Source organism: Cryptomeria japonica, chromosome 11 (assembly GCF_030272615.1).
Source record: "Cryptomeria japonica chromosome 11, Sugi_1.0, whole genome shotgun sequence".
NCBI classification, from domain to species: Eukaryota; Viridiplantae; Streptophyta; class Pinopsida; order Cupressales; family Cupressaceae; genus Cryptomeria; species Cryptomeria japonica.
The window spans coordinates 163688112-163760200 of NC_081415.1; positions in this window are offsets into that span (position 1 = coordinate 163688112).

Here is a 72089-nt window from a genome sequence, read left to right on the forward strand (position 1 = left end):
ATCTGCCTTAACAATTCTATCGGGACTCGACATAGCATAAAATTTCTTCTTTTGATGTCCCAATGAGTCCTTACTTAATGCTTCCTTTATCGGTATAGCTTACACCGATATCCCCGCAGGCACTTCTATCTTCATCGAGGGTCGAAATAGCCTTTTTCTATTCCTCCCAAAGTCTTGATGAGTCTTCGATGAACTTTTATGCTTTATGCTTCCTAGTTTGTTTTATCAGTATAGGTAATGCCAATGGTTACGCCTTTCGATCCTCCATGTCATTGGGGGTCAGTCTAACTATTTTTGCCTTATCCTGATATGGTCTTTTTCTCCGATGGGCCCGCCTTCGGTTCCCTTTAGTCATCGGGTATTGGGATAGAATTTTCTCATTACTTCCGATCTCTCGATACTATAGGTCCATGATCCACATTTTCTTACCATCATAAGTCACACCGATGAATTCATAGGCTATTGGTATAACAATTTCCACCTTTTGTTGATAAGCTGATACATACCGATAGAAAACCACCGCCTTCTGCTTCATTGGAACAAGCTATCCCGATGGTATGACCTTTTCAAAAGTGTGCACCATTCTAAGTATCTTTTAAGTACTCTAATGTATCCACCTTCCATTTCATCAGTATAAGATATGCTGATAGTCCTTGTTTTGCTTGCCAATGTTGTTTCATCGGGATTACTTATGTCGATAATTGAAAATTTGCAATCCAGCACAAATGAGCCATCCATCCTGAATATTGGTGATCCCAACTTTTCCCATAGGGCCTAATACATACCAGAAGGCAATCCTAGATCATACCATAATTACTTCTCTGCTGACAAACATTTCCATAATGGATTCCTCGTGCAGTCTATACTTAGTGCATGCCCTTAGTGTGCCCAAGTGATACCTTGATATTCCTGAAATAGCTAATCTTTTTAGAGAACTTTACCTGTGCTAATAAAGCTCCTGCACATACAAACCAACAATAAATGCTCATATGATAAAATAAAAAGGCATCCATATAGTCATAAAATATTTTGTAAAAATATGTGCTAACAGGTATGATCCAAACTATTCTAGGTTCAACAACCTCCATCAAGTATTGATCGGTATCCATCATGAAGCATACAAAGTCTTCATATTTCTCCATAATTTCCTTAGGGATCCTTTACCTACTCTAAATCATGCCTTGGAAATAGTTAAAGTATCCCCATAGAATAGCTCTCTGAGCTTGTGCATCACATAAGCCATCTAGAGTTTCCTTTATCTGCACAACCACCGACCTATCATAGGCCCATTGAAATTTACCTACGCCGAGGACCTCATTCATGAAATAGAAGCACAAATAGATAATTAGAGTACTGAATTTGAATACATGCCTTTTCTCTTGCTTTATCTTCTTCAGATTGTTCAAGATCTCACTCTGGAGAACCTCACACATATCACACAATTTGTCTTCCTTGAAATTTTGATATGTAGCGTAAATAGTCGTACTGGATACTGAGTTATCTTTTTTGGATTGATAGACCTTGTAACCTATCACTATGGATGCAAATTTAACATCATATTCAATAATGTCATTGATTGTCATCGATCTTCCATCATGTTTGGAACTAGTTGCCTCTATCACCATTTGATTCTTTACATTCCTAAGACCATGTAGTTCAACGGTTTCATTCAAGCATGCTACGAATTCGATTGCTTGCTTTGTGATATTGTGTGGTCTATCAAGCCATATGAAATCGCCATGAAATTTTCTCAGAATTTATTTGATCCATTTGGGTTCGCCAAAGACAAAAAAAATCATGAATTGAATGAAACCCTTTTCTTGGAAAGATTTGAATTCGGGTTTAAGGTTTCCCATACCATCTACCATGTGCTCTATGTAAAGTTTCAGCATTTTAGCATTTTTGAGCTCTTTAAAATTGCAATGGATGTAAGCCCTAATGTCTTCAACATGCAAAACATTGTACGAAATGGATGAAAATACTCGTTTCAGATCATCTTCCATTGATTTATATGGATGTTTCTTAAACTTAGGCCTTGCTCTATCAGTTATGTCAACAACCAACGAAGATGCCACACCAGATGATGCTATTATCAAATTTTAGGTTATGAATAGAGAAAGTTATCAAACTCTAAAAATACCTTTTAATCTTTGTCGAATCTCTTCAAGGCTCTGGGTTCATTGCACAATCTTCTTCGCCAATTTCTTTTGCTCTTTTGCTTTGAATGCAATGTGAGAAATAAGAGTTAAATCACCCTTTTTATCTGTCGCATACCTAACTTTTAGGTATAATAAATGCTCAACCCTAACTCTTCTGAATGCTTTGTATATCATGAATATTATTTTGGAGTCTCAAATCAACATGAAGTCTTTCGGAGATGTTACAAAATTGACTGCATAATCATTCACAACCATCTACAACCTACTGCATCTAGTTGTAGATCTCAGACAAGGGTTTTTTAGGATCTGCATGAAAAGATTCCCCCCCAAGGCCAATTGCCTTAGCTATTGGATGAGGTTCCAACACTGGAATAAGGTGCGGACTCATTTATTGCATTTAATTCACCCTTCTTGACCCATTTCTTCTTGTACTACTCTCCGATCTCTTCAACCTTTGCTTTTCCCTTATCATCTGATTTGTTCTTGTTTGCCAAAGCATTCTTGTTCATATTCTTGCTTCTACAAAATTTTGCAATGTGATCAGATTTGTTGGAAGCATAGTAAACAATGTTGTTTATCTTATTAGGCCTATAATTACCTTGATTTCCCCTTGATCTGCATTGATTAGCAAAATGTCCAAATCTTCCACAAGCATAGCATATTATATTTCTTCTATTTACCATACTTTTGCATTCAATTGACTTATGAGCATATTTATTGCAATTGAAACATTGTCCAGAGAATGATGAATTATTTTGATTTGCCTTATTTCTGCATTGACTTACCATATGACCAAATTTATTGCAAAAAAAACATTTACCATTTAATTTATAAGCATTAGGTTGCCTTACTGGAGATCTCTTGTTCTTTTGAGGTTTAGCATTGCTTTGATGAGATCCAAAGCTTTCTAATTTCTCATATCCAAGTCCTCCCATATCACCTTTATTCTTTTGACTTTGTAGCATTTCATCTAGCTTAGCTAAGATGGCATTGTATTTTTCTTTGTACTCATTAGCAGTGGTAAGTTCATCTCTCAGAATTATGATTTTCCTTTCAAGGTCTTTCTCATTATTCCTTGATTGTATCAACTCAAGCTTCAACAAGTCATTTTAATGATTAAGTCTGCAACATTCATTAGATCTATCATTTAGTGACTGAGTCAAACTTTCCTCATTCTTCTTTCTATCTTCAATCTCCATTATCAACTTCATCACAATGTATTTCATTTCATTCTTTAGGACAACATTATCTCTAATAAGTTTTTCACATTCATCTATCTTGTCTTTTAAGGCTTAGCCATCAACTCTTTGGTCTTCCTCCTCCTTGAGTTTGTCCATAAGCCCCTTTCTCTTTTCGTTGGATGTGTTCACTTTCTCCTTCAAAGATTCAATAAAGTCTTCAACATTGCTCAGATTTCTTCTTAGACCATTTTCTTCTTTTCTTATTGTATCTAGATCCAGTGAGTTGTTTCTATAAATTGGATTCCATCGCTTCACTATCCCGAGTCTTCCTTAGAGGAACTAGTATCTGATACCAATTGTGGGAATCAATGAACACTGAGAAGGGGGGGTGGGGGTGAATCAGAGTTCTATAATTTATATTTCTTTAACTGATGCTTAAACCACCAGATGTAAACGAATAAAAGTAAAGTGCAGAAACTGAAAACACACAAGCATAAAACCATAACACCAGAATTTTTACGTGGAAACCCAAAAAGGGAAAAACCATGGTGGGATTGAAACACACAATATTATAATACTATGATCAAGAGTATAATAATACTACAAGGGGAATGCACATGCGTTTAGGCACACTACCTAGAGCTCACTGCTCAATTACAAAAGAGAGGGCTACAACCCCTGGAGGACTCATTGTCCTACAAATGATTACAAATAATAACGAATTGTCTAAACTGATGAATAGCATCTATGAATTCCAAAATGCAATTCCAATTAAGCACAAAGAGTCTTCTTCCACTTTCTAACACACTGCTTTGTTATGCTTTGCTCTATCATAGACTAGAGCATAAATCCAAGGATAGCGCATGTGAAACTGCACATAGACACTCATACAATATTCACATAGCACCATCAGATATCAAAATGCTCATATAGATCAGTCTTATATATCCGCATCACTTGATTAGGTCACCAACATGTCGGCTTGAAAAACATTTATAAAATATGAAACATGTAATAAGAAGTCAGCTCAATCCAATTACGAATATACATGCAGACCAAAACAAATTGATAATATGCTTCACATAAGTCGGCACAACAACCTCAAACACAACACCAATCAACAAGATCATCCCAAAGATTCCGCATAACACACTACAACAATAACCGTCTTCTTCCTAAAATATTGGATACCAGATCACCATACTTGCACTAGAATCAACACCAAAAGCTAAGATTGCGGACTAGGCAATTCCAACCAACAAATTGACTACCTCTTCCACCACAAGCAAAAATATGCACCCAAAATTGAGTTATACTCAATGTACTCATAATCTTCTTAACACAATGTTCCACCTTCCAAACTTAAGCAAAACTTCCTATAGAATGAATCTGCATATTTTGGATGACGCTTCTGATCTGAGTTGCCATCAATGACAACCCATAAACAATCCTTCTGCACTTATCTCTTCTGGAATAGTGTCTCTTGCCAAAAATTTTAATGTCCTAAACATACACATTATAGGAATCTTCTGAAATATATATCCAATATGCAAGGTAAAACTGAAGTAGAAGATAATCCATTCTTGAGCTCTTCTCCATTACTATACTAGGTGTATAGCTTCCTTGATATCTTCCATAGAAAGGTAGTGATCAATAAAACTATATTATTTAGGATAAACTTTGTAGTATATATAATATGCCATGTTATCCTCTAGTATAGGAATTAGAGGGTCATTTTTTGAGTCACTATAAATAGATTTCTTTAATATTTGTAAAAGGTTCTCATAATCATGTCATGTATTTGAGATGATTTGTTAGTAGTTATTATTATTGAGATGCATTCCTTTGAATGTTTATGTTTAAGATAAGTTAGAATTTTCTTAGATATTGTTATGCCCTACATACCTACCCTCATTAGTTTCCTTGTCTTGAAAATATGGGTCCCCTTTCTGTTTTGTAGTTTTGTTTTGCTTAGTTTTGCCTTAACACCTCGAAACCCCAGAGTCCTGAGGTAGGCTTGTGTTTCCTTTTTTGGTTCCTACCCTGGAACCCCAGAGTTCTGAGGTATGCTTTTGTTTCTCGTATTGATTACAACCTCGGAACCCTAGAGTCCCGAAGTCATACCTTGTCTTGTTTGTTGTTGAAGCCTCAGAATCTCGGAGTCCTGAAATTTTGAGTTCTTCATGTTTTGTCGTTAGTAACTTTGGAACCTCGAAGTCTAGAAGTTGTCTTGTATCTTCACCTCAGAACTCTGGAACCCCAGAGTCCCGAGGTGAGTTTTTTTTCTTGTTGTGTTTTGACCTTGGAAGTCCGAAACCCCGAGTTTCAAGGTATGTTGTTGGTTTTCTTGTTGTCATCTCAGAAACTTAGAACCCCCGACTCCCAAGGTCATGTTTAAGGAGACTGTACGAACAAAGTATCGAGGGGGGTATAAATAGGAGAAATGAACTTTTTTTAAGCTCATTTGTGCATTCAAGTTTTCTAGTCTCCCAACTGTGATCTCCCGATTTCACTCCTCCGTGTTGTCGAGTTCTTCATGGATTTTCTCCCTTCTTGTGTTTTTGTGTTTAGATTTTTTAGTTTTTGGACTTAGATTTTCTTTTTTGTTTTTTTTCTCATTTTGTGTGTTTTGATCTTCCCGTGTGCCCTAGGTTTTCAAAACTGTGAAACCTTGGAATTATGGGCTTGGTAGTCCTCTTCATCTCGAAACCCCGAACCTCAGAGTCCTGAGGTTGATCTTTTTGGGTTGTGCTTTTATCTCAGAACTTTGGATCCCTGGAGTTTCGGACCACCTTTTGACCCATCAATGAACTACTGCCAACCTTGGAACCCCAGAATCCCAGAGTTCTGAAGTTCTTTCCTTTTAGGCCACTGTTTTAACCTCAGAACCCTAGAGCCCTAGAGTTTCGAAACATCTTTTTTTTTGGCACTCAATAAACTACCCTGGGACCTCGGAACTCCGAAGTCCCGAGTTGGCTTGTCAACCTCGGAACCCTGGAGTTCTGACCTTTATTGTTCTTAACTTGTCTACCCCGGAGTTCCGATCCCTATTCTTTTAGCTTATATTGACCTCAGAACCTCGGACCCCTAGAGTTCTGAAGTCAGTTGTTATAGAAGGGGTTACCCAACCTGGAACCTCGAAACTCCAGAGTCCCCAAGTGGGTGATTTTATTGATATATTTTATGCGATAGGTTAATTTTTGGTTCTTTCTTGCAGATCAGAACAATTAGATGGACCCAACCTCTAGTAAGAGAGGCAAGGAACTGGACAAACTCCCCATAACCATGAAGTACCACTACCAAGGGCAGGTTTAAATTTTAAAACTGGATGATCAAATTAGATGGGTAACTGACACAGAAGTGGGACATATGGAGTTGGAGGATGTTAGAACTCAATTTGATAAACCAAGCCTAGAGGCTCCTTATAGGAGAATTAAGAGGTTAGGGCTGGTAGAAGCAACTGTTTTCCCCCAATCTTTCCAAGACCTGGAGTTCATAATGAACATAGCACAGTTTTACAACGCGGACACAAGAAAATGCACCGATGCCCAAGGAAAGATAGTGATTGATCTATCTGCTGATATAGTGTGATTTATGTTTGGTATCCCTACAAGGGATGAAGTTCTCTTGACCACAGAGGAAGAAGCCGCCGAAGTATGGGATAGGGATATTGCTTCGAGAAAAAGGCATATGAATGAGAATTGGTTAGAGGAAGAGAGGAAGATAGAGCTAAAGGCCACATATATTCTGAGGGCTGATTTCAGGGAACCTCAATGGGATCTAATTATCATGCTGAGCAAGGCCTTTAGGAAACCTGATTGCTGACACTTCCATCCTTGAATGATTCATTTTATGACTACTATTCTGATAGGGAAAAAATATTTTGATTGGGCTTAAATCCTATCAAATAATGCACATAAGTAGCTGATTAATATACACAGAACCAAGAAATTCTTCTTTACCTCATATGTTATCTGGGTAGTTGCCTGAGCAAGTAAATTTTTAGGGCTACAAATAGAGGGCCAGCTTGGTGATGAGGAAGGAAAGAAGAAGGTGTGGGAGTATTGCACTTAGCTCCCTCTGGGCGATGCAAAGACTCTGTTAGCACATATTTTTGCAAAATATTTTGTGCTATTTCTTTAAAGTTTTATATATACATTTTCATCATAAGAGCATTTATTGTTGGATTGTAAGTGAAGGATATATGCTAGAGTATTAGAAAAAATCCCTCTGTGGCCATGTTTTTCAGAATTGGACAAAGCACCGCTAGGGCATGCTAAGGGTTGGCACTGAGTAGGAACTACATGAGGAAATTTCAGCATAACAACATTGGGAGCTTTATAAGGCATTCTCTAGGCCTATGTGATAGTTCTTGTAATCAATTAGCACATGAAAAATTTTCATAAAAGGTTACAAGTGCAAGTGATACATGAAGAGGAGCTTAATTTGCATAATTATCAAGTTTGAACTATCGGTGTAATTTACCTCGATAAGACTGACTAGCATAAATGATGAGAGAACTTATCAGCATGAGTTGGACCAATCACTCCAAAGGAGAACCAAAAGGAAGTTTAGAAGAAGGCTCTCATTGTTGGTATTTTGGTATGGTTTTGTCATTGATGTCAACACCTACTAAAACACTAGCACTCTGGAGATCCAGCAACATTCACCACCAAGCAAGTAACTATTGCACAATTACTAGTATATGGTTCACCGACAGGATATAATGATCACTGGCACTTGGAATGATATGAAAGACACTTGGTAATGTCAAAGACATCATGTGGATACTTTGTTTTGAAGAATTAATCATTGGTATAATCATATTTGCATATTTCCTTTTACCGACAAATAGGTCCAGGGTTACATAGGGTTTCACTAGCAGGTTTATCTTTTCTAGATCAGCATGGCACGCTATGGAGATGATTTATTATTATTGTAAATGCATTAAGCCAACATGTTTAATCGGTTATTGCATCAAATATTATGTTGTCTATAAAATTTTTTAATTGTAATATCTTGTAGAGCCGACCTACTAAAATTGGTCTTAGGTTATGGTATAAATGTAAGATCTTATTTATAAGATCGAATGTGGAATGCGAAAAAGAATTAAGAGAAGGTATATGCGAGATTAAGCAGAGCTATACATGAAGACATCATTCGAAGGTGAAGCTAGGTTTTTGTGGAAGCATATCAGCATTACACTGGTACTGAATCCAGCATATGAAGATGCTATTTTGTATAGTACATTCTTATTGGATTTAACCATCCAACTGTAGTCAGTGTGACTCCCATTTTGTGATTGAGCACTGAGCTCTAGGCTATTGGCCTTTCTGCATGTGTAGACCCCATTTATGTACACTTACTATCTGCAGTAGTATCATCTGATTGTGGGTAAGGTTTCCCAATGTGGTTTTTCCCCTTACAGGGTTTCCATGTTCAAATATTGGTGTTATGTGTTGTGGATGACTTTATTTTTGTGTTTCATGCATTAATCTTTACCTATATAGCAATTAACTGTTAACACTGTCTACCGGCATACTTAACTAGTTCACCGGTATTAAGCATTAAGTTGGTTGAGTTGTTTTTGGTTTCCCCCCCCCCCCCCTCTCAGTTGTCTCTGGGACCTAACAATTGGTATCAGAGCCTTGTCCTCTTTTGTGGAAGTTTAACAACTTGGGGAGATCCAATGACTACTAATTATTTCAAGAAGGATAGTCCTAAACTTGATGGAACCAACTATGGGATATGGAAGATCAAAATGGAGACACATCTGAATTGTATTGGTAAAGACATCTGGGAGGTTACAAAGAATGGTTATACTATTGTTGTAGCTGGTCAGACTGCTCCAACTACCTTAGCTAAAGATGAGGAGAATGATTGCAAAGCAAGAGAAGCACTTTTGAGCGAATTATCAGATCAACAAATCATGGGATTATCAGATAGGTCTACTGCTAAAGCTATTTGGGATCATTTCGAAATACTGAATGAGGGAGATTCCACAGTCAAGATTGCAAAACTTGAAAGCTTCCGAGCTAGGTATGAACATCTGAAAATGGACGAAGATGAAAGGATTTCTTCTTTTATGGAAAGAGTAAATGAAATTGTTTTGGGTATTAAATGTTGTGGAGGAACCTTGAGTGAGGATGAAATTGTTTCAAAAATTTTAAGAGGTTTTCCACCGGCGTATAAAATGAAGGTTACTACTATAAATGAGTTGAGAACAATGCCTAATACATCAGTAACTAGGGATACATTGATTGGAAAACTTTCAGCTTTTGAAATTGAGGAATTTGGTCCTGTTGCTACTATAAAGATAGATTTGGCCTTTAAAGCATCAACATCAACTGCTCCATCATTTGACAAATCAGATTGGAAAGCCTTTTATGCAAAAGAACTTGAAGAAACTAGGAAGGAGAATGAAGAACTTGAAGAACTTGAAGCACTATTTGCAAGGAAAATGCCTAAAGGTCATGTTGGAAGTAAGTATGAAGGTAAAGCACCCTTTAAATGTTTTAACTGCAATAAGATTGGTCATATGGCTTTGAGATGCCTTGATAGACATGCTAGACTAAGAGAAGAAGCTAGAAGAACATACAATCCTAATCCTAAATATCAGAGATATAGATTTAAGAAGAACAAAGACAAATCTTGTTACATTGCTGATGAAGGTGTGACTGATGATTCTGATGAGGATCCAATAGACAATGGATGGGTTTTTGTTGCTATAACAAAAGATCAACCAGCACCTACTGCTCAACCGGTAGAACAAGCCCTATCAGCTAAAGTTGAAGTAAAGGATGAATGGATCATTGACTCAGGATGCTCACATCATATGATAGGAGACAAAGGTAAATTCTTGAACTTTCAAGAATACAATGGAGGTTTAGTAAGATTTGGAGATGACAAAGTCTGTTAAATCAAAGGTAAAGGTACAATATCTCTTGATGGTAAGCATAACACTGACAATGTCTACTATGTTGAAGGATTAAAGCATAATCTTTTAAGTGTTGGTCAATTAGTTGAGAAAGTATTTCAGTTACAATTTAAGAATGGAAAATGCAAAATCATGAATAGAACTGGTTTAGAAATTGTAACCGGTAATCAGACTAGACGTAATATCTTTCATTTGAATAACAGTGAAAAGGCATGCTTGATTGCACATATAGATGAAAGTTGGTTATGGCATAAGAGACTATGTCATGTAAACTTTGATTGCATGGTAAAGATCAGTACTTCTAAGGCAATTAGAGATCTACCTAAAATTGTGAAACCTCAGAATACAATATGTAACGAATGTCAATTTGGAAAACAAGTTAGAACTAGTTTCAAAAGTACTCCAGAAAAAATCCAATAATGCTCTTGATTTGATTCACACTGATTTATGTGGTCCAACTAGAACTAAAAGCTTACAAGGTGATAGATATTTCATGCTAATTATTGATGATTATTCTAGAATGTGTTGCGTTATTTTTCTTAGAGAAAAATCAGAAGCACTTGGAAAGTTCAAATTATTCAAAGCAATGGTTGAAAATGAAACCGGTAAGAAAATCAAATGTTTAAGATCAAATCAAGGAGGAGAATTCACATCTAAGGACTTTAATACATTCTGTGAAGTGAATGGAATCAAAAGATAGTTATCAGCACCTCAGACACCACAGCAAAATGGAGTTGTTGAAAGGAAAAACAAAACTATCTTGGATGTAGCAAGAAGTATGTTATCTGAAGCAAATTTACCACACGTATATTGGAGAGAAGCAGTTAGCACAATGGTCTATACATTCAACAAAGTTCACATCAAAGGTGAAACCGGTAAGACCCCTCATGAACTATGGTTTGGTAATACTCCTACTCTTAAGTATTTAAGAATTTTTGGAAGTAAATGTTATATTAGAAGAGATGAGTACATTGGCAAATTTGATCCTAGAAGTGATGAAGGAATATTTCTTGGTTATTCATCTAAGAGCAAGGCATATAGATGTTTTAACAAGAGATTGCAGAAAAATGTTGAGAGCACAAATGTAAAGATTGATGATCAATTCAGAGGAACTTCAAGGTATATAGACTCTGAATCGGCAACAGAAATTGTGACAAATGAACCTACACTAAATCCACCAGTACAGAATGAAGATCTAGTTACCCCGGTACCGTTAGAGGATTCCACAATAATTGAAGAACAACAAAAAACTAAGACACCCTGGTATGTAAGATTGAATCATTCTAAAGATCAAATAATTGGAAACAAATTTAAAGGAGTTATGACAAGAGGAAGATTGGCAAATGAAGAGGTATGTCTTATTTCTCAAACTGAACCATCATCTGTTAATGAAGCATGTGAAGATAAATTTTGGATTAAAGCTACGGAAGAGGAATTAGAACAAATTGAGAAAAATAATACTTGGACATTAGTTCCCCGGCCTAAAGATAAAAATGTAATTGGAACCAAATGTGTATTTAGAAACAAACTTAATGAAGATGGTAAGGTTGTCAGAAATAAAGCAAGACTAGTGTGTAAGGGATATTCTTAGAAAGAAGGAATTGATTACAATGAGACCTTTGCACCGGTAGCTAGAATTGAGGCAATCAGATTATTCTTGGCTTTTGTAGCTCACAAGAACTACAAAGTTTATCAAATGGATATTAAATGTGAATTCTTGAATGGAGATCTTGAAGAGGAAGTCTATATTGAACGACCTGATGGATTTTCTTTGACAAATGACAATAATATGGTTTGCAGGTTAAGAAAAGCTCTGTATGGATTGAAACAAGCCCCAAGAGCTTGGTATGCAAGGTTGGATAAGTATCTTTTAAAGATTGGTTTTACTAAAGGAAATGTAGACAAAAATTTATATTACTAAATAACTAATGATGATATCTTGATTATAGAAGTATTCGTTGATGATATAATCTTTGGAGGAGAAGATGGATTATGCAAAGAATTTTCTATTAAAATGCAGGAAGAATTTGAAATGTCTATGATTGGAGAAATAAAATTCTTTTTAGGATTGCAGATTTCACAGACTGACAAAGGTATATTTTTGAGTCAATCCAAGTACTTGAAAGAGTTACTAAAGAAATTTGGGATGGAGAACTCTAAATCGGTAAGCACACCTATAAATACAAATGACAAATTATCTCAAAGGGATGAATCTACACCTATTAATCCAACTAGATACAAATCTATGATAGGAGGTATATTGTATTTGACACAAACCAGACCTGATATTATGAATGCAATATGTATTGTTTCTAGATTTCAAAGTAATCCTAGAGAAAATCATGAATCAGTAGTAAAAAGGATTTTCCAGTACTTACAAGGCACTGCAAATCTTGGATTATGGTATCCTAGAGATGAAAATTTTGATCCATGTGCATACACAGATGCAAATTGGGTAGGAGATGTGGATGATAGAAAAAGCACAACCGGCAGAGTTTTTTCTTGGAAAGAGATTGGTTTCTTCGTTAAGTAAGAAACAAAGTTGTACATCTTTATCAACAACAAAATCAGAATATGTTGTAGCAGCAACTAACTATACACAGGTACTATGGCTTAAGCAAATGTTGAAAGACATAAAGGTAAAATGCAAGGAACCTATTATTATATATTGTGATAACACTGCAGTAATTGATATATCTAAGAATCCAGTATTACATTCTAAAACAAAACATGTTTCTATCAAACTAAATTTTCTATGGGAAAAAGTTAAAGAAAAAGAGATAAAACTGGTTTATGTGAGTACTAAAGAACAACTTGCAGATATTTTCACAAAACCTTTGCCTAAGGAGACTTTTGAATATCTCAAAGATCAGCTTGGAGTCATACTACTATCGGTAGAGACTTAGACAGTTGATGATTGTCATCAACCGGTAGAACTAAAAGACAAATCTTTTACTCCGGTCTTTGATGAGGAAGCCACTTCTCAGGGGGAGTAGTTGGTATATTGAATTGATTGGTATTTTGTATATGAACTGGTTTTATTATTATAACTTTGGCATTTGATGTCAAAGGGGGAGAGATATCTATGGAAAAACATATTATCTATTAAGAGAACTTTGGTTAACACATGTTGCTCCCAGGGGGAGAGATTGTTGTTTGAGAGAGACTATTACTCTCTGTACTCTAGTTATGATCTTTTTGGAGAGATTGTTGGTTTTTGGTTTTTGGCATTTCTGTTTTGGCACTTTTATGGTTTTTCCATCTTGTGTTGCCATCAATGCCAAAGGGGGAGACTGTTGGTATTTTGGTATGGTTTTGTCATTGATGTCAACACCTACTAAAACACTAGTACTCTGGAGATCCAGCAACATTTACTGGCAAGCAAGTAACTATTGCACAGTTACTGGTATATGGTTCACCGGTAGGATATAATGATCATTGACACTTGGAATGATATGAAAGACACTTGGTAATGTCGAAGATATCATGTGGACACTTTGTTTTGAAGAATTAATCATTGGTATAATCATATTTGCATATTTTCTTTTACCGACAAATAGGTCCAGGGTTACATAGGGTTTCATCGGCAGGTTTATCTTTTCCAGATTAGCATGGCACGCTATGGAGATGATTTATTATTATTGTAAATGCATTAAGCCGACATGTTTAATTAGTTTTTGCATCGAATATTATATTGTTTGTAAAATGTTTTTATTGTAATATCTTGTAGAGCCGACCTACTAAAATTGGTCTTAGGTTATGGTATAAATGTAAGATCTTATTTGTAAGATCGAATGTGGAATGCGAAAAAGAATTAAGAGAAGATATATGTGAGATTAAGCAGAGCTATACATGAAGAAATCATTTAAAGGTGAAGCTAAGTTTTTGTGCAAGCATATCAGCATTACATTGGTACTGAATCCAGCATATGAAGATGCTATTTTGTATAGTACATTCTTATTGGATTTAACCATCCAACTGTAGTCAGTGTGACTCCCATTTTGTGATTGAGCAGTGAGCTCTAGGTTGTTGGCCTTTTTGCATGTACAGACCCCATTTATGTACACTTACTATCTGCAGTAGTATCATCTGATTGTGGGTAAGGTTTCCCACCGTGGTTTTTCCCCTTATAGGGTTTCCACATTCAAATATTGGTGTTATGTGTTGTGGATGACTTTATGTTTGTGTTTCATGCATTAATCTTTATCGGTATAGCAATTAACTATTAACACTATCTACTAGCATACTTAGCTGGTTTACTGGTATTAAGCATTAAGTTGGTTGAGTTGTCTCCGAGACCTAACACTCATCGACATAACATTCATTTTCAGAGGCATGAGAAAAATGTTGTGCCGATAGCCGATGAGGTGATCAGTATAACCCATACCGATGAAAGACAATGTGAAGTAGACAGTAAATTTCATTGGGTTGTTGGAAAATGATATCTCGTGCTACCCCGATACCCGATGGGCTAGATGGCAGAAGGTGGTGTCATCGACATGACTCTATCCGATGAAGAAACACAAAAAGGTGGGAATACTAAGCCATCGGGATAACTCAAACTATCGGTGAAAGGAGTTTTGGGTTATGTCAATACCCAATAAGAAAGACAAAGCCGAGCATAGAGGAGGAGGTTATCAGTGTGACTTACACCGACTAAAGAGAATGTGGAGCGGATGTTTTGAAATCATCGGGATATCGGATAGTGTAATAAGAAAAAGTTGCCCCGATACTCGATAGGTTATATATCATGATGGATGGAAATGAGGTTTCATCGAGATAGCCTACACGAAGTAAGTGACTAAAAGAATGACAAGGTAAAGTCATCGGGATGACATCGACTCTTTGGAGGGAGACATTTTCCACTATGCCGTTACCCAATGAATCTAAGGTGGTTATCGGGAAGGAGACTTCATCGGGGGAGCATTAGCCGATGGGTCTGAAAACAAACTAGCTGGAGCCCGATGTCATCGGGTCATCAGAGAAATACAAGAAGGGTTATCTCGACACCTGATAAGCTTTGCAACACGATGACCAAAAGAGATGTTTCATCAGGAAATCATATGCTAATAGACCCAAGAAGTAAAAAGGGAGCATAAGCATGAAGTAAGTGTCATCGGGTCATCGGGGAAACATAAAATAAGTTGTCTTGATACCCGATAAAGTGACCCGATGTAACAAGTGAGATACAGACTATTAAGGAGTATTCATCGGGATAATTTTTCACTATTGGAGGAACATATTTGGAGCTATATGAAAACCCGACAAGCAGAATGCCACAAAGAAATAAAGAAGGATACATCAGAATGACCTATGTAGATGTGATATAAAGATGAAAGTAGAACCTATCCAGGAGGCGAAGTGATTGGTAAAACTTATACCGACGGAAGGACATGCACCAGTGGATTACCGAATGCAGGTCTCTACTCAGTTCGGCCCATAGGGGAATAGGTTGAAGGTTTTGTCACAACAGAGATATTATCTTCAACGCTACTACATATAAAGAGGTAAAATATCTTTGGCATATCCTGAAATGTGGTCAGCAACTCGATGGGAAGAGTTAGTCTATGTTATTGTAATGTGGTTTAGTTATAATAGTTAAGAGGGATAGCTACTTTTTGTTAGTCTTTGTTTGTGCTAATGAAAGGGTTTTTCCTTTCATTCATATCATTCGTGTCATGTATATATAGAGAGTCATTTTGGGACAGAATAGAAGGGAGAAGATTAAGATCTTTTCAGATTGTCTGTTGGAACATATAGTGTTATGTAAGATAAGTCCATAGAAATGAAATCCATTTTGTGCAAACAAGTGTAATCATGAAGTATCTATGAGTTTGCAGTTTTTGTACACCAATTGTACTTCCAGAAATCAATATACAAGGTTCGATGTCTTCATCTTCAGATTGTTTCATTGTCATAAGATGTTAATGATTTAAAAATCTTTCAGGTAAATCTGAAGAAGATTTGTTACAATGCTTTATCATTTGTTGGTATAGAGATAACAAAATTGTTTTTGTTGTTCTCATAGCATACATTATGGATATTGCAATGATAGTTTGTTTCTTTACACTGTCTCTGAAGATTACAATTATTTATCCATTAAGTGAGATGTAAACTATTAGATAAGGCACCGGTCTATTTCTGGTTTCTTGTGAATAGATTAAGTGTGCACAAAGTCCTCATTGGAGAAATATATTACTAGTTTTACTTGCCTTGTTCTTTCATAATTACTCTTAGTTCCAACAACATTTTATTACATCTTTTATTCATATTCAATTATACTCAAGTTTTCAAATTAAAACAAGTTAAAAGCATACCAATAAAGCATAGTTGTAGGAAATTGTTTGCCAGCCCTATAAACGGCTACATTAAATAATTTAAATTCACTATAAAGAAGTCTCTTTATGCTTTGGAGATTGGGGTAAACCCACCTGGGTCTAGTGGAGCCTAAAGTGCAGAGAAATTTGGTCTTCGACCATTCCTGTTCATTGGCCAAGGCCGATTGGATCAATAAGAGATTTGGCAAAGCTCTCGGATTTCCAATCTGTGGTTTTGGGAACCAACATAATCATTTCAAAAGAATAAACGATGCCTTCCTTTTCCCTGTTATAATCAAACTCACAAGTGATACAGGCTACAGGATAAGCTTGGAAGCAATGTCCATAATCAAAGAATGGGAATGTTGGTTCATTCAGAACCAACGTTCCACATATATCAGGGTCAGTGGATTCATAGGGAACCCTATGTTGTTACCTAGATATTACAATGACCGAATAATACTCCTGGAATATGTTAGGAATATGTTGGGGTTACAATCACTATTGTCTTCAAAACATAAGGCAGGTGTGGATTTTTTAGTTTCTATTGGTTAATTTTCCTGTTCCAAGATTCAGGTGGCCAAGACGACGAAGAAGGAACTTCAAGATTTAAACTTAAAAGAATTCAATTATGCTTGAGAGTACTATGATTCATATGACAAACTAAAGCAAATAATGCCAAAGGCATATGAGGGGCATAGGCCAAGGTTAGAGGATTTTTGGGCTAACCTCCAAGATAGTTTTGAAGTTAGAGAGAAAGATTATTATAGATTCTCAGTGCCATAGATAAGAAATTTTGAAGTAGAAACTAATCTCCCTAAAGAATTGAGGGACGATGGCAAATTACTAGACCCAACATATAAAGAGAAGGAAATTGATAATAAGCCTCTCTCTCCAATAAGATGGTCAGGACAGAAGGAGGTAGACATAGATTTTGTAACCCAAAATATTATAGAAAGGACTAGATAGTGGTTGAGTTTGAGGGTTAGACCAAGCACCTCAAAAGGGAAGCAAAAGGAATCAACCTCCAGTGTTCCTCAGCCAAGGGATTATAAAGAGTATGCCCGCAGGACAGGGTCTAGCTCTAGAAAGAATATGTCCACAGACCTAGAAGAGGCTACCCAACCTGAAGAAAGTACTAAGGAACTCTTGAAGCAAGTCAAGGAGCAAATGAGGAAGGCTGAAATTTTGAAGAAGACTATCAAATTCAGAGTAAGAGAAGGGTTAGGAGTTGTGCCATTTTTAGAGGTAAATCTTGTTAGGATAGCAATTGGATAAATGCCAAGAGAGGGAACTCAGGAGGAAGATGAACGAGGGAAAGCTGATGAAAGTACACAACCTCCTTGTGACACGACAAGTGCATCTACTCAGCCCTCGCCAACTGCAACCACACAAGCTCCAATTTTGACATCAACCACTACAACCCCTCTGCCAACCCCAACTCATATTTTTGCTACGACATCGACAAAGTTTCCTCCCTTAAAGAAAATAGTTACGCCCATTGTCAAAAAGGTCAACATTCATAACATTGAGTCATATTCTGACGAGGAGGATGAGCAATTTGTGGTACAGTTGGTGCAGAGAAACACTGAAAAAGAAGAAAGAAACAAAGTTTACTAGGCTCAAGAAATATGCACCGATTAACCCCATGGACTTTCAGAAACAAGGTTTACTAGCTAAGAAGCTACATGGGGGATAAAAAGAACAAAACGATCCTAAGGATTCATAGGATGAGAGATTGGTCTTAACTCCAAAAGACCAAGAAGATTTACTAAAACAAATAGCTGTTGGAGGAAGGATGGAGGAAATAGATAAAGGTGATAGGGAGTTTGAAGAAGAAGTGAGTGATAGGTTAGGAGAGCTACATAAGAAACATCAGTTAAATATTGATGCCACTCTAAGAACCACCCAAATTCAATCGGGTGCATCAACCCAAGATGTTCAAATATGGGAGCAAGAAGAAGAGGAGAAAGACGAAGCAGAAGAGCAGTCAAAGGTACACATGGTGACTGCTAACATCGTGCCACATGAAGGTGAAAAGGATAACGATGTGCCATAATGGCTAAAATTCACCTTCGAGAAGAAGAAGAAATTAGTGCTACCAAAGGCTACACTACGACAGGCCATCACTGAAGAACTGCGGAAAACAAAGAAGGCAAAGATAATGCATCATTTGTCAAGGATAGGTTCTAGTGAAGTGATTGCTGATTAGCAGTTCCAACACAAGCTAAAGGTCAAGACTCCCTGAAATATTAGGTGTCACAGGTCAAATTGGGTAAACAGACCAAGTGGGGAGAGCTAGATACATTGGAACTTGCTACTAGTGTCATCAAGGGCCAAATAGAAAAGGAGCACATCTCCCATTCAGAGTTCAAGGCACAACTAGAACAATATAGGTAGCTATTGGTAGAGATAGGTAAGCCCCTAGATACATGTATAGATGACAACCTACCTTCAACCTCATCACTCCCAGAAGGAGATATAAAAGCATTGGTTGAAGTAAAACAGGTGGCAGCTACAACAAAGGCATGGGCACAAAAAAATGCCTCTAAAATTAGATTATGTTTACAAAACACCATGAGTGAATATGAAAAGGCCATGCAGGTTGGAGGAGCGTTAGCTTCCTATTCTCAACAGTGGGAGCGGAAGCTCAACACTTTTGGTAAACAGTTTTAAGTTTTGAATAAAGTTTTGGATCTTGCGGAAGAGGTTATAATGAGAGAAGACCTCTTAGGCAGAGATAGTTGTAAAAATTTGCAATCCTACATATACATTTTGGAGTTGAAGATTGAAATGTTTCAACAGTATGGGAGGATATAACAGGTATTTGGTCTTCCCTTCTTGGTGTAATAATGAAGTATGAGAAGTTTGTAGAGCATTTGTTAGGAGTTTTTGGGCTTGGTATAACTAGTGTTGGATATATGGAGGAAGACAATATACTCAGGTAATGGGATGCATGTGAGGCACATTATTTTATAGCTCTTGCTCAATTTAACATTGAGTTAATAGATATATATACATATTTAATAACTCAGTATCAACAAGCTACAAAATAATTGGAAAATTGGAAGATAAGAATGCAGAGGAGATTTTGAAGAATTACAAGTTCATAATCAAGCATGTTGCAGATCCTCCTGTGGAAGTGGTTGCATGCATCATTAGTAATTATAAGAGCTATAAAAAGAAGTAAATAATAAAAAGGCAGCCGCTAATGATAGCATCATATTTTTTGGAATTTTTCATGACACTAGAGTTGGGACTTCGACTATTGCTTCAGAATGTACATGGATTATGGAATAGGTTTTGCATGATTACAAAATGTTGGCTCATGCAACACCGTTTTCGTAGTGCTCTCCTAGTCCCAGTTTCATAATAGTTAATTGGAGTCTAAGGTAGATACTTGCGTGTCAACTGCAACTCCTTTCTTTTTAGTTCTTAATTTAGATAGATCTATTTCCTAGAAAGTAGGACAGGAAACTCTATAAATTGGAGAGTTTGATTCATTTGTAAGGGTCCACAAATTGATGATTTGAGGTCCACTTAAAGATTTTAGATTATTTTATGGAGATTGTTATGAATTAGAATATTTTTGTGATACGTTCTTTGAAGTTAATACAAGAAGGAGCTTATAGATTGCCTGATTGCCTGATATATGAGTATGTGCTATTAATTTGTTCTCTGCAGTCTAGTAATGTCTATTGTTTGAAATCAACTTTTGGATTGCATAGTACTAATTGAGTAGTTCATTAAGTTGCGGTTGCATTAGTTTCATTGTTATTTTCTTGTTTCCTTGATCTATCCTTTGTAGTTTATTTCAAAAGAGTTTTAAATCATAAAATACAAAAAAGTGAAGTTATTGGAAGTTATTGGGATTCATTTAACCCTTAGGCCCCTTAATAGGTACAACCGCATCAACCATTGAGTTGCCCATCACCGTTGGGACCTGACTGTAGAGACCTTGGAGTAGTCAGTTTCTCGAAACTTATTGCTTTTCAAGAGAGGCGGTGAGTGGTCACATAAACTACCTGACTATTGGTGAGTGTGTCAAAACACCCATCAACAGATATCTTATCTTGATCTTTCATCCATTGAAAGTGAACTCTCACTTGAACATATTTGCCCTTGTAAATAGCCAATTTATATAATTATTTTAAATTTGCGTAAGAAAATTACCAGTAGAGGATAATGTCAAAAGGGTTATTATCTAAGAGCTATCTTCCATGTTAAAGTTATTATTTAAGATATTTATAAAATATTTGACTCTCAATCATAGTTATCCTACAATAATCATAAAGAAAGAGAGTACATTAGGTGGTTATTTGCTTCCACCAACTAATAAATCTCCCATTTTGTGGTTTAGGCTCAACACTTCAAGTAGCTAAAAGACCACTAATTCAATATGTTTAAATATGAAAAATATATAATTTACAATGAAAAATCATTAGGGAGAGAGGAGGATCCAATCAAGGATTTGTTGGTAAGGATGAGGATGTTTCTTGAAAGTGTGGTCATGAGGTTAAAGGGATTATATGGCCAAGAGAAAATGGAGAGACTAGAAAATGGGGAATTTTATAACTTTTTTCCAATTAACTTATTTTCCTCAGGAATACTTAAAACAATAAATTCAAATGAACCATTGAGGCCTGTGAGAATACATTTTCTATGATAGGATCATAAAAACCTAATTATTTTTTAGAAAGGGTCCAAGCATCAAATTCATATAGAGATGATTAGGAGGAACTCAACCAATATAAATTTATGAGGTATTATACCATGTTAAAGTCACCCCAAATACCCACTTTGTAATGATAAGATGGAAACATAACTTTTCCCACAAGAGGGGCTTGACATAGAGGGATTTTGGGGTCTATATTATTAAAAAAAATGAGTACCTTACCTTGAAAAAGAGTGGTATACCGGACCAAGGGGAAAGTCTCAAAACAATCCTTGGGGTGTTAAGTGTGGAAAATGTGAGCCTCTTTCTTAATGTTTGCAAGTGAGGCATTATGTCATATATCATTAACCTTCACTTTTTGTGGCATAATAACATCAGTGTGGTTATTATAAATAGACTATTTAACATGATACTTATGGGATATGATAGTGAATCACCTCACATTCCAAGATTGTATGTATAAAGTAATTGATAAACAAGGATTTCCCTGTATGTGAGGAGATAACTAAATTAATTTATTGACATGAGAGTAAGTGGTTCAAGGCTAGTGTCTATGGGTTGTCTCTCCCTTGAAGAGAACCGAGATTGTGATTTCATGGGACTAACTCAAGGAGTTCTCATAGGACTACCTAGATGAGATGAAGATATAAAAGGGATGATTTAGGGGTTTTTCAAATGACTACTAAGCAAAGAGGTTGCATTCTCATCCATTTTCTCCCCATTTTCAAATGGAGAGATGATAGATGATTTAAGGATTTGAGACAAGGTGATCCTCTCTCCCCACTTTTATTCATCTTGATGGTTGAGGTGTTAGACATGATGATAACTAAGTTGAGAATGGGAGGAAAATGGAAAAATGTTAAAATTGCCCCAAATATGGATCATACTACACATCAACAGTTTGTGGATGACACACTTTGTTTGGGGAATCATCGTTAAGGGAAGCCAGGTGCATCAAACAAGCTTTGGACAAGTATTGTGTAGTCTTAGGTGAAAAGGTTAATTGGCACAAATCAGAAATATTCTTTTTTAATACAAACTTAAACAAGCAAAGGGAAATCTCTAGAATTTTAGAAATCAAATCAAGATCCCTCCCAGGTAGATTTTTGGGCACAACTTTATTTGCATGGGCTAATAGGGGACACCTATGGAATAAATTGATAGATAGCTACATTAATGAATTGGAGGGTTCGAAAATTATATGGTTGTCTTCATAGGGTAGGATTTTAATGCTGAAATTAGTTATTTCGGCCATCTCCATCTATTCTATGATGTGTTTCAATATTCTTGGAAAGGTAGTGAAATCTATTAGTCAAAAAATGAGATTTTTTTTTTGCAATGGCAAGAATCATCATGATAAAATTCCCTTACTAGTTTGGGAATCGATTTGCAAACCAAAGGAAGCAAGAGTATTAGGCTTGAGAAATTGGAGTTTTCTTAATGAAGCCCTAGGAGTGAAATTGGTGTAGAGTATTTATTCTAATCCCAAAAGGAAGTGGGTTAGAATTTAAAAAAATAAGTATTTGGATTTGGACAGTCAAGATAGAATTCTAACCATTCATAATACCCCTTTAGGGTTGACAATATGGAATTACATAAGGAGCTGCAAAAAAATAATAATGGAGTACATCTTTTGGCAGCTAGGTGATGGGGAACGAGCTAATTTCTAGAAAGATTCATGGGATGGTCATGAAGCTTTGGACTATATGGAAGAATTGGATCAGATTAAATAGAAGGTGATTGAGAAATGGGGCTCAAGAGCATGTGACTATGCAATTAAGACTAGGGAGGACAAGGTGGAGGGATGGGCTGGGAAGCCAATAAGTGAGATAAATCTCACGCATCAACAAATTTTGTGTTCAATGAAATTTTGTTGAAAAGAAAGGTTGTCTTCTTAGGAGCAAGGGATGAAATCCATCTGGAGATTTTATGGTATGCACAGATGCCTCTTTGGAAGGTATTGGTGCAGTACTTATGCAGAATGGACGTGTGGTTGCTTATGAGTCGCACAAACTCAAGAACCACGAGTTGAACTATCCAGTTCATGATTTAGAGTTGGCAGCTATAGTTCATGCTTTGGTTCGATGGCGGTATTTCCTATTAGGGCATCAGTTTGAGTTGCATAGTGATCACCGCAGTTTGTAGTATATATTCACACAGCCAAACTTGAATGCTTGACACCGAAGATGGATGGAATTCTTCTGCGAATATGATTTTGAGGTTTGTTATATTCAGGGGAAAGAGAACGTAGTAGCAGATGCTTTGAGTCGTAGGCGGCATGAAGTTTCAGCATTATCCCTTGGAGTAGACTTGATAGAGAGAATTCTTGGAGTTCTTCCTTAGGATACTTGGTATCAGGATGTTAGAGTTGTGATAGAGTCCGGAAGGCCTTTAGAGGGTAGATTTTTTGGGTATAACCTTGAGTCAGATGGATTTCTTCGTCACCATGGACATATTTATGTACCTCCTTTGGAGGGTCTTCATGTTCTGATCATGACTGAGGCCCATCGTGCACCTTATTCGGCACATCCTGGTGTCAAGAAGATGCACGCAGACCTTAGACAGATTTATCATTGGGCAGGTATGAAACGTGACATTGCTGATTTTGTGTCGAAATGTTTAGAGTGTCAGCGAGTGAAGGCAGAGCATCAGCACCCAGCAGGGCTTTTGCAGCCTAATCTAGTACCGGATTGGAAATGGGATATCATTTCCATGGATTTCATTGTTGGTTTACTTGTCTCTTCACGTCGTCATGATGCCATCATGGTCATAGTTGATAGATTGACTAAGATTGCTCATTTTGTTCCTATTTGAGCTTCCTACACGGCACCAGTGGTGGCACAAGTCTTCTTAGAAGAAGTAATGAGATTGCATGGGATTCCAAGGCGGATCATATCTGATAGAGATCCTGTCTTTACCTCAGCATTGTGGATCTCACTTCAGTATGCTTTGGGGACTCAGTTGAATTTTAGTTCAGCTTATCATCTAGAGACAGATGGTCAAATAGAGAGAGTAATTCAGGTATTAGAGGACATGCTTCGCATGTATGTGATGGACCAACAGTCACGTTGGGAGGACTATATATATCTAGTGGAGTTTTCTTATAACAATGGATATCATAGCTCCATAGGTATGTCCCCCTTTTAGGCATTGTATGGTCATCCTTGCTGCACTCCTTTGAGTTGGGATCGGTTAGAGGACAAGGTGCTTATAGGATCGGATATTCTTCGGGAGATGGAGCAGCAGGTAGATAGGATTTGTGAGCATTTAGTAGTAGCACAGGATAGACAGAAGAAGTATGCAGATGCTCATAGGGTAGATCGTCAGTTTTCTATTGGCGATCATGTGTTCTTGAGAGTGCATCTGCGGAAGAGTCTGATCCATTATGGAAAGGGATCTAAGTTGGCGCCTCGGTTTGTTGGACCTTTTGAGATCCTTGAGAGGATAGGACTTGTTGCCTATCGTCTTGCTTTGCCACCGAGTCTATCTCGCATCCACGATGTCTTTCATGTTTCAGTTCTTTGACCTTATCATCCAGATGTGACACATGTCTTGATTGGAACTCTGTGCAGGTCGAGGATGGGCAACTTTCCATGGAGCCCATGCGCATTCTTCAGCGTCGGGATTTGATCCTCAGGGGTCATACCATAGACTAGGTAAGGGTCCTATGGGACCCAAATGATAAGACCTCGGCGACTTGGGAGGATGCAGCAAAGATGAGAGAACTGTATTCTTATTTATTTTAGGCTTCCAGAAGTAAGCCTAGTTCTGGGGGGGAGAATGTAGTACCCCTACTAGTTTGAACTCATTAGACTCATATTTTATTATTGGTTATTTTTCAGTGCATACATTACCATGAAATATTATTCAGATTTTTATGACATTATGCTTTATTTGGAGATGAGATGTATAATTTATTTGCAGTATTTCAGTACTTGTGATTTATGGCATTTTATGTATTATTGCTATGTACTGACATTTTACTTTATTTATGCAATGTGGAATTATATGTTGTGTATTTGCGAGTGTATTGGATGCAAGGGGATGATTTTCCTTCACTCATTTCGGTGAGACAGGGAATGTCGCAATTCTCCTTCATCGGTGTGTATGTCGTGTTTTCTATATATATATATATATGCATGTGTGGTTCGGTGATGCAGGATATTGCAGGTACAAGTACCAGGTAGGTATGGGGTATCGTTTCCACCTGGCTTCATAGGTCTGAGCGTGCCTTATATTTTCCGATGGAAGTGGAGGAGATAGTAGTTGACCCTATTTTACTCAGTTACACTCGTATGAGTGTCGTCAGTTGGTCGTTTTGTCAGTTAGTTCGGTCTTCGTATTTTGTCATTTTATCTTTTATGGGTAATTGCCTGAGATTTGTTATATTTGATTGGTTTACTAGATTTAATTAATTAATTAATTAAGTTTATGAAATTATCTCATTATTGTATTGTTTATGCATTGAGATTATAAATTTAGTTAATTAAAGAAATTATTAAATTAAGCTACATGGTATTAAAAATATATTTTTATTTTAAAAATAAATTAGATTAATTGTATTTATTATTTTCTAAAGTTATAATTAAATAAATTAATAAAAGGATTAATTAGAATTAAAATATTGCTTTAATTCTTTATTTAGAAAATTAAGTAATTGGAAATAAAGTATTGTTTTAATTCTTTATTTAGAAAATTAATTAATTGGAATTAAAGTATTGTTTTAATTCTTTATTTAGAAAATTAATTAATTGGAATTAAAATATTGTATTAATTCTTTATTTAGAAAATTAATTAATATGCATGAGAAAAGTAAAGAAGGAATAATGTTTTTTAATTATTGCATGTGATAAATTTAGAAAATAAAATAAAATAAATTACTATTATTCTAAATTTAGGTTTTTTGTGAAAAAACTATTGAACCTAGAATTTTTAGTTTAAATAGGGGTTAGGTCTTTTATTTAGTTACACAGACAGGGATACACACGAACAAGTCAAGAATTTAGGTGAAGAAATTTTATTAGAAGTTATTGAAGCGATGAGGGCTCTTCTACAAAATTCTTCCAGGAAAGCTATACCAGGTTGGATGATTTCTTAGTTTTGTGTTTTATTAAAAATATTTCTATTTTTCTCTACTTGATGTGTGTGTAAAATAATTGTCAAATCCAAAACTCTCTTCTAGTGAATTCGAGTTTTGTTTGAAAATTCATGCCTGATGTGTATTTCTTGTTTGTGGGAAGAATGTAATTTTGTGAAAATTAGGAAAATTGTTATAGAAAATTTGTCGGATTTTAGGATGCATGGAAATTTGCAAGATTTGTGAGAAAGGGGTATTTACCTGAGAAATGGTTTTAATTACCTTAAGGAAATAAATTTAATTATACATTAAATTTATTTAGGTTAATTAAATTTTTTTTAAAAAAAATGAAGAAGGATTGAAATTTTGTAAAAAGGGAATTATTGGAAATTTGTTATTATTGTTGTTAAAATTTTATTAAAATGAAATTATAAAAATATTGGTTTTTTTATTGTACTATTTAAAAATAAAATAATTATAAAAAAATAAATAAATAAATAAATTATAAAAAAAATTAAAGCAAACTACCTACAGTAGCATCCGCTACCGGCGGTAGTACACAGTACTACCGATGGTAGCAGTGCTACTGGATGATAGTACTAGCTACCGACGGTAGAAGTGCTACCGGACGGTAGCAGAGCTACCAGACGGTAGTACTAGCTACCGGTGGTAGCATAGGCTACCGTGACAGGGCCCTTTTGTAATTATTAAAGTGTTTTTTAATTTTTAATTAATTTCTAAACCCTGTCCACTGTTTCGGGTTTCGTACCCAGGGGTTAGATTAATTAAATATTTGATGTATTGTATTATATATGTATATTCATATATGACATTTATATATATATATATTTAATATTAGATATGTTTCTTTTGGTAGTTATTATAATATTTTAAATGTTATTTTAAGTATTATTTAATTACAGTTTGGAATATTAATTTAAATAAATATGTTGAAAATACATTAGGAGAATTATTTGTATTTTAAATCTTTTTGGACAAATGACAAAGTGGATGTTTTTGGTGTTAAAAAGTTGTAAATTCTTGTTATCTGGAAATTTTTAAATTGCATGTTATTTATGCTTTGGCTATTTTTAAGGGAAGATTGTCTATAATAGGATCTTGCATATATTGTGTTCTCAGTCAAGTTTTATTTCATTGCAATTTTGATTAAATTGTCGTTGGGTCCTATGTTATTATTTCGTCTAGACCAGGTGTTGTTGTATAACCTATTTGATATGAGCCATTGTGTGTTTTTGTCCAAATGGTCAATCTTGGGTTGGTATTTGTGTATCCATCACCTGTGTTTGTCAGGATTGTTTATGGTTGCCTGTTTCGTCATAGAGTTCTCGTAGAGAGAAACATTTCCTGTTAGTGTCCTAAGAGAGAGAGTGGCTTTCGAGCAGGGGCCGTGCCTGAAGTGGATGACAGGATAACCCGTCGAAAGTTAGTTAAAAAGTGATAACCTAATAATTGATTAGGGGGTGGGTAGATTAAATATTAATTAAAATAAATGTGCCTCGTGCATAGATGAGTGCTTGTACAGGGCTCATGATGTTACGAGAAGGCCTGGAATGTCAAACTTACCACCTTGTCTTCACGAAAGGATTGGTAGGGTCCGCATGAGACTTAGTTGGAACCGGAGGCTTGGGAGAGGTTACCAGGAGAAACCCGAGTATGGGGGCCAAGACCTATGGAGGCTGTACCATGGTAACCATCAAGCTATGCGATGACACTCTCTTCTTAGAGTCACTAGTGTTTTGTGAGTTGTGTTACATGGATGGTTGCAGAGTCTTGTAGTCAGCTATTGGAAAGTGACATTGTCAGGGAAGAATGGCCTCATCAACTTTTTTGGAGCAATCATTGCCTTCCAAAAGTAGGTACCTTTGCATGGTTGGTAGTTAAGGGTTGAATCCTAACTAGAGAAAGGTTGTACAAGATAGGATTTAATGTACCATTAATTTTCTCCCTATGTAGACAAGTAGAAGAGACACTTGATCATTTATATTTGCAATATGAGTTTTCATCAAAATGTCGGGCTTTTCTAATGTAGAAAGTCAATTGGTTCACCCCCTTGCCTAGAAATATCAAGGAGATTTTTTTGAGTTGGCATTTGGAAAAAGAAAAATGTTTACTCTTGCATTTGGTATATCTCTCCATCATTGTTGATTTAGGAAGTATGGAAGGAAATGAATATGAGAGTGTTTTAGGATAAGGAGGAACCAGTCAAAAGGATGTTTGTAAGGTTAGAGTCTATAATTTCAGAGACAATGAATGCTATCTCTACTTGTCATAACTTTTAAAAATACCCCCTTAACTCAGTAGATAAGATCATTCAAGCACATTATCCCTTGCTTAAATTTAGGCATGTTAATGGGCATGGAAGGGTTGATCCTTTCCCTGTAGGATCTGGGGGTGTGATTTGGGAGAAACTAGAAAAAGGAGGGATCAAAATCAATTTTGATGGAGCTTCAAAAGGAAATCCAGGGGTTTCAGGTGCTAGATGTATGGCTCAAGATGAATATGGAGTGATTATGGAAATTTGAGCTCAAAGGTTGAAGGTGTTAGGTCCTAGAGACAACTAAGAGGGGGGGGGGGGGGGTGCTAAATCAGTGGTCAAATAAATTCAAACCAAAAACAACTTAACCAACCTTAATGCTTCATACCAGTAAACCAAACTTTATGTCAATAGACAGTTTATCAGTTAATTGCAGTACCGATAAAGATTAATGCATGAAATAGAAAGACAATAACATCCACAACACATAACACCAATATTTGTACGTGGAAACTCTGTAAGGGGAAAAACCATGGTGGGAAACCTTACCCACAATTAGATGATACTACTGCAGATAGTATGTGTATACAAATGGGGTCTGCACATGCAGAAAGGCCAAGCACCTAGAGCTCACTGCTCAAACACAAATAGGAGTCACACTGACTACAATTGGATGGTTAAATCCAATAATAATGTACTGCTCAAAATAGCATCTTCATATGCTGGATTCAGTACCAATTCAGTTCTGATATGCCTTCAAAAAACCTTCTTTCACCTTCAAATGATGTCTGTGTGTATAGCTCTACTTATTCTCGCATATACCTTCTTATAATTCCTTTTCCCAATCGCATATCGATCTTACAAATAAGATATTACATATATACCATAACCTAAGACCAATTTTAGTAGGTCGGCTCTAAAAGATATTACAATAAAATCAATTACAAGTAAATCAATATCCGATGCATGATGTCAGCTCAATGCATTTACAATAACAACAAAATCATCTCCAAAGCATGTCGTGCTGATCTGGAATAGATAAGCCTGTCGGTGCTTATTCAGAACCAATTTTCCGGTAACAACAAATATGCAAACATGAATATACCAATGAAAAAATCTCCAAGACAAAGTGTCCAAATGATGTCTTCGACATAACCAAGTGTTTTCCATGTCATTCCAAGTGTCGGTGAACAATATATCCTGTCAGTGAACTAGATATCGGTGACTATGCATAAAGTCACTTGCTTGCCAGTGAACATTGCCAATCCTCCAAAGTGCCAAAGTTGATAAGAGTTAATAGGTGTTGACATCAATGACAAAACCATATCAACATATCCAAAATACCAACAGAAGGATGGAACCAACAAAGAAGTTTAAGCCCAAGTAGCCCTTTTAGCAACCAAGCTTGTAGCTCATCTATTTATTTAAAAGTTATATTTAGAAGGTGATTCTCAAATCATTATCCAATCTATTATGGTAGGGGAAGCCCAAAACTAGAAGCTAAACAAATGGATCAAATTAATTTAAAGATAGTTGCTTAAATTTTTCAAATTTCAAATATCACATATAAAAAGAGATGGGAATGTGTTGGCAGATAGGGCTTCAAATTGGGGCTGCTCTCTCATCAAGGAGAAAAAATATTGGTGGTATGACATTAATCATGCTCCCTTTGAATTCAAATAATAGTATGCCACTAGAAGTGGGAGGTGGCAGTTTGAAGGATTTTGTAGGGGGTTGCAAGGTGAGGACATCACCACTTCCATTAACAGTTGATTCCCTTCATCATTCGATTTGAAATTAAAATCTTAGAAGACTGTGTGAAGGAATATTCACAAGTAGCTCGATTGATCTTTAGGAGCAATCACAAATAATATATACCCAGCTCGTGGTAATAGAGTCAAGCATAAATTATCTCTTCTTTCTCCTTAGTAGAACTAGTGGGGTGCAGGTTTAGTGGTGTTTGAAGACATAGGAAGTAGTTGACATTGTGGTTAGGTGTAGGTTATGGAGGTCAACTTATCCTTAAGGGCTACCAAGTAGAGAGGTGCCTTCAAAGGTGTAATAACATAGGAGAGAATGAGGCATGTGTTTAAAATTGAGGATCCAACATGTCTTGAAATGGTGGATGTCTTGTTAGGGGAGGCATATATGACATCTTCTTTTAATTTTAGAACCAATGTTGATATAGCTTAAATATTTTTGGCTTGGTTCTTGGAGTTGGGTTCAAAGGAGGATGCAAAATGGGTTATAAGAGAATTTTTGAGAGAAGAATAAAAGGAGGGGTTGAATTCCTTCTTAGCTATGGAAAGACCGAGTGAGGGATTCATTAACATTGGAGGAGAATGGATCTATGCTATAGATTTTACTCCCCCATTATGACCCTTCTTGGTTTGGGGAGCTGATGATGATAGGGAGGCTAGAGGAGTAGAAGCTCAGTATGGATGGAGAAGGATAAAAGAATACCTGAGAGAAAGGGAAGAAGTGATACAAGAGAAAGAAGGGGATGCAATGCAAAAGAAGAATAAGAAGCCTTAGTACATGAAAGAGGATGATTGGGTTAATCATGGCATGCACAAGGGAGAATCTTCTAGTCAATAAGAGGAGGTTTATCTTCATATGGTTTTTGTGAACACGTGACTAGTTTTTTGTAATCTTGTTCAAAGGTTTTTGTATGTTGGTTGTCTAGTTCTATGAAGAGGTCAAGTTTATGAGTAGTATTTGAATGTTACATTATGTAAGGAGGAATTCTAGTGTTGTTGTGTTAGATGGGGTGATGCAACACATTTTGTATTTTTTATGTACTAATTTAAATTAATATAATTATAACTTTAATTGATAAAAAAAAAATCATTTGTGAAGATAATTTATTCACTTATTAAACTTGAATCCAAGAATCAAGAGTTTGATGGTTTCAAGAAGAGGTTACATCAAATCTATTTCAGCACAAATTCTAGGTTTGACTTTAAGACTAACCCATTTAATATAACTTATTTTACTCAAAATAACCATGCCTATTTGTGTAATTATTTCATGTAGAAAAGGGATAATTCAAAGTTGAAGAAGGTTAGTTCCACCCACATTTGATGTTTAGATTTTGAGATACCTTCTTAATAAAAATTAGTATCTAAGGCTTATAAGTCACATGTATGTCTATATATTATCCAAGATCTGGGTGGAGGCTAGCTCTAGCATGGTTTGGGTCCACAAAGGTTCAATATACATAATACAAGTGTTTAATCCCTTAAATGGTTCAATTGTCCTCCTTTTGATCTTCTTCTATATAAATCCATTAAAAAAATTCTTGTTTAGGTGGGACATCTCTAAGGAAGAATAGAATGAGGTTATCATTTTAAAGTTTTCTATTACATCAATGAAACAAGATGGTATTACCTCTAGTCTATTCAATTGGTTGTGAAAGTTTATTAGCATTTATTCCAAGCAATTTGGTGGTCACAATATTATCAAGTTAAATAGTGTTAGTTGAGTAAAGAAAATTAGGGTTAGTCATAAAGGAGTTAGTAGCTAGAACTTACTTGTCTTTGTGTCATACATTTGCGAAGGTAGGAACATGATTGATTAGAAGAAATGGTTGTGTTTTTTTGTAAAGTAGTATTAGGATCTTCAACTATTCTTTTTTCTTTGGATTTATTTCTCATAGAGGTAGTCATGGAATTCAGGGAAATTTATACCCAACAGAGGTAAGATTTGTAGCCTACAAATCCTTGAAATGGACCATCATGGGTAAGTATTGTTGTTATATGTCATATGTATTAGGTTTGGTTGAAAGAAACTCCTTTTTAGAAGCTATTAAATTAGGCATAACAATTTTTTTTATCATGTATGTTTGAAATATACTCCATGAAAAATTATAAAATTAGATCAAGGGATAAGTTTCAACATTTTCTAATGTCAAGATAATATGACAAATTATTTACCAAATACAATCACAAAAATACAACATATATAGTAATTTGAGTATATTTCAAAATTTAGTATGCTCCTAAAACTTATGTTTTGGTTCATGATATTGATATCTGCTTGAGCTAGATTCCAATAATATTTTTTTCCTTTATGTTCGATAAAATAAATGAATAAGAAATAAACACATTGTATGTACGTATTTCGAATGATATGAATTGTTCTTAAAACATGTATTATCAATTCTTATAAAAAAATCTTTAAATATTTTTGTTCTCCCCGTAGTATGAGGTTGAGATTTTGAAAGGATGAAAATCTCTTTGTCAATATCAAACCTTTTAGTAGTCAAGAAATTCGATTTGATAGTGGTAGTCATGGTATATTATAAAAATACATTATGATGGTTGTAAATAAAATAGATGGAAATGGATCCTTAGTATAACAATTCACCATTTCCAATCTGTGATATCATTTCACTAGGGAAACAATCAATTAGGCCCAAGTTTAGTAGTCAAGGAGAGCTAAGCACTATGATTGATTGATCCCTTTTATTTGATTTAATATGGTTAGATATGATTCAGATATGAAGATGCAAGAGCTAGGTAAAATAACGCAAATTTGGCAAGATTCAACATAAACAAATAGATATAGAACATAAAGTAGACATAGAAGATAAAATCTGGAAATGAGATGTAGAGAATAACCTACTACTGAAATTTGGAGAAAAAAGTGTTATTCAAGTGTGCTAGGTGCCCTAGACCTAGAGGTGCTTCCATAAGCTGAGAATTTGGATTTTGGATCTTGGATCAAGATGCTTTGCAGATCATTCCCTCCAACATTCAGCCTAAAAGTGTTAGTAAAGTGAGAAAATTGGCAAGGACCTAGGGTTTGAAACTATATGGCTCAATATGCTCTATGGAATTTCACAACTTTTAGATGTCAGATTTGTAATTTGAGCACATATAAGAGGGGAAAATATTTTGTTGTATAAGGCCTTGCCCGAGTTAGACCTCATGTTGATGTTCCCACCTTCACTAAAATAATGTTGGATGAAAGAGATCTTACCTTTGTTAGGATAGAGGCTAAAAACCTTTAAGGAAATGCTTGACTTGACAAATGACACCTTTGATGCAAAACTCCTTGTCTTGAAGCCTCACACAAAGCTTTTTGTTGCTTGATGGCTCTTAATGCATGCCTTCATCATGGAGGAACGCATGAATTGATCATGATTATTGAACTTGAATGCTTGAATGATTGATTACAAACTTCTCCTCAATTGCCTTGAAGATGCTTGTTTCAATGCTCAATTGGAAGTGATAGGAATATGATTGCTTAAAGGCAAGAGTTCAAATAAGGGACAAAGTTGTACTTATACATGACTTACACCTTTTTGAGTTTATTTTTTGAAGAAGGTCGACATCAGCGAGTAATTTCTCACTACTTGCAAAGCCAACCATTTAAATTTTAAATTTGGGGCCAAAATGGCTCTATTAGGGCACTAAGCACCATAGTCCAAGAGGTCTTTGGTGCTAGGTGTCATAGTCTAGGCATTTTGGGTTGAAATTAAGGTCACTAAGTAGGGGATTGCACTGAGCTTCCATAAACGGCCATGAACTTAGCGCAATCAGACATGAATCAGTGATATGATGCACAACCACCAAGCCAAGCCCAAAATGAGTGTGAAACTATAGAGGGATACAATTTATGACACTATAATAAATTAAAACAAATGTTAAAATGTCTCTTAAAATATAGATAGCTCAGACATAAAAAGAAGAAGATATTTTTATTGAATGTTTATGAAGAAGAACTTTAAAAATATAATATTAGAAAGTAGCAATTTAAAATAAGTAGCCAAAATATTAAATAAAAATAGGAGATATTTTTATTATAAATATATATAAAGAGAAATTTAAAAAAAAAATAGGAGATATTTTTATTATAAATTTATATAAAGAGAAAAATTTAAAATATAATATTATTAATGTATACACATAAAAATGGCTATGAGCGATTAAATAAATATTTTATATTTATTTAATAATTATTCTTCTATTAAATAGTTAATTTGAAAAGATTAATTTATTTAATTTCATGTCCTTCTATTAATTAATTTAATTAAAATATTAATTAATTCATTCATTTATCCTTTTCCTCTAATCAATTAATTAAATATCTAATATTTAATTATTCCTTCAATCAATTAAATATCTAATATTTAATGGTTATTCCTCTTTCCTATAGTCTCAAATATTAAATAATTCTTAATTATTTAATCCCTTTTTCAACTCATCCTTCCATCTCCACTTCATCTTTCCTTTGCCAACTCATCCATCATGTGGCTAAATTAATTCAACAAAATTAAAATAAATAAATTAGTTATTAGCCACTTATCTTTAACTTCCAAAATAAATGAAATATTGTGTGCGTACACATATTTGAAGGGAAGCTTGCGTTGTTGAAGGAGGATTCATTTTTGAAGGTTGTCAGGTATGTGGACAAGTCATTTTTTTTCTGTTTGTATAATCTGGGTTTCAATTCTTTGTTTTCATTTTTTATTTTTCTTTATATGCAGTGGGAAAATTTTCTTGATTTGCTTTATATGTAGTGGGAAAATTTTCTTGTTTTGCTTTAGTGCGAAATTATTCGTGTTTTGCTTTAGTAGGAAATTATTCGTGTTAGGGTTAGATATCGTGCAGGACGTGTGTTTGCTGGCTCCAAAAAGCCGTGGTATTAGTTGTGGTAAAATGCGCGACAAAGACGTGTGTTAGTCTCGGTGTACTGTCGTTTTGGAGCCAGAATGGACATGTCCACCGCATTAGGGTTAGAATTGGTGTTAGGATGCCTCTATTTGGTTTGTCATGTCTGGGTGAAGCTATTTGGACTTTCTTTTCGCTACAACCTTCACATTTGGTGATATTTCCACTATTGCGCTTTTCGGTATAAGTCTTACTGATAGCCTCATTGGTTATCGCCAAGACAATTTTATGCTTTTGCCGCTTATGTTCACTATACCGATGAACCTTATCGGTATATGATTCTTTGATATAACTGTCATTGACTTCATAATTTAATCGGTGAGAGTGATGCCAATAGGTCTGACCTTGGATTTCCATGCATTGTTATTCATATATGATATGTCGATCAACAACTAGTATTTGTTGCGTGTTTTTATTGAGGTTACTTATCCCGATAGTGTAACTTTCCATTATTTGTAATTTTTACTTCCATAATCAAGTAGGAACTTCTTCCATCCATAAGGGGGCGCCTTTTCTCATTATGCTTTATGAGATGCGCACTCGTCTATTCTGGCTCCAAAACCACAGTAAGGATTTACTAGAATAGCTGCATGCGTGTTAGTAGCGCAATAGTCATGGCTATGCGGACTTCATCGTACAGATTGAATAAGTGGCGTGTTAGTCCATCCACGATTAACAAATAAATGTACCCAATTAGGTTGACAAGCTCATAGATCTAATACCACTCATTTTAAGACAACAATATATGTAAAATATATAGCATAACACTAATATTCAAATTATCTTCAAATGATTCAAATCAATATGTAGAAATACCCATATAAATTTGTAGATAATTTTACACAAGTTTTTTGGTCTTCTTATTTTAATATGATTTACTATATTTTACAATAACAAAAAAAATGTCTATTTTCGAGCTGCAGCCGAACGCGTCTATTCTGGCACCAAAAAGTCAGTACGGATTGACTAACAGGCATGTTAGTCATGTGTACGTGTATTGTGGTTCAAAAACAAATGTCGGATTTACTTACACGCGAGCTAGTATAGCGTTTTACACTGTCAATTTTGCAATTAACGACTGCGATTGACTAACCTGTCGCTAACATGTTGTACGAAAGGTCTGCTTTGGAGCGGGAGCACCTATTGTACATCATGTTAGTGTTGTGTTAGTCAATCACTTCCTATTGATTGCAAAATCGACGGTGTAAAACGTGCGACTAACAGGCGTGTTAGTCATTGTGTACTACCATTTTGGAGCGGTCGTATAACGCGCCTTGTTAGTCAAAGAAACTTTTTATTAGTTGTGTGCATCATATGAATCCAAGGTCTTTGTAGGATAGCATGATATGGATATGTGTAAGTGTACAAAAATGTCCACAAACTATTGTGTAGAAACCTAGATTCGAGAACAACATGGAACATGTGGTAGATGAACTTAGTTATTAGAAAGCACTAAAAAATTAAGGCATAGGTTGATAAAAATTCAAATAATTTATAGACGTCGTTGTTAGTCTGACAGATTTGCATGTTCATTTTGGAATCACAGGTATCTCGATTTCAAATATGGAGGCCAACTTTTTTTTAGAGACAAGCAAAACACAGGTCGCATTTTGGGGACGAATAAGTGATGATAGGTTGATGAACCTATTTATCTATAAAGACACCGCATTCCTTTCCATGGCGAAGTTGATCCTTGGACTTGAGTACGTAGATGGTGGATGGAAGTACGGAATGAATGCGGACATAGTGTCTCTATTTATGGCATGGTGTCTAGAGCTCCGACCTGTTCTAAAAGTTAGAGAAATCATGAACATGTGTGTGAAGAAGGAATGGCTAGGTGGAATGGAAGCTTTATTAGGTTTGGCATGAGACATGGATGGCTTTGAAAGTGTGGATGGAGCGTGGATTCACATGAGTGAATTCATTCCTCCCTTGCGACTGTTCTTGCTCTAGAGTGCCACATTCGATAAAGAGGCTAGAAGAATTGTAGCACAGGTTGGAATGTATGGTATTGTGCAATACCTTGAGATGGTCAATGTCTGGGAAGTGCGTGTGGAGATGGAAAAATGGGGACCTTGGTTGGAATATAGAGCACTTGTGCAACAAATGGTTCCTGCATGCACAAAACGACAGGGTCGACCTTGTGGAAGAGGAACATCTAAGAAGGGTCGTGTGCTATAGTTTGGTAAAGGCTCCAGTAGGGAGACATAAATGAACCAAGTTAGGAACATGGAAGTGTTGGATGTGGAAGAGGGCACGGTCACTGTTCACCTGGAGTAGCAAGATGGCACATACAACCTTTATTGAAGCAAGCACTGGGTTTGTTTTAAAAAAAAAAATTGAATGTGTTATGTATGGACCATTATGTATACCGGCTTTGATGGTCTAGTCGGCTAGCCGTGGAGGTTGATCTTTTAGAATGTAAACATTTTCAGAATTAATATAAAATATAGCTTTACCGGACAAAAATAAAAATTGTTGACACCAACTGATACTCTTATCTTCCCTGTTTTGAAATTGTTGTTAACATTTCATTATATATGGTGAAAAAACAAGTGTTCTTGATTGTATGTGCATGAAATTGTTCTATAACATCAAACTCAAGCATTTCAATATATATGACTACAAATAAAATTAAATTTCTTGTATCACAATTGAGTTTCTATTCTGGCTCGGTAAGAAATTGGAGGATTTCAATATATATGTTGGAAAAAAACTGATAACCTTATCTTCCTATTTTGTTCTATTATGTGCTCGGCTTTGTCTCCCTCATCGAGTATCGGCGTAACCCAAAACTCCTCTCACCGATGATTTGAGTTATCCCGATGACTTAGCATTTCTACCTTTTGGTATTGCCTCATCGGAGTAAGTTATGTCGATGATACCGCCTTTGTCGTCTAGCCAATTGGGTATCGGAGTAGCATGGGATGACATTCTCCGATGACCCTGTTGGTCGCTGAGTCGCGATGGGTAAAAGGACTTGCGTATTCCCATCGTGGTCTCACGACCACCATTGATTTTCCTTGGACCTAACCACAGTTTAAAGCGCTTTTTCCTCTTCACACTTTTCGGGCCACCATTCAGTTGCTGATCTATGAAGAGTAAAAGGACTCACAACTCTCCATCGCAGTCTAGCGACAACCATCAGATCAAATCCTTACCGCTCGAACTTTAAGATCCCTTAATCACTTAACCGGCAACGCTTAACTACCAGCATTGGATCTTTGACCGGCCCTGCCAGTAGCGGCTTGTCACTGACTCGTGATGGGTATTAAATGTGCAACTTCCCATTGTGGTATCACGATCGTCGTTGCATCAAAATGGACTTGCCCGACTTTTAAGAACCCAACGCATACGTTAGAAAACCATACTTATACTTAGGAAAATTAAAGCAATCTAACTTAAAAGCTGAAACCCGCCTAGACTTAAAACTCAAATGGCCCCTTTTCAATGACATAAAGACCCTTCTGGTTAAGTGGAGAAAAAGGTAACAGACAAACAAATTTTCTTTAGAGACAATAAGACATGAAGGCTTTTAATCAAATTTTCTTGAAATTATTAAACCCAAAATTCATAATTCATGGACCAGATTGTTGCGGCAGTGCGAATTGACTAACAGGAGTGTTAGTCATGTGTTTTACACTGTCGATTTTGCAATAAATGACTGTTATTGACTAACCTGTCGCTAACACATTGTACGAAAGGTCCATTTTGGAGCTAGAATAGACACAGCCCGGCTATTCTGGCTCCAAAATAGACCTTTCGTACAACATGATAGCGACATGTTAGTTAATCCCAGTCATTTATCACAAAATTGATGGTTTAAAATGTGCTACTAACACATGTGCTAGTCAAACTGCTCATGAACCTTTGCTCAGGCGAAGAGAAATACAAATTTATAAAAACACCTCAAACCTATACCAAAATAAATTAGAAACACCTCTTGAGCAATAAAATAGCATACACTAAACCACTATGAAAGAGCAATAGTAAGGTCAATCCATTTGGTATAGACTGCTGCTACAAAAATGACAAAATTACAAGGTAAAATCTGGAAATTATCTTCAAAATCTATTCAAAATTGCTCACAAATGTTTCAAATCATGTACAATCATTCTTAGAGCATTTTATATGCCATTTTGGTCATAACCAACTCTTCACCGATTGCCTAACCATTGATTTTCTCAAAAATGCAAAGTTGCAAAAAGTTGTCAAGCAACAATGACAACTTTTGCTCAAATGTGCATTTTTACTTATACAAAACTTCCTACCATGACTTCCTAACATTAAACTGACATTCATAAATGCCTAATCAGGCTTTACAAGTCATTTTAGATCATAATGCAAATTTATGCCATTTTAGGCTTACAAGGGCTCATAGGCCAGATTTGAGAAAAGTAGCAACCTAGGTGACAATCATCCTTCAAATGACTATCAAACATACATGTGGAGATCTAAGTATTCCATTATTCAAACACCTAATCCAAAATATGGATCATCACCTCAAAATGTGGAAAATGCATAAAAAATGGTTAAAAGCTAGGTGCTCCTGCACCAATGGGTGTCCAACTTACCTATTTCAATAACTTTGAAGATTTAACATTATACATTACGATTGTAATTAAATGTTAGACTATGTACACAAAAATTTAGAGATAGACTCATTTAATAGTATTTGGAAACCTTGGTAAATAGTTTCCTAACACCTCACTTGATTTGATGAATCTCCCTAGCATGGTCTTAATTTCCCTATCTCTTCCATTTGGTGGAACAAGCTATTTTAGTATAAGGAATGCCCTTTATGTCGGTGAATGTGGATCGAGCATGGGAGCTTTGTTTTAGGTAGAGGTAGGCCATACCTTACTGGAAGGACAAATCAAAGACCTGTGTGTTTTTTCATGCACTTTGGCAGATTGGTATCAGGTCGGTTAGATAAAGTATGTACGAGAAGGGACTTGACAAGTTCTCATAATAGTAAAGATATGATGTTCGAATGAACCTTGATTGGAATTCGGGCCTGTTCTGGTCTCTAGACTTCTGTAGAAAGTTTGAAACTTTATATAAGGAATGGTTCAGATTGCAGTCTTAAGCCTGGAAGTATCGATCTGAACTGATGGTACATCATTTTGGTCTTAGTTGCTTGTGTAGAGAGGAATTGATCCAGGCCCAATGCAGTCGGCTAATTCAAGAAAATGATGTGCTCTAGAATGTTGTATGGTGGGTGGCTAATGGTATATTGGGTGTTAATTGACACTAGTGTGATGGGTTTGTTTATGAGGTTGTCATTTTCCCTATGGTTGACATATTTGATTCAAAGGAAGCGACCATATAGAGGATCGATGACTTTGTCTACATGTCTGATGGATAGGCCTTAGCAAATGCCATTCTAGAGTTGGATTCTGATTGTTGGGTAAGCACCCTCGGCATCTATTTTAACCATACCAACTACATCTCCTCTAAATCGGAGGAGTTAGATAGTGAAGATGAGGAAATTGCCCAAAAAAGGGCAGCATGGGAGAGGAGGAAGAAATTTATCCATGAGGCATGGGAGGTGTTTAGGGTGGGGGTGAGGAATGGGAATCCGGATCCCTTCCGCAGACTACTCAACTTCAATGATAACTGGCTCTCGGCACCAGCCATTGTCAAAGTAATGGAGATTATAGAGAACATGGTTGTCACACTCCAATACATTGGGAATTAGTTTTGTTGTTTATCTACAATTTCTTGTTTTGCATGTCACTTGAAACTACACTTCTATGACCCTATTGCAGACAATAGGAATAATTTTGTAAAATTAGCAATAGCACTATTTTAGGTACTTACCGACTATGTTATAAAACATCTTGTTATGGTAAATAGGAAAAAGTGTCAGCTGACACTATGTTAGAAATGGCTCACCATTGTACATGCATGGAGTGCCTTTGATGGTCATTTTGTAGCCAATATTTATATGTTTAAAGATGTCATTTTCATCTACATGTACTGATGACGGATGGTGGACATTACAATTTGTAAAGAGCCAATGCTTCTTATTTTTTAACACAATGTTTGTTAAGTATTGATGTAGTCAAATACAAATTTTCTGTCACATGAAGTATTGATCTATAGTTGTTAGTTTTGCCTTTTCTATAGTTTAATATTGCTTCGATCTCTCTGTTAGCTTCAAACTGTTATGCAAAATCATTGTACCGACTCATCATATATGGATTTGACGGATTAAAAGAATTTACTCAACTCAAATCCTCCTATGATTTGCCTCGTGCGAACAACAATCTGCCTGTTTTCTGCATTTAATAATGGTGGGTTTAGGGTTTTGCAATCAGATTTCGCAATGGCTAATCGGCATAACTTTTTCGATAATTCAATTATTTGGCGCCACCCATCCTTTAGTCAGCATAGGTCTTACCAATCACTTCGCCTCCTGGCTAGGTTCTACTTTCACCTTTATATCACCTCAGCGTAGGTCATTTCGATACACCCTCCTTTCATTCCTTCGTGGTGTTATCAGTGTTTTAGATGCTGTTGGAAGTTTTTCTTGGTATCCTTAATTTTCCAAATTTTGGATTTGATCCCTTTGAAAATCTTTAAAAAAAAAAACCTTTGTGTCGCATTATTTCCAAATCACTTCTATTTACCCATTTCTTTTTTCACTGAAGTGGAAGGGTCACCGTGTCGTCGAAAGGGGCCATTTTGAGTTCTAGGTTTGGGCGGGTTTTAATTAAATTTGAAATGTTTCATAGTTTCCTAAAGTCCTAAGTATTTTCCTTTATGTATGTGTCGGGTTCTTAAAGGCCGGATAAGTTTCTTTTGATGTAATGGTTGTCGTGACACTGCAATGGGAAGTTGTGTGTTGAATATTCATCGTGACCCAGCAACAAGCCACTACCGATGGGGGGCTGGTCAAAAATTTAATCCATACAGTTAATGGAGACAGCTAGTAGTGATGGTTTAGTGGCGATGGATAAGTAACGAAGAACCTTAAGGATCGAACAGTTAGCTGATGATCGAACGGTTGTCGCTAGACCACTATGAAGAGATGCTCGTCCTTTACTCTTCATGGACTAGCGACTGAATGGTGGGCTTGACCAATGTGACAAAGTACAGAGGAAATCAACAGCTGTCGCTAGACTGCAAAGGGAAGATGCTTGACCTTTACCCATAGCGGATCACTGACAAAGAGTAGGCAAGTGAGGAAATGATGGGCCCACTTTGAAGGCTAAACTGATTAAAGGGAGCATTGAATCTGCATGATCTAACAGTTCTCGGTAGACAGTGATAGGAAGATGCTCGACCTTTACTCATTGTGGATCAGCGACTGAAGGGAAAAATACTCAGAAGAAGCCCGTTTGGTCCGTTGGAGCTGAAATTTGAAATTTAAAAGAATTAATTGCAGAAGTATGTGGCCCTTATTGATCATAATTAATGCTCAGTTGTCAGTAAGGTGCCTCCATAAGACATTGTTTTAAAATTCAAATTGCAAAAAGTTGTCAAGAGGATTAGCAGAGACTAAGTGTGCAGTTTTTGTGATTTCTTAGGTGACAAGTAAATTTTTCTGCAACTGTGCTTTGCAATACCTATTTGTGTGACATTGTTTGGTGCTGGAAATTTAGAAGGGGTTATTTGAATAACAATTGAAGTGATGATAGCTTTAGATTGATAAGATGGCACCGCAAAGATAATTTAAGGGAAAGATATATTACCAAGAGAGGACTATTTGCAATGACTTTCTCAAACAATTGGTTCAATCCACAAATAGTGCAACCAAGATAAAGGAACTTGTGCCCAAATCTCCCCGCCTGCGGATTGGTGATGGTTTATATGAAAAGGGATGTTGGCTGAGAGATCCCTAGATAGACATGACAGGTTTAGGTATGTTCAGGGTAGGGTTTGGCCAATGGAATACACTTGGTCCTATAAATAATATATGGGAATTAGATGTTGGGAAGCTACTGGTCCCTGGAGTTTTCATGGACATTGATTTGTTGACCCAGATTGCAAAAAGTTATGACCCTATCACTAGGACTGTGAGGAACGTAAACGAGGGCCTCCTAATTGAAATCATTGATGATGAACTCAGAAGGGTATTCTAGCTAAATGAAGCCTCAAGTTATTTAGAACCCATTCATTTTGAAATTCTCAAGAATGTCTATGATGCCCAGAAGGATCATCTTAGGAATGGGCCATTGAAGGAATTTTTTGCAAAGATAGGAGGGTTAGCATTGGTAGGCCCTAGCACAATGGAGCCTTTCCCTATGAATTTCTTCACTTTAAGGGCTAAGGGTGTATATTGGTCTCTATTTCAAATTTTTGGAGAAGATGCAGAGAATGCCACGCCAACTCATTATATGCTTATGATGGCACAAATTTTGAACCTGTCCTTAGTAGTGGCATATGATTTTGCACCTTATCTTGCAGATGTCATTCATGAGGGTTTAATTGGGATAAATAATGCTAAAGTTGATAGACCTTTTCGCTGGTATTCCATGTTGATGCATATGTTCTTGTTTAAAGGCGTGGAATATTTTGGAAAAGATATGAACCTACTAAGAGAAAGGGATGGTGAAGACATGCCAGTTCAGTTATGGAGTGCAGATCTGTCTTGGGATAGAGAAGATGCTAGCTATCTGAAATTTGATAGATGCTTTGCATCTAAGCTTAGAATTCTTCTGTGTCAAGAGAACCCTAGGATCCCAAAGGTTCTCCTTGAATTCATTAGACCTAAGGAGTTTACAAAGAGCATCAAGATTGTGCACAATTGGGGTGACATAATCTTATATCTCGTTTCCACCATTTTTAGAGTATATGGTTTCAGTGGAACCCCATATTTGCTCCCCTGTCAGGTCCCTTTGAAGATTGGTATTGCTGAGATTACGAGGAAAATTGGAGGCCTACAAGAAGCAAAGCTGACAAATAAAGGAAGAGGGACAATCTTCCCAACAGTCACCATGGCACACCAATTTGTAGTCACCAAAGGTGGCTGGCTACATTTTGAGAAGTTCCTTTAGCCATACAGATTGTCAACGGCAGTGGCTAGGTTTACTGATCTTGAAGACTTCTTCAATGGTATGTTTAGGAAAAAATTCAAGTGCGGTTGCAGAATTCATCAATTTCACTTCCCTGAAGATCTGATAAGAAATGAATTTATAAGTAGGAAGTAAAAAAGGAAAAATGGTTGGCATACAAGAAGACCCTTGATTTTGTACAATTTTTTGACGAGAATTGTGATCCTTTGAAAAGATTTCACCCATTTGAGGAGAGGATCAATTATTTGATAGGATACTTTGAAGGTGCAATGTAGACTCTGAATGAGAAGAAGGATGCTTTAATGAAGGCAGACCTTGAGAAAGCCAAGCTTGTCTTCACTAAGCCTGTTTTGGCCAAAGTCATTCCCCCTGGAGAGTATGTAATGTATAAGAAATCGGGATATAATATGGTAATGCCTAGGAGGGATGAACGTTCTATGTCAAAGTGAAAGAGGCCAATGGAGGATGCCCTTCAGTCACAAGCTTCCCCAAAAAGGCAGAGGTTGGAAAAAGAGGTACAGTCAAGTGAATCCCTATATTCTCCTTCTCAATCCCCATTATTTGTAGGTGATGAGCAGGCAGTTGCTGAGCAATTACTGCAACTAGGAAGCTTATGGAATATTGCATGTACATATGGAGAATTGCAAGAATGGATGCTAGAAGAGCTAGCAGGTGCCAAAATGGACCTGACTGTTGATGAATTTGCAGGTCGAGAACTGGATCCTATCATTAAGCAGGCCAGTGATGAATTTTTGGTTGATAACAGTTTTGTAAAGACAGGAGCCTGTATGCAATTTATTTGGTGAAGGCATATAGGGAAATTTAAAGAAAGGTATGAAAAGGGGAAAGTTGAACAACCCCATAAGGATACATCTATTGTTGAAGTAGAAATAAAGCAGGAAATGGTGAGAGAGTTTGAAGTAATTACCCTTGAGGAAGGGAGAAAATTGATTGTAGATGCTAGAGTGCTAATTCTCCCAAAATGGGACATAGCCGATGCAATAGTTTTTGATGCAGTAAGGAAGGAGACCAGCCTTTAGAGGGAATGAATTACAGTACTGACCATGCCACCCTTGTAATGTGGTCACTTAAAAGAGAGGAAAATAAAAGGAGAGATTTATCAGAATCTGATTACTTAGGGGGCATGATTGTGAAAAGAGTCAGAGACACAGGGGTAGTAAAAGCTACTAGCACAACCTTAGAGTCTTCTAAATTTGGCATGCTAGTGGCTGAAAAAGAGGCCAAGGAGAAAGTTGATCTCCATGCAAAATTAGAGGTAGTCCTAAAGGCTTATAATCAAGCAAAGCTTGAGCTAGCTTCTAAAGATGGCACTATTGTAGAGCTGAAGAGTAAATTTGAAGGACAACATCAAAGGGGTGAGTCTTCCCAACTGATGATTGCTTCTTCTCCTACTAAGCCCCCTCCTTCTAGCCCAATTATTGAATTCCCTCATTCTCCCATGACTCCTAGTTTCCAATCAGCTGAGAACATTGAGGATGAGATTGAGAGATTGAGGCAAGCTCAAATAATTTTTGCAAATAAGTATGAAAAGATCAGGGAAACTATTTTGATGTTTGTCAATACTATTGGGCTAGCAATTGTGCATATACATATGGGAAGGGTAATGAGTCTTTTAGATTCTTTCAAAGAAGAAAAGGCTACTTTGGAGCCAATTTTGGATAAATGGACCGCTAGAGAGATGTATTTGAAGACTATATATTATTTATCCCAGGGAGAAGAAGGTGTTGATGTCATAATTAGACCTACTTATGAATTAGCAAATGAGTTGTCCAGGTTTGTGGCAGAAGGAGTTAACATCTAAAGGAGGGCAAACTTGTACCGAAAGGAGTATGCAAGTGAAAAAATTGAATTGTTTCTTGGAGGTTTTTTGAGCACCAACAAGATAAAAGATAAACAAGTATGGATTGAGGAGATGGGTCATAAATTGTGTCAGAGAATTAATAATATTATAAACATGGATGATACTAATTGAGAAAATAAAATCACATTTCGGCTTTTTGGAGAAGGAAGTTAAACAATTGACAAAATCATGGAAGAGTTGGAACAAACTAAAGAAAAAAATCATTAAAATCTTATGGCCTGATGATGATACATTCAAAATATGGAAACCAAATATATTTTGAAAGAAATAGAAGAAGAGGAAGGTCCCACCAACACCCTGACATGTGGCAGTTCACAGGCAACCTGATCTGTAGAGGAATACTTTTCAGAATCAGTTGCACTCCTACTGCTACAATATTTTGTAATTGATGTAACTTTTTTGGGGGAATTGTGGTTAGGATAGGAATATTTTCTAGGGAAGTATGAAGCTTGTCGCATCCTATTTTCTATAAGTGGATACCAGGACTATCTAGAAGGAGATCGCAAGAATTTTCTATGAAAGCTCTGGCAAAATATATACAGCGTTTTGTTTTGGCATTTTGGAGGATCATTTTGTGTCTATGTAAAAATTTGATGAGAGAATATTAATATACAATCTGAACATTTATGATCCCAAATCTATGCTGTCTTTGTATCTGTATGCTTGTTACAATTTTGATTAAATGATCTAGGATTGTTTAGTTAAATGATTTGCAAGGCAAATTATGAAAATGTCTTAGGTTTTTTCCTCAATGACAAAAATTAAGTATACTTAATTCTTTTTCATTGATAATCATTAAATTTGCATGAATTTGATGACTGGGTCTACCATAGGTTGAGATTTTATATATGTCACGCATATATAGATTCAGTAAATCAAGGTGATGATATGTATGTGAATTTCTATTGTCAAATTTTCATATCATTCTTAATGACTCGAGACAATTATAAGATCATCACTGTCAAGATCTCATTATGTGTTGTATGAATAATATAAACACAAAATTATCAAGAGGACATATGGTTTCATCAAACATTAAATTACACACAACAATCTGAAGATAAAGTCATGAAATTTTCTATATTTAACTTCTCCAATAAGAATGTATACAAACACTGCACTTACAAAATACTCCAATACATTCAGTTTGCATAGACTAAACTTCTCATTCCTACTAGACTTTTGTAAAACATAATACTTGATACAAAAATGACTCATTACATATACATGAGCCAGAGGATTTGAATGAAAGGACATACCCTTTCATCATGCTAAACTAAACTTAACTAAAACCTAACACCTAACACCTAACTGCCTAACTGCTAAACATAAAGAAAAATTATAAACTAAGAAGTCAATTTTGGTCATCCAATAATGTGTTACATTTTTTAATATGCTCTAAATACTTGTTGTCCTTATGAGTGTTGTTGTTGAACACGGTATCTCTGACAATGATCTCCATGGTAACCATCTTCTCCATCTGATCACCTGTTTCCTTCATGTCCAAAATATCTGTCCGGGCAACATCAAGGGATGTGCTGAGCACATTCTCACATTCTGTAATCCAAATCCCTCTTTCTTTTAACTACTCTGCATCATCCATAATATCTGGTACACCATACCTACCAATATCCTTTCAGACAGTGAATTCTTGCTCAATATCTATGCCAAATGCCTTGTGTTTCTTCAACCTTCTCTAGATCTTCTCAACTATTTTTTCATCGGCATTCTTATCCTTAAATAGTGCCTTCAGCCCCATCAAGATCCTTTTATGAGAAACCATATTGTCCAGGGTCTTCTAACAATTCACCCAGAATTCTCCGAGGATTTCCACTAAATGCTCAAACCTATTAGTCAACAGAACACAAGCAACATCTACACTGGCAATTCGGATTTGCCTCCTTAACTTGATGTTCTCTTTCATCTGCTCCTCATACTTTTTCTTCCACTAAGCACCAATATCTATTATCCATGGCACTTCATGTCCACAACCTCTCAACAAGTCTTCATATAAACTTTTATATTTTTGACCCTCTTTCACTACCCACTGCATTTGGGCCTTATTTAGTTTTGCAATGTCAATCCCCAAATCTGCAGTGACAATTGGATTAACCTCTCCCGCTTTTAGCTTCATCATATGCCCAAATACCTTATCCACATCTATAATTTTGGGTTGCTTATTTGGAGGGTATAGGGCCTAGAGAAACATTTCCTTTTCATTTGGATCATACCTTGATCCAATAAAAATATCATTTACACCCTGTGTATCTAACTTTACATCCTTTCTATCAGAATGCAACAAGATATCAAAAATAAAAGAGGCACTTAAGTCCCAACCTAGGAACAAGATGACATCTACCTCAGTAATAAGTTGTCTCCCTCTCTGTGGTGTCATTATGGCCACCTCTGCATCAATGTCTTCTTTCAATTTCTTAAGCATCTCTGCTTCATTCTTTGGGGTAACATTTGGGTTTCTCTCCCTCAATTTTTTCCCTTTGTAGTGATACAAAAATGATTTGAACTCTTTAGACTGTACAAAAACTTCATCTGCAATAAAGGAAGCATGCTCTTCCATTCTTACATTTGCATTTGCATTCATTCTCACCATGTCTTGCTCATGGCTCTCTGCCACTTCTTGTAAGTCAAGAGCTTGGAGGTTCCATACAGCTATATTCTCATCAAACCTACTCTCAGAATCTCCTTCCTCTCTTAGTTCCTGAAGCCTCTGCTTCTGTTCTTCCAATCTTTGGTTCAAATTCTCCAAAACCGTAGTAGCCTCATTCCATTCCTTATTTCTGAATAGATCTTCAGCCTCCAAGGGGATATGCAAATACTCTCCCAGATTTTGGCTCTTCCTACAATGGTGGTTGTATCCCTTTGGATCATAATTCTTCTGAGCCAAGTGTCCATATAGATTGTACTCCTCTACCAGCTTGTTTTCTATCATTTCATAAGCCTTAGTAGATACAATGGTGAAATCTCTGAAATGTAAAGTGCCAGGCATAAACACCTGCTTGTGTGCACTAGCTAAATGCTTGGCATTTGACATGCTAAGTTGCCTAACAATTTCTAAATAGGCAATCCTATCAGGAACTAATGTATACAACATATATGGACCACCCTCAAAATCATAAACCTTGAAAAAGGTGAAATTGTGGCATACAAACCAGTCACCCCAATTGTGCTTGACACTGGTGTCTCTAAAAGCATGGGGTCTCAAGAATCTCTTAATCTCTAATGAGATAGACCCATCACACTCCACCCCAAATAATTTCTACAATGGCTTAACAAAGTATTCTTCAAACAACACATAGTGTGATTTGTCAAACCTTGAGTCCCATAGGGATGCCCATAATTGGATTGGTTGGTCCTATCCTTCCTTGTTCCTGGAAGTCACCTTTAATTCTTCTGGCCACAAACCCTGCATCTGCCCACGAAACAAAACCATATGCATTAGCAATGAGTAAAATTTGAAAGTAGGGTTAGGCTCTATTTGCAAATTCAATAACCCTTCATGCAGCTTCTCTACCAAGTAAGTTGCATAATCAAATGGCCTTGGCTCATGCATTTGAATGTCTACAGCCAACACCAATGGGCCTATCCTTTGAACATTAGGAACTTCTTCCCCATAGACCTGGTCGCATGCCCAGTATGTGTACTGCAAGTATTGTCTGAACAGAGTGATTTCAAAGGGAGGACCATCCTACTTTGTAAGTCTTCCCTTCTCCTTCTTGTGAATCACTAACTTCCACACTATGTGAGCAGTGTCCATTTGGGTATACTCTTCTTCTAGGTCAGTAAAGGATAGGGGCATGTAGGGCTCATAAGGCATACCAAAGACCTCCTGAATGGTCTCGACACATATCCAGATGAACAGATCCCCATTAGGCAATTAGATGCATCTTTTTTCTTTGTTGTATTTCCTGGTAAACAATTCCAATAATCTGAGATTCAGAAAAACATTTGGGACCACCAAGCTGCCCAAATTTGTCATCCAAGGGTTTGACAATGGCATATCCTTGTTCTGCCTCAAATAGTGATACAGAAACAATTCATTGCCCCTTATGGTTGTCCAGATATATCCAACCTCTTTGTACTTATCTTCCAATTGATCCTTGGGCAACAAATAGGTTTTAGATCTCCTCGACTTAGCACCCGACGACTCCATATGGTCAATCATGTCTTGGTTCAATTTTCGCTTCTACACACCCTCCATAGACTTCATCTTTTTAGATTTAGTGGATTGTGTATCTAAAATCTCTATGACCTTTCTCTTCCCTTCTGAACCAGAAGCCTCCATGATTAAGTGCTTGAATTCTCAAATTACCCACGCTTCCTGTCTGCAACTTCAATGTTGATGGCTGAAGAAACTGTGAATAATTCTATCATGAGAAGTCTTTCTTTATGCTGCATATGCAACGCCTAGAGGGAGTCTTTAATGATCAAAACTCATTAATTTTGCTTCATGCGGATCAAATCCACCTGATCGCTAGCATTTAATAGTGGTCATCGTATCAGATATTCCAATCGCTATTCGGCATAACCCTACCTGATATTTCAATTACTTCGCACCACCCAAATTTTATGTTCCTTCAATTACCTTTTTGTCTCGCCTATCGGCATAGGTCATTCCGACTAGTCTTTTCGCACCTTATTCTCCTTATCAGGCTGCTTTGGTCTATCGACATATTATTTCCTGATGTAGTTACTTCGCTTGTGACGAGCTCATCTTCCTTATCGGGTGTCGGGATAACTCATTATGCATCTCCTCGATGATATATGTTATCCTGATGAGTCTTCTTCCTTTCTTGAGTGGAACCACTTTATCAAAGAAAGTCTTTCCAATAGAGTCACCTTCTTTATTTGGTGCATCGGGTATTGGGGTAACATAAATTAGGACCTCCTGACAACCCGATGTCCTCGCTATGCATGTATCACCTCGTCAAATATCGGCAAGGGTTCCATCGATAACCCCATCGGGTATCGGGATAACATTTTTTCCTCATTGCCGAGAGTGTATGTTATCCTGATGACACCATCTTCTTGTCACACCAACATATCAAGAATTCATCAGGTATCGACGTAACACCGAACAAGTCCACCTTCAAGTGTTAGCCCTTCTTTGTCATCAAGTCCAGCTGGATATTCATCGAGTAGTTTTCCACCACGGTATAGCGACAGTCGTTGGATCTGCATCTAACCTACATGCCCTTTATCTCTTCGTCCATCCATGCCACATGTCATCTTTCAGTTTGCTTGCAGATCCACCTGGACTGCTATCTCAAGCTACCACTGGACCACCACCTCATCAGTCGCCAAGCTATAATGATTAACCAGTGAGTATCTTTATAATGCAGTATAGCGGCAATCGTCTGATCATCCCAGACTTGCTCACTCATTAACTTGCCTGAGCTGCTATTTTGTCAAGCCCCACCTTGGTTGCCAAGCCATGATGGATAACGTTCGTGCATCTCCATCATGCGGTATAGCGACAACCTTTAGATCTAGATCTAACCTGCATGCCTTTTATCTTTTCATCCATCCGATAACCGATGCTACACCGATGACCAAAGACAACTTCGTCAGGTCATTGGGATGACTTCAAACTTGCTACTCCGAGCTCCAAAGTGGACCTTTCATATAGCGTGTTAGCAATAGGTTAGTCAATTGCAACCATTAATTTCAAAATCAACAATGTAAAATGCACGACTAACACGCGTGTTAGTCAAGACTCATTGGGTATTGGTATAGAAGACTGAGACCACTCTCGATAGCTGATACCTACTATGATATGTCGAGGTCATTGGCAAAGGTTGTGCTGATAGAGCTCGCAGATTTTCTTCACATCGTTTCATTAGTCAGAGTTAACCCAATCAGTATGAAAAAAGGTCAAGTGAATTAGAGGCATATTTCCAACACATACCACTGACATCTCTGAACATGTTCACGACCCTGCTCTATGTTGATCCTCCAAAATTACTTTTGCAATGAAACTAATTGTCAAGATGAGGATTGCCAGAATGACATAGTACTCAACATTCCCTTCAATATGCCCAAGTGATGCTTTTTCATGATGATACTGCAACATATCACCTATACATACAATCCACCAGTAAATGCTCTTATGATGAAACTAAAAGTGTCCATATATACACAAAACTATTTTGTAAAAATATGTGCTAATAGGATGAAGGTCTAACAGTAATGTAGCTTTGTGAAGTCATTTGTGCCAAGCGACCAATATCACGGCAAACACATTTGACATCAACCACTATCTCAAAACACTATCACACTGAAGATATCATCATTATGGTTGTTTAATGTTGATGATATCTCTTTCTTTGTCTAATATGTGCAGGACCAGAATGGGAAAACACCAGAAATGGAAGGACATTATGGTATTGGAAGTTCAAGATGCTAGTGAAGGTTTTCGTCATTTTTGTTCGAAGGATATTTAGTGGACGCCAATTTGTATCGAAAATGATTCAATGATAGACCTATGTGCAGTAATTCCACTGGGTATATTGGATGCATTCATCAGAGGGGAATCGTTGCGCGAAGGTGTTGAAACCAAATTCCTTTGAAAGTGACACACTGAGCACAAGAGTGTTGTGCACAACACGTATACAACAAAGATGTAGAGTCAGTTTGTAGACACATTCTTTCCTATTATTTGTCTACGTTTAATGACACTATGACTATTGTTGATAACAGGAGAGTTATTTTTGAAGGTATTGGTGCTCATATGGACCAGAAGACAATAGGAAAAAGTCATTGAATAAGAAGCGCGCCCAGACATATCAGAATAAAAGAGGTTGTACATGCCACTTCATTGTTAAGGTGTTATATGGTAGGCTAGATGTGGCCATCTTGATATTGAAGCAACTTTTGCATGTAGACAAGAATGGTGAAGCTTGTCATGGCATGGATGATACCAGCAATGAGCTATGCTCTCAATTTGCACCAAACGTTTCTGATGAATGCAAAGCATATATAGAGAGGTTGTTGCTGATGGATGTGAGCGTTGATGCTATTGTGGACATACATCTTGATGATCCTATTTTTTATGATATATTGAAGAAGAGAGCTTCATTTGTCACATGCAAGGATGTTATGAACGCAGTGATGAGGGTCCATTCTATTTGGTCACGAAAGCATGTGAACGATGCCACTAGCATCTTAGAATGGAAAAAACAAGAGGCAAATTTCTTTTTTTTCCAGCAGCCACAAGGTGTCGACAGACCTTCCATTATGGGAATACAAATGGCTTGGATGCTTGACATGATGGTTCGATTCTCGCATGACTCAATCATCTCAATGGATTCGACATTCACAACAAATAAATACGAGGTAAGTCTCTTCGAACTTAACCTATTTTCATGCAGCCCATTTGATTTGTGGATGGTTATGATCTTCCTATTTGTTGTTTAAAACAATATCAATTGTATTCATGTCTCGTCTTTGACAAGCAGCAATCGAGGGTTCCTGTTGCATGGGTTGTGACATCGAGGAACAAGATCGAGGATATCCAGGTGTGGTTGATGGAGTTGCGGAGACGAGGAAAGGAAAAGAGGCCTGATTGGAGGATCAATTCATTTATCATGGATGATGCGAGTACAAAGATTCAAGCGATAGAGTAAATGCAAGAGCGAAATGTTTGTCTACATGAAATCAAACATTATGATACGCTGGTCTACATTTTATTTGAAATGAGCAGGCTCCCGGCTCAATTAAAAGTGTTGTTCATAACAGGAGTGTTTTTGAATGTCATGTCATACTTTGTATTTGACACATGCATCGAGCATGGTTGAAGAATGCGTACAAGTATGCAATGAAGGAAAGAGCAATGGACATTTTTCACCATCTAGGGGCGATAATGATGGAAATGCATGAAAGTGAAGAGAGCACTATGGAGGAGCTGCACACTTTCTTTGCCGAATTTAGTGATCAGCCACATTTTCTAGAGTACTTCTACAGCAAATGGTGTCAAGGAGAAGGCCGTATCGGTAAGTTGGACATTACATTTGATTGGTGGCTTTATGACTTGTTACCCATTTTGGTTTTCGTTTGGTAGTTGACATCCTACTCCTATTTTAAATTTTTTTTTCAATTTTTTTTGGCCAGCTATGTGGGCAAAAAACTTCAGGAATTTCGCTCATGCTAACCAAGACACAAATAATGCCATCGAATCATACCATGGAAAATTGAAGTCACTACACCTAAGAGATGATAAAAAGGCATGCTCGAGGAAGATGGACAATCTGTATTTTATACTTTTGTATAAAGTGGAACCATTCTACCAGCATAAGCGAGAATTGCAGCATTTTGGATTTATCAAAAACTATAGGTTGACACATACTAGTATGGAGAGGGTAAAGGCAATTCCTGATGTTGATTGTGTTCTAGACGACACTACTCCTGGTTGGTATTGGGTGAAAAGTCAGTCCTCGTGCAACTGGTATGTGGTTAGGAAATTTGGGGATCACTTCTACATCTGTGAATGTCCATGGAGTTTGTGAGGAAACATGTGCAAGCATGTGCTGAAGGTTGTTGCAATGATGAACAATTCATTCCATGATTCACGTGTTCTGGGTAAGTGGATGTTTGTGAATGTTGATCTTTACTAACTTAAAAGATGTGTACTTCACTCTAAGATCTTATTTCATACAGATCCTATTCCTCTGTCGAATCCAACATCTACTAATACCAATGAAAATCCAACACCTGAACCTGTCGTCGATAGCATTTCTAATGCACATACAAATTTAGAGGATGTGGACACCGTAATGTGGAACGAAGCAAACAGAAAGTTAAACATATTGTCGCAAACAATGTCAGGTTCAGGCAATAAACTAATGGCATTTGTAAGATGTCTGGATAGGTTCATGGCTGATCTTCAGAATGTCGATGCCATGTCATTTGATTTTAGTCGGTCTAGTGATCCAGCCAATACAACCACCAAACGTATGCGGCCTTGGTTCAGTGCAAGTAGAGTCCATCGTCACAATCGGCGGAAACATAGGCAAAGTACTACTAGTGAGATCTATCATGATGTTCAACAACCTGTCACCTTTGAGTTCCCCTTTGAGACTTCTAGGAGGACAACGGGAAAGAGGCAATTGGACCAAGCACCGGTACCACATGTCCTTGCCACTGCATCAGTTGTGTCTGATACAGGTTGGTACTCTAGTGTCACCTGTAAGTGGTTTCTAAACATGTGAATGTTGCATGCGTTTATTTAGTTGTCATGTCTTGTAGTTGGTGAAAGTGATCCACACTTATGTGTGATAGTGTTCGGCACCCCCTCAACACCTGGCCATAGGAGTCGTTGTCGGCGATTGGATTTTGATGGTCTTTTACGTGGACAAGGATCACAAAATGATCCTCCCTGATACTAATTTTGGTATTATTTGTTCAGATTAATCTTTCTATTTGTAACTGTGTCATATATGTGCTTGATGTTTAGCCATTCTTCATTCAACCTGTTTCGTAATATGGAATAACTTTGTTTATTGTAGTTACATTGTAATGTTTACTATTACTATCCCTAACCATCTTTTATAATGTATCTTTGTATGCAGATCCGTTGTTTTTAGCCCTTTTTTATCACTAAATGGCTTTCACATACACGTCGGGCGAGAGGCGCAAGTTTTATGTAGCTTAATTTTCAGTATTACGCTTTTATGTCTTCAATTTATTGAATGCTCTAGTTAAATAATTAATACTCTTATGGTGTGATTATGTCTTGCATTTTTTTAGTGTTTAACACTCTTATGTCTTACATTTATTGAGCGCTATAGTTATATTACTAACACTCTTATCGTATGTATCTGTAGACTGCTACAGAGGTTGGCAGAGAACGATGAGGAGTCTGCCTTATTTCAACGCCTCCTGGATATCGTTGTTTCAGATTGTATACACATAAAATTGGCTATGAGTGATTAAATAAATATTTTATATTTATTTAATAATTATTCTTCTATTAAATAGTTAATTTGAAAAGATTAATTTATTTAATTCATTTCATGTCTTTCTATTAATTAATTTAATTAAAATATTTTATTAATTAATTCATCTATCCTACTCTTATAATTAATTAAATATCTAATATTTAATTGTCTCCTTCAATAAATTGAATATCTAATATTTAATGGTTATTCTCCTATCCTATAGTCTCAAATATTAAATAATTTCTTAAATTATTTAATCTTTCTTATCCAACTCACCTTTCATCTCCACTTCATCTTCCCTTTGCCAACTCATCAGACATGTGGCTAAGGAAATTAATATTTTTTAAATATTAATTCATCATTTATCTCCAACCTCCAAACTTAATGAATATTGTGTACGTACACATATTTCATAACCATCTTCTATATTTTCTCCAACACCCCTACATCTTAGGAAGGAATTGAGTCCACTTGTCCTATCATGCCTAAATCTTCTCCAAACATCCATAGATTCCCTCAGTCAGCATCCCAGTCAAGCTGAGATGAGTGACACTTGTCTTCTCCTTCCCCCTTTCTCTCAACCTTCACCTTTGCGCACAACCATCCAAATCTGCAGATCTGATCATGACCATTGATCTAAGCCACATCATCTTACCCTCTCAAGGTCTATAAAATCAAGAGCTTCAGTTGAGAGAGTTAATCTTCAAGTTAGACTTCAAGAGACTTCAAGTGCATTTTCAATCAAATCATTTGTAAAACTTATGCATCCATGAGTTTTAATCTTGAAGCAAATAGCAATTATCATATAGCATAATCATTTTAGCATAATCATGTGGTATTGCATACCATAGTATTAGTTAACTACTAGTTATCAGTCCATTCTTCATATGCCATCTTGGAAGCTATCAGTGCATTGTCTGAAAGCACACCATCTACAACCAAGAACAATGGAGTTAGGACACAATGAGACAAAAACCATGAAGGTAATATTAGTATTTTTATTTCATATGTATTTCATGTAGTTTCATTGGTTGAGTTTGGATTTCCTGTAGCATTTCCATTGGTATTTTGTGAAACTAACTTGTTGCAGGTAGAATTCTGAGTATGAAATTCAAGTCGACACATAGATATTATCCAAATAATAACTCCTAGACGAGCCAGTGAGTCGACCATTCGAATGGGAAGACATTATACCAAGGAAAATATGTACATTGTCCACATAGAAGACGTGATCTCGTTCGCCAAATTGTCGACTCCGGTGACGGTCACTTTGTATAGGCGACTATGGCCAGTGTATTTCGCCCTTGCGTACTGGCCAGTCACTCTCCCTCGGATTCATATTCAGTGTGCTAACAGACCCCATTGGAGATGTGGATGGTCCCTGGTGCCATACTCCGATGAGATTATCAAGGATGTCACGGCATTCTTTCCATGGAACCTCCTTATTATGGACTACACCCGCATTTTCATGGGTTATGGTAGTCCTTGACCAACACAAAGGTTTGTCAGGATACAGAGTAGATTCCCAACGTAGAGGAGGTCCTCTCATTAAAATTGTATAACTGCTATTGTATGATTATGCTCTTTTTATAAAACAGTTCATTTCTATGATTACATAGTCGATCTTTGTACGTTGCTTGTCTAAATTGTTTACGATTTATATGTTTGTGTCAGTTATTTTTACAATTTATATGTTTGTCTCTATACACTTTATATGTCTACAAACCAATACACTTTATATGTTAATTTAAATCTAATAAATATAATCCTTTCTCTAAAGGAAAGGTTGAAGCTATTCTGGCTCCAAAACAACTGTCATTGACTAACCTGTCGCTAACACGTTATACAAAAGGTTTTTTGGAGCGAGCAATCGACTAACACGGCGTGTTAGTCTATTTTGTCATTTCACATGGCAAAAGGAAATGGCGGCCACCCAGTCCGCCTATCAACGCAATAGACTAACACGTCGTATTAGTCTATTTATGTTAGTCGATTTCGTTGATTCGAGGACTAGTTGGCTGACATTTCCTTTTGCCATCCGAAACGGTGAAATAGACTAACACGTCGTGTTAGTTGATTTTGCTGATTCGCGGAATGCGTGGCCGCCATTTCCTTTTCACCCCGCGAAATAGCGAAATAGACTAACATGCCACGTTAGTCATTTTCACTGATTCACTGACTGGCAGGCCACCATTTCCTTTACGCCCGTGAAACAGCGAAATTGACTAACACGATGTGTTAGTCTATTTCGGCGTCAGACAATGAGGTGGAATTGGTGGGCAGCCAGTCAGCGAATCAACGAAAATGACTAACACTTCTCACATATATATGAAGTGTTACTTTCAATTTGAGTTTCTTTGTTTATAGAATACAAGTATAACCAACCTATGTGTTATACTCCACCTTATTCGTGTGCTAAAGCTTAAATAGTTAAATACTCATTGATCTATATTTAATATTTACAAAGAAGAATACTCATTGAGCTGGCTATCTTATGTACTTGTGATTCTATTTATCCATCATTTATAAATAAGCATTTTTCAGTCTTCAATAAGCAACTATTATAAGTAGGTGGAAGTTAAGAAAAATTGCCATCATACAATTACTGGTTCTTTTAAATCCGCTATATAAAAACCTTTAACCTACAGTTAGGTTTTAGGTATAGATTCACCCGCCTTGGTTCACCAAGACTGATTCAGAAGTCATTAAGAGAAGTGTGAAAACCATTCATCATACAAGACATGTAGAAAAGCCAAATATAACCATTCAAAAAGCATGAAAAAGTGTACAAGAAACCAATCATTAACCATTGAAGTTGTTTAAGTGAAGTCAATCACTTTTTTTTTTTGAAAAGGTGGCGAGGCCACTTAATATACTTTATTAATATATATATATATATATATATATATTTTTACAACTAGTTCAAGAAGGGCTCTCGAAGAAAAGAACCAGAAAGAAAAACTTTGGTCAATCGCATTTATTGAAAATAACCATTCATGAAGCATACAAAGTGTTTTCTTAAATGAAATAATATGTCTAATTATAAACAGTCTGCACCACTGCTGACATTTTATTCAATAGGAGTCAGCAATATACATCTAGAAAACTTTCATAACAATACAAGCCTGTTATAGAGGCAGAGGTTGAGTATTTAAATGACTTTTGTTTCCCCTAGTGGTCGGAGTAAGGGGAGGCACATCATTCCCATCATCTTCATCAGTTATGGAGGTAGACACCTCCACGTACCTCTGTTTCCAGTACTAATCATATTGCGTACAAACATTTAGCATTCCCTTCATCTGGTCACTTATGATTTTGTTGTTTTTAGCGCACGCCTCACGCACTACCTCCTATCTCTCATTCACCATCTGCAAACTACACACTTCCAACTCAAGGTCCATATTCTTATTGTCCAAGTCCATGACCTTGTTATTGAGTTCCATGCATTTCTTATTGAGTTCAGTGCATTTCTTATTGAGTTCAATGCATCTCCTTTTCACTTCAGTGAATCTCCATTCAAAATCAGAAACAATCCCCTTCGGCCTTTCATTTTCAGCATGGGCCATTTCGACCTTCTGCATTAGCAGTCCTACACGCATGGCATCAAACTTCATTATGTCCATCCCATTGTTCCAGTCTGCAAAGGGTGGTGGTGGTTGTCTTGCAGACTTCCCTAAACCATCGTCGGAGGTGAGAACTGTTGTTCTCAAATTTTGATTCCCTTCTTATCCCTTATAAGAAAAATAATACCTTTGTTTGCAAATAAAGAGATCAAAGAAAAAGAACCTCAGAGCAGCATATGACAAGGTTTCACAAACCTTCTACACTTTGAACTTATCCCAAGTTTAGGCGGGTATACCTTCTGTGAATAATTTCACACTTTTAAAATAGATCCACGGTAAACCAATCCAAAACCAGTGAATCTTATCGCCTCAAACACAAACTGAAATAATGAAAGAAAGCTTATGCTCATGTTTCAGTATTGATCTACAAGAAATCTAGCAAGAGAAATACAACTGATACCAGTGCCTAATCCAGGCCACAGAGTCATCTAAATTAAACAAGGATTTCACAATTAAACATCTCCATACATATCATCACTTCGGCTTCTAACAATCCCATACATGCTTGACATATATAAGAGTCTTTCCTTATTAGACTAGGCAGTGTTCATCAGATTCAAAGTCTCAAACAAAATAACATACTGACAGAGATATTCCTTGCGTATTTAATTCCTCTCCAAAAGAAGAAAGCTAAGAAACATATCTATAAAGAGTGCATTACAATCCATGTTTAATTGAATAACCCTAGATTACCCAAATGAAACCAGTTAATATTTGAAAGCACACCAAAAGAAAACACAAATTCTAGGCTCAAAAGTTTATGGTCTATATATTGATATTCATTTTGAAAAAATCTTACAAAATTCATAAATATTCTCTATGATCTTAGACAAAACCTAGATAAATTTATGCAGAGTTTCTTTACAAATTCTTGCGATCCTTTCTTACTAGCCCTGGTATCCATTTATAATAGCATGGATGCATACAAGCTTCGAACCTTTTCTAAAGGTTTGTTACAACAAACTTCTTGTTTGAACAAGAAGTAGCAAATCTTTTCCACTTTCTAATGGCCCCTTTCCCACTGTTGTCATTCTGCGGCTTTTCTTGAGCCTCCGCATCCAACACAACATACTTTCTTGTCCACTCCTGGTACACATCATCAACAAGCCATGAGAAGTTAAAAAATTTCCCTTTTGTCTTGGCTAATCTCTTCCAAGAGTTCCTCATTTTATTAACCTCTGAATTTAGGAAACCATAGTGTGATTTAATTTTCTCTATCTCCTCAACCGTTCTGACAAATAGGGAAGAATCATCTATATTAATGATTCCCTTTATCCTTGATGATAGGTTGGCTCCTAATTCATTAAGCCATATTTGTTTGTCCTTCAATTGAGTTGGACTGGAAAAACCCCCTGGGAATAATTCAAATACTTGCTCAGTGTACTCTTTCTTATACAAGTTGATCTTCCTCTCTGCATTATCTACTCCTTCTACTAACTTTGCCAGATCCTTTATCAAGTCACAAGTGGATTTGATAATGGGGTCAGTCCCTGCCTCATCATAAGATACACATATAAGTTCTAGGTCCTCCTCCCTAGGCTTCCACTTGTCCAAAATAGGCATTAGAAGAGCCTTCTCTCCATTGAGCTCATTCCTCATATCCAAAATTTTACTCATATTATTATACACCAATGATGATCCTATAGTGTCAGCAAAACTCAAAATTGTGGCCCTCACTCTCTCTTCATATTTATTTGCAAACAGGGTTTGAGCCTGTTTTAGATTCTCCAACTCCTAAGGAGTGATCTCAAGTGATTGGGAACTAGAAGGTGCGGGAGAAGGTGGGAGTTCAATTATAGGGCTAGTAGATGGAGGCTGTGCAGGAGAAGAAGCAATCATCAATGTTGAGGACTCACCTCGATGGTATTGACCTGCCAATTGGCTTCTCAAATTAGCAATAATAATGTCTTAGCTCATTACCTCTCCTTTGGCATCATTGTAAGCTTTCAGGACAGTCTCTAACTTAGTTTGGAGAACTGCCTTTTCCATTGCTTCTTTCTCTACCACTGCAGCACTGAACTTTGCAGTCTCTAAGACTGTGCTAGCAGCCTCCACCGCTCCAGTATTTTGCACTCTCTTCACTATCATACCTCCAAGGTATCTTGACTCTAGGGTATCCTTTTTCTTTTTATTTTCATCTCTTTTTAGAGACCACGTGACCAAAGCAACATTATCCTTGTTGAAGGTTACTCCTTCCATAGGCTTGGTTTCTTTCCTGACTACCTCTAGAACCAAGGCATCTTCTATATCCCATTCAGGGAGGATGAGTACACCAGCCTTTTCTACCATCTCCCTTCCTTGCTCAGGAGTGATGGTCTTAAATTCAATGACCATTTCTTGCTTTATTTCTTCCTCCACCACAACTGCATCCTTGTGGGGCTACTCACCCTTCCTCTTCTCACATCTGGCATTAAACTTATCAATATTCTGCTTCCACACAAATTGCATGAAAGCTCCTGAGGTAACAAAGTTGCTATCAGCTAGGAATTCCTCACTGGCTTGTTTAATGGCAGGATCCAATTCCTGGCCTTTGAACTCATTGGTGGTTATGTTCATCTTAGCATCTTCTGGCTCCTGAGGCATTCCATCTTCTATTTCATCATAGGTATAGGCTATCTCCCCAAGACTCCTTAACTGCAACAATTCCTCAGCTACTACCTGCTCATCTCCTATATGAATAAGGGATTGAGATGGGAAATACAAGGGCTCATTAGATTGCACTTCCTTTCCGACCCTTTGCCTCTTTGGGGATTCCTGAATATCAATGACATCTTTTATTTTCCTCTTCCCTTTTGAAGTAGAAGGTTCCCCTATTGTTGGCACCAACACACTGTACTTGGATTTTCTATGTAGCACATAGTCACTAGGAGGGATTGCTTTAGCAGATGTAGACCTAGCTAGAACTAGTCTTGCCTTCTCAGGGTTATTTTTAATCATTGCTTCCCTCTTCTCTTTCAATGTTTGCATTACATCTTCAACACAAAGAATTAGGAATTTTGCCTTTTCCTCAAAGGGGTGAAAACTGGATAATGGGTCATAGCTGGTGTCAAATTGGTGCACAAAATCTAGAGCCTTCTTGTAGGCCACCCATTTTTCTTTCCTTAGCTCCTACTCATCCAAATCAAACTCATTTCTGTTGAAGTCTTCAGGGAATTGGAATTGGTGAGGTCTGCCTTTGCATACTGCCCTCTTCCTAAACATACTGTTAAAGAAGTCTTCAGGGTCTGAAAACCTTGACACTATAGTGGATAGCTGGTATGGTTGAAAGAACTCCTCAAAACACTTCCACCCACCTTTAGTAATCACAAACTGATGTGTTATTGTTACTGTAGGGAAAATGGTCCCTTTCCTCTTTTAGATAGCTCTGCCTCTTGCACACTCCCAATCTACCTAAGGATTTTTGCAATTCCTACTTTTAGTGGGACCTGATATGGCAACAAAAATGGAGTGCCTCTAAAATCATACACTCTGAAAACTGTGGAAATAGGGTACAAGTACATGTCACCCCAATTGTGAATAATTTTGATTCCTTCAGCAAACTCCTTCGGCCTAAGAAACTCCAAAAGAGCTTTAGGGACCCTTGGATTCTCTGAGCATAAAAGAATTCTGATCTTGGATGTAAAGCACTTATCAAACTTTAAGTAGCTAGCATCTTCCCTGTCCCATGACAACAATGTGCTCCATAATTGAACTGGCATTTTCTTCCCATCCTTTTCTTTCACCAGATCCATTCCATTGGCAAAGTAGTTAGTGTAGACACCTAAAAATGGTCAACGCTTGCGGAATCATACTTTAACATTTGTGCATTGCCTTATTTTAGGTTTTTTCGTCGCATTAACATTTCTCCTATGTCACGCACTTGGTTTTTATCATTTGCGAGCATCGAGTCATTCTTCTATCATCTCACCTTCAAATTTGGTCTTGTCGACAACAACCTTCAGTCATGATTTTTGTCGATTTTTGTCCTTGTCAATCTTGTCATATTGCGATCGATTCGTCATCGATCCTTATCCTTTCCAATCATGTCAATTTGGTCAATTTGTCATTAATTTTTGTCAACCAATCTCAATCAAATCATTTATCAACACTGGTCATTTATCAATTCAAAATCATGATCAAATCGATATCAACTATCCTTTGTCAAGACCTAATTGTCATTCTCGCATTGCTAATTTGTCTTCTAGGGTTTCATGATTTAATCATTTAACCTGGTTTGTCATTTCCTCCTTTAGGATTAATAAATTGTTTATTTATCCTAAGTCTTCTCATTGCAATTAAATGTTCATTTAGTTGGCTAATTATTCCTCTTTGTGAATTAATTAATAAATGACAAATTATTAATTAATTTACCTAATTTCTTAATTCCTCTTTTCCCTATTTTTCTAATTTCTTAATTCTTAAATTCAATTTCTAATTCCTCCTCTCTCCTAAATTTATGGAAATGACATAGAAATTTGTCATAAATTGTCATAAATTCTTGACATAGAAATTTGTCATAGAATTTGTCATAAATTGTCATAAATTCTTGACATAGAAATTTGTCATAGAATTGTCATAAGCCTTGCATAGCAATTTGTCATAGATATGTCATAATTTTGCTATTCTTGATTTGAATTTCCATTCGAATCACTATCATGCTAATTTGTTCATTTCTCCAATTTCTCTATAAATTGGATGATCTTCATCAATCAAGGCTAATCCTTGATCAGATTATTGAACTTACGCTTCGAGTATTCTTGAATGTCAATCTTGCTTTCATAATTAGTTGTATGCACTTGAAGGTGAGATCCACAACAAACCTATTTGGAGAAGAAAGAAGAACAATGGAGCCGCATGGAAGAAGCATCCAAATCGTCATCTGGTTTGCATGAATATTTGCTTTTGAATGCTTTGTTTTTATGTCTCTATTGAGTGTTCTTAGGATTAGATCATTGCAATGAATGAATTTGTGATTGAGCTATTATGTTTATCTTGCTTTGATGATTCCTATTTCCTAAGCTACAGTTAGCACCCTTGAATAGAAACAGATGCATGAGAAGGGAGTACCATCCAAAAGGCCTATCCACCTTACCATTATTTATCCCTATCAAGCCTTCATGGATTGCATCAGTAATATAGGGGGCATAATCAAATGTAACTGCCAGAGAAGAATTTAAAATTTGAGCTATCATTAACATGTAATGAGTTGGCATGTTCACTTCAGCATCCTCTCCAAAAATCTGGCAAAGTGACCAGTATAACCCTTTAGCTCTAAGAGTGAACAAATTTAAGGAGAAAGGCTCCATGGTATTAGGTCCTACAACAGTTAATCCACCTATTTTAACAAAGAATTCTTTAAGAGGCCCATTTCTAAGATGATTCCTCTATGCATTGTAGACCTGAGCTAGTGATTTAAAATTAATGGGATCTAAATAATTGGACACCTCACTGAGCCCAAATACATTTCTGAACTCATCATCATTTATTTCAATGAGGTTTTTTCCATTTATATCCCTAACACTTTTGGTAACAGGGTCATAGTTGTGTGCAATCTAAGTTAGGAGATCCACATCCATGAATACTCCAAGGACCACCAATTTACCTACATCTAACTCCCAAATACTGTTCATGGGGGCTAGAGAGTGTCTCATACTAAATCCAACCTTGAATAAACCCAAACTAGACAACCCTATATGTGGGTCTCTCAACCAATTACCCTTGTCATACAATCCTTCTCCTATTCTTAGGCGAGGAGCCTTGGGCACTAATTATTTAACCTTAGCTGCTACGTTTGTGGACATAGACAACTGTTCCAAGAAATCATCACAAATTGATCTCTCTTGGTAATTAACTTTCCCTAAGAAGTCCCTTCTGTGTGGCATCTCAATGATATGCAGGTAATTCAACTACTAATCACAGCAATTCTTTAACAAAACAAAACCACAATTCAATAAACTTTCAAGTAATTGGTAAGCAAGATACAAGAAAACCTATTCTCGGCCTGAAGAACTCTGCTCTGCACCAGCTTTTTGCAACAACTCTTCGAAATGATGCCTACATTCAATTGATGTGAGCATATATATGGCAATCAAGTTCTTAGCTGCGACATTAACACCACATGCTTCGGCCATCACCTTAGAATTGAATTCATGAATGAATTCAAAAATTTTGCTCCAACGATCACAAAATGTCTATGTTTCTATCACTTTCTTGTTTAGCCATTTCATGAAGCCTAAAATCTGTGCTTTTTCATCAAGTGAAATCACGCCAACCATTAGATCCAGTGAAACTTGCATGACTTTTACTTTATTGACTATTCTTCATGCGGCGACAGGCTTAGATCTCTTTCGCCATTTCACGAAAGCTAAACATCGTGCACATTCACCCAGTGAAACCGTGCAGGCCGTCCGATCAAAAGGAACTTGATCGGTCTTTATTCTATCATGTGACTGGCGGCTAACCCCACTAATTGCACACCAAGCGTTTAAGGCTAGCGGTTTTCGTTGTTTCGTGAATGGTAATTACCTTGCATCTTCGGACTACAAAATAGCACTCACCGTTAGATCCTCTTTGAGATACCCACCTTTTAACAAACTTAACCGGTAGCAGTGGGCCCTCTGACTTAGCATCATCCAACTTGGGAACCGACTGGCAAAGGAAACCAACGTGTCAATCTTTTATTCGTTGAACAACTTCCACAGGATCCACTTCAGGTCCGCCACGTGCATCTGACAACTTGCCTTTTCGTCAGCAGTCTTATCCATCTGTTCTGCCATGACACCGACCAAGTGGTTGCCATGTCACTTTGCTATTTTGCAAAGGTTAAATTTCGGTCACCTTAGGGCTATGAAATTTCACCGACCATCCGATCAAAATGAATTTGATCGATCTTTACTTTCAATCCTTACCACCTCATGGAGCAACTTTCCCTTTCGCCATTTCGTGAAGCGGAAAACCCACGCATCCTTGGCTTGCGAAATAGCGTGAGCCGTCTGATCAAAAGGAACTTGATCGGTACTTACCATAGTCTTTGCTGGATGTCGGAGCCAATTTCATTTTTGCCATTTCATGAAGGTTAAATCTCAGTCACTTTTATCTTGCGAAACCGCGCAGGCCGTCCGATCAAATAGAACTTGATCGGTCTTTGTCTTTAGGGAAAACCTGGATGCCAGATCCACTTTTGCCTTTCACCACTTCGTGAATGGTAACTCACGGGCACCTTAGGGATGAGAAATCATGCGCACCTTTAGATTAAAAGGAACCTGCTCACTGGTTAAGAGCCCAATTAAAAATTAAAATCTTAGGAAAGACTTAGAAAAATAATGCGCTGCTAGACCTACCTAGGAAGAAATAAGAAAGGGGCGGGACACTTCTCACGGCAAATGGACCCTTCTTTAAGTGAATAAAGTAACACAGAATTAGAAGGAGAGGGTTTTTCTCAGACACTGAAGCGATTAAGACTTAAACCCTAAACCCTCTTTGGACCTAAAGCAATTAGAGGTGACAAGGCCATACCAGACTCAAAAATTTCATATACTTAGCCAATTATGGGACAAGAATACCCATTTTTTAAATAGTGATAACAAGAACATCGGGCGTCCCATTCGCCTTTGAATTTGTAGTAGACGTTTCATTCTACGGAACAGATGTTTCGACGCCCTTTCTTTTTCCTATCCGTACTCTTCCCATTGCCATCCCTGCAAACAATGCCAAAAAGAAGTATCAGTAGAGAGGTGGGCAAGACAACATGAAAAATGTAGGAAATAATAGTTTATGCCAACACGAAATGAATAGCTATCTGTTGCATTTTTTGCATGAATAACATTATGTACAATACAAAAATTAACATGTTCACTAAAGTTGACATGTTCACTAAACTGGGCACTTGGGTGGCAGGTTACCTGCCAATTGGGAATCCATGTTTTGGGAAGATAACTCCATCAATCACCACTCCTTGTCCTGCATCCAACTTATTACACATCTGCCATGAAACTATAATGGAAGTCTGGTGTATTTTAATTGATTTTTTTTTTGTTATTTTTTTGTTGTTAATTCATTTCAAATTCAGTGTTCAAAAACAAACAATAACAATGGTATATTGAACTGTTGTAAGCTACAATGGAAAGAGCACATGGTTCACAATTTCAATCAAACATTCTGCTTGATTTGTATACATAAAAGAGTTGCAGGAACCCTATTGCTACGCAATAAAAATACCTATGCATATGCAATATGTAAGAGACCTTGAACAAAACTTGAACAATAAATTACTATCATCGACTTTATTGTACCATCCACTATCATTATTAAAAATGTTGTGCACCAAAGACAGGTTTCTAAAGTTATTGAAGGGTAGTTGATGGTGCAGGATCACCATGAAACAATCCAAGAAATCAAGCCTTTACAGTTATGTTGTTTAAAATAGCAGGAAATGTTGAAAATAAAGTACAATTCATTTAAAACGTAAACAATAATTGAGAGGGTTTAAACTAAGGTAAGGTAAAAGCCATCAAAATATAACATCTCCAAATCCCATTTGAATAGTCTATCAAGACTAATCTTCCACCACAATATCTCGCTCTAAATATTAGGAAAGAGGAACAACAACTATGATCAAAAAATATTATCGCCTCCGCTGTCTGGATTGCGTAATGGAGTTGACAGCACCATAAAATGATTTACGCTTCTTCTCATTCTTATGCAACTCGGGAGGGGTGATGCCAAGTGATCGTAGCCTCTGACTTACCCGTCTGATCACAGGGTCATGTTTAACATCCTCTTTTTGTGGCTGGACACTTTCGCCAACTTTATCCTGCCACATACAAACGACATCATACGAGTGTTGCCTATTTCATTCCATTGGAATAAGGTAAATGATGGAATGAGAAGATGGAGGAAGGGATCTTGTCATCTTCAAAACTTACCACAGGTGGGGAATAGACCAGGTCTTCAATAGGTCACACCACCCACAAGTTTAGGGAATCTGACAAGACATCGGCGAAAGGACCTGGGCAAGGCAGCTAGGCATTTGCATCAAAGACTTTGACAATGCGAACTTTAGCACAATGTCATGGGACTAGAATAGTATGACACATTACACCCTTCCCAAGACCATCAACAATGCCTTCCCCAACCACTGCCCCATCCACTAGTAGGTGGACTTCAACTCCAATAGCAAAAGCGTGAGCATCTTCATTGGTGCACTCTTCTTTGTCTTCCATAGTTGCCTACATTAGTAACGAGTGGACACAGTTGCTTAAATAAAATTCTTTATACATGTCCATCAAACATAGGAAAATCAATTCATGGCAATGTAGTACAACAGTATCAGAATAACTGTCTCTCCCAGCCCGTTCCCCCCATCGCGGTCACAGTCTGCATTTGTACATCCATCATCATTTCCCCCAGACTCTTTCTCAATGCTTTCTTCTATCAGATTATGCTATAAAACGTGACACATTGTATAGGAGTGTAAGTACACATTAAACCCATACGCCTACGAACACTACTAGACCAAGGCCGATGAATTTTACACGACTAAGGCAATAATAGGAACACAGATAATGGACACAAACCACAACATCATAAAAAATCCTCTCCAGTATAACACTGCCTCTCACCACCTGTTATCCAAAATAAGAGCCCAATACCTGTTCATCTCTGCTCTTATCCTCCAATGTCTACCCCAATTAAGTAGACTCCTCTGCAATCTTCTCACCACTGCATGCACTCAAATTTCCATTCAGCATCTACTTCAGCTTCTCCCTCAAAATAGACTTCTAAAGTTTCTCGTCCAATACCATGGCTGACTGCATACAAAAAGAGTTACTCTATAGTATAACACACCATGTAATGATATAGCACTACATGTCATGCACAATGGCACTGCATTACCTATTCATCTTTGCACCTATCCTCCAACCTCTGCCCCATTTCAGGAGACTTCTCTGCAATCATCTCGCCACTGCATGCACTCAATTTTTCAATCGTCATCTCCTTCAGCTTCTTCCTCCTAACAGACGTCCAAGATTTTGGACTTGGTTTTTCAGGAACACTACACATGGTGTCATCAGGCAACTGCATTGATTGTTCTTTGCTCCTATCGTCCATCGTCTGCCCCAACTCAGGAGACTGCTCCACAATCTTCTCGCCACTGCATGCACCCAATTTTTCATTCGACATCTCCTTCAGCTTCTTTGATGAAACAGACTTATACCTAACAGACGACCGAGGTTTTCAACTTAATTTTTTGGGCACACTGCATTCCATGTCATCCAATCCACAGGACAGTCCATGCTCCCTCCATAGACCCCATCAAAATCAGCCTACAATGACATGGACGAAATAGTCAACATACTACACAGTGGAGTGCAAAGCATACCATGCCATGAAAACACACATATGGATAGGCCAATAGACAGTCACCTTTGATGACAAATGTGTCACCTCATCTAAAGTCAGACTTGTTTTTTCTATGACATTCTTGTTTTCTTTCTTCCTCGACGAATCACATGCAAGCTCATTGACTGGCACGTTTGTTTCAAGATGTGAAGTCTGCCTTGTTTTTTCTGCAACATTCTTCTTTTTTTGCTTCCCCGACAAAATAGGTGCACCCTCATTTGTTTCAGGATCTAAAGTCAGCCTTGTTTTTTCCGCAACATTCTTCTTTTTTTGCTTCCCCAACGAAACAGATGCAGCCTCATTCACTGGCACATTTGTTTTGCGATTAGCCTTCGATGCCAAAACCTCCTCGCCATGGCCTACACTGTCACTTAAAATTTGGGCATCAGGATAGGATAGGTCAATAAGTCATTCTTCACATGTTTAAAGGAATTTGGTAAACTGCAAAACAATACAATCACTAAAAATTACCTCTGTTGCAATATTCTTTATTTGCAGTAACTCTAAAACCTTCTTCCTTTTCACCTCCCTAACCGAATTGTTGTCATACACTCGTATTGCTTCCTTTATCTCTTCCTTCCCTTCAGTAGGAAGCTCATCACGTGTTTTCTTGCCATATTTCATTCACACCCGGTTAGTGATACATTTTTTTTTGTATACTATGTTGTACACTCATTTGGTATTCGATATTAGACTCCCTCATTTTCAAGTGCATCAGCAATTTCTTCGTATGATCCACATTGCGTTGTCCACTACCACATGGTTGATGACTGCATCATGCAATCCCCAATAATGGAAGTTGATGTTCTTTGGCTCTATGCATATTAAGCCTTGCTAGATCCCAAAACTGACGGCCTCCATTTTTGGAAAAATAATGGAAGAGGCAAAAGTAGTGCAACCTGCCATTAATATGTTCTCTTTTGTGATCGGCTTGTTGCTGCGCACAGCCAACAGAGACAAAGAGTCACATTCAATTTTGCACTAATCAAGAATTATAAAGATAATCCAATATGTAATGACTAATAGTGGACCTCCTTGTTACTCGCTCCTCCTCCTTGTTCCTGTTCTTGAGCGCTGATAGAATCACATTGCCGTTCAATCTCCTACTCTATGCTCACCTCGTGCTCGCTACGAACATCCCCTTTTTCACTCTCACCACCTGGAGCATCAGTATAATCGCCCTCATCTACATTTCCAATGGCCTCATCTTCCTCACCAGCATAACCACTATCATAATGTTGTTCAATAAAATAGCACATCATCGATGCATTTTATGCTCATGTATATATCTACATTTCCACTTATAAATCCCAACTTCCACCAACCATGCCATGCAATGATGGAAAAAAAATATAATGCAATGATAAATAATTACTAGTGTGGTTGTGCAGTCACTGAGAAGCCGACTTGACAATGGGTTCAAAACTTGAAGACCCGACTCGTGACTCATTCAGATTTGAATCCCCCACTAGTCCCTCACCTGAAGGCCCATCTCCTGACTCTTTCAGATTTGGATCCCCAACTAGTCTCGCATCTGAAAGCCCAACTCCTGACTCTTTCAGATTTGAATCCTCAACTAGTCATGGATGTGAAAGTCCAACTCCTGAATTTTTCAGATTTGAATCCCCAACTTGTCACGCATCTGAAAGCCCAACTCCTGACTCTTTCAGATTTGAATCCTCAACTAGTCTTGGATGCGAAATCCCAGCTCCTGAATCTTTTAGATTTGAATCTCCAACTGGTCATGCATCTAAAAGCCCAACTCCCGACTCTTTCGGATTTGAATCCTCAACTACTCCCAGATGTGAAAGCCCAACTCCTGAATCTTTCAGATATGAATGCCAAACTGGTCCCGCATATGAAAGCCCAACTCTCTCCTGGGTATACAAATTGGTGCTCCAGTCACAAGCATTAAACAGTGACAACCCCAAGA